This window comes from Micropterus dolomieu, linkage group LG22 (genome assembly GCF_021292245.1).
Source record: "Micropterus dolomieu isolate WLL.071019.BEF.003 ecotype Adirondacks linkage group LG22, ASM2129224v1, whole genome shotgun sequence".
Lineage (NCBI taxonomy): Eukaryota > Metazoa > Chordata > Actinopteri > Centrarchiformes > Centrarchidae > Micropterus > Micropterus dolomieu.
Window position 1 is genome coordinate 11,529,405 of NC_060171.1, and position 72,089 is coordinate 11,601,493.

A 72,089-nucleotide genomic window follows, 5' to 3' on the forward strand; every position below is an offset into this window, starting at 1 on the left:
TACTCACACACACACACACACACACACACACACACACACAGGAGGAGACTGGCAATTAGCAGTGTCAGCTAAATGAACATCTGCCTTCAATAATGAACTGACTTCATTTGAAACATGATAATTGTAGAGACAGAACTCAACAGCATGAACTCATGCAAGGTAGTTAATCTTTCATCAGATCAATTAAAGGGTATATTTAGCCAGTTTTGATAGGTTAAAGCATTTAGAAACCCTTTGTTTGAGATAAATTGTAATCCATCATAATTACTGCCGGAAAAAAAGTATTATATTTTGGCTGTTTCCAATTTCCTGCCAGTGTTACAACGGCAAAATCTGAGAATAGCTTGCAGCAGTTTCAAAAGCTGTGGTTCAGTGATGGTGAGATGTAACTGAGAAACATTTTGCACATGGCCCACCTACCTGCTTTATGTAGGTTTCAACTTTTAAAGGTTTTAAATCTTTAGCATGATGTTGGCTGTTGAGTTCAGTTGCTGTCAGTTTTTTACAGTAACAGTCACAGAAAACTTCAACAAGGTGGATGCCTACCTAAGTAGTGGCTTGAATCTCTATAATGAGGTTGATGGATTTGTTCCCTAAAAATAAGGTTCTCTTTTCACTACCCACTGTGGTAGTATATGTAGGTAGGTGTAGGTAGTATAACTACAAATGTAGGGACAACTTTTACAACACTCCAGCTTCAGTTTAAGGAAAATGACACTGTTATACAGAATCAAACATCTTATTAAAAAATATATTCTATAGTAACTTATATGTATAAGATATTAAAAAATATATTATCTTCATGGACTTAAGGCTTTGGATGCTACTGAATCAGTTAATGAGATGTTTTCTCCATTCTTTATTCCCATTTAAAGTTTTTCATTAAATGATGTCCTCAGTATTACTGAAGTAACACAGGACTCTTGAAACGACCCTATAGGTTTATACATTTTAACAAGCAGTTAAAATTATTTCAACTTTCTGAGAAATCATGTTTTGTCTGTCATGGAAGGGACGGAAGGGACTAAATACTACAATGCCCATGAGCCTTAGCTGCCGTGTGCACAAATTGGAAAGGAAGGGAAAGCGCTTTGTTGCTGCAGCTGTTGACAAAACATGACGCCATAGTTGCTGAATTCTAACAAGATTTACCCATAAATTAAAAGTGTACTTATTTAAGACGCAGATTGTAAAATCAGTTTTCTTTACAGCATAATCTTTAGCTCCCGCCCACCATTTGTAGTTCACAAGACAAAATTTTAAGGTATGCGTTTCTTGATGCACCTTGGGAGTTGTAGCCAACTTATCCCCCAAAATTATAATGATTTAACTGGGAGAGTTTCATGCTGATCCAAGATGTAGAAGTGCTCCAACTGTGAGTCACGTAAGATTGTCTATGGGAAAAGTGAATGGGATTTTTTTACTTGTGGGACTAGAGGCGCCAAAAATAGCTTATCTGACTTTGCAACTTTATTGACGACATCGCTGGCAAATGTTTGTCCTCCTCCTCAACTCCCAATTTTACAAGCTCAACACCCATTACGTAACTGATGCAATACTTAAAATAAGCTGAGACTTCAAATCATCATAATATTTTATTATATATGTAACTGCCCTCGGTGGATTTAAGCAAGATGCAGAGAGTCTCGACTGATGTCTTTACGGTTTCTTTATTTCTTTCTCCGTAACCGTAGTGCACCGTGAAAACTATAAAAATATACAAATAGATATAAACATAAGTACTTTTGTACACATTACCTTAGTTAAAATCAAACATACTAAAACAATAAAACTAATTAAATACACAAATTAAACAGTCATTTTGTACCAATACCTATATATACACAATAACCTTTAAATCACACACTGGATTAATACATCAAAGCTAAATGGATCTTCGTCAATACATAGCTAAACTACTTACAACAATAAACATGAACATTTCACTCTCGCAACACCCAAAACATACACACCTCGTTCCGTTTCCCAAACCGAAACCTGCCAATTTCCTTTCTTACTTATCTGAGTTTGGCGTCTGTACTGTGTGCTCTCGTCTGCTTGCTCGTCTTTCATTTGTGGGTTTGCGACAACCGTAAACTGGTAAGTACGGGGTTTATCTACGCTTTGCAGGGGTTAGTTTAACCTAGTGGCAGAAACTATACTGCCCACTGGTGGACGCCACTGGTATCTGCGTGGAGCGATATGTTCATGTCTACACCATAATCCCAATAAAAAGTCTTTTATAAATACAAAAAAAACATTCACAATCATTAAAATCAAGACCTCTTAAATGACTCCATGCAGACAGTTACAATATATACTTGGGGTTAATCTTTTTTTACACTGACAAGAATTCACATCTCTTCCAAATACAAAGTGACTGATGTGGAGCCACATAAGTAAAGCTAGCTAAAGGTTAGCAAACAAGATACAGTATACAGTGTACTACTGGATGCTTTTAATGCAACTGTGCTATGGTTCTGACAAACTGACTTTTGCTAATGTTAACTAGATTAGCTTACCTGTCCAACAAATATACTGCTGACAATGTTTCTTATGGTGGACACAGGTGTTACCAATGACAATTATAATGGCTGCATTCCAGTTCCAGGGTCCTGATGCCATGCATACTATGGCTCACTGGCATGGCTTACTGGCACAGCTAAATGGAATGCAGCCATCATTAATGTTATTAGTTACACCAGGGGCGAGTTCAGCGCTGACAAAATGTAGCTACATGTTTTTTTCAACGGAAATGGTAGTGCCTCGAACACCCTGTTGTGTACGCCAGTGCACTGCATTTCCCTGCCTTTTTAACACCGTTGTGTTTACAAACTTGTCGCAGCTGATTGGGTAACACCTGTGACACACCCACAAAGCAGAAGAAAACGTACATCGAAGCCTGTTGCGGAATGTTGCAAGGAAACATGTTGTTCAGTCCGAAAACGTTCCAAACCGGTGCAAAATGTTTTGAGACTGAACTCGCTCCTGTGCTTTTCCTGCAAGGACAAAAGGTTTGCTGTGAGGAAGGCGTACGGAAGATTATTACTGCCCAAAATTTGCCCTATCATTCAAAACTTCCACTATTTACTCATTTTGGAGAAACTAAACACAGTTTAGTCCAAGAGGTCTGGAAGTGTAGAAATTCTCCAGCAGATACACAGTTAGTAAGTTTGAAATCTGTGTAGCCATTGAGGTAACAAAGGAACAACTGGCAATGATCAGCAATAACTGAAACAACCTGCTGATATATTTGGTGATATACTGTGCAAAGAGCCAATAAAATATTATTTACTATAGCTTTAAATGCCGGACTAGCTCCATTAAGATAGTTTCCAATTAAAAGTCGCCCAAAAAGTTACCCCATGCATCACTGCCTTTAGGAAAGGTAAGTGAAACCAATTCCAAAAAACCCTACCGCCTTCCTCTGTCTTTTATCCAGTAAGTGATCATAACCGCCATCTCGTAAACGCACAGTCGTAAACATGTAAACAGGGTATAAACATTCACAAGGTCAGTTTCACCCATGTAATCATTGCTAAAGCATTCAAACAAAGCAGACATGTTGCAGAAAGGGGACACTCTTACGTAAGTTAAATTAAACCAGAAAAGAGGAGGATGATGATGCCAAAGCACAAGAATGAGCTAATTGCTGATTTGTTGTACAACACAAGTCGAAACTGCAGTACACCTGACTCGCTTCTTTGATGTTAATGAAATACTGCTGGCCAAGTGGGTTCTTTACCGTGTACAAGGGCACAGAGGTCCTATTATGAAATGGAAACAGTAATTTTTTTCAGGATGAAAGTGAGCATGAGGATAGACAAACCTCTCACTCTCTCTCTCTAATCTACTGCATCTACACACACCTTAGTAGTGATGATCACCAACTTGCTGCAAAGATAGTCATGCTATGAAATCCTGCAGCTCCTCCCTTCACAGGTGTCTTCATCTCTCCTGCTTGTCTTGTCTGTCAACACGCAGATGAATCACCTATTGGAGGAATGAGCATCCATTGGACATGACTTGAGCAGGATGTTTGGGAATGCTGGAAGGCCTTGTTTTCATCTCACTTCCATCAAGGTATCTAGGCTTTGCGTGCGTCTTGGTGATGGATATGCCTACAATGCATGCCAACAGAAAGGGAAGTGGGAAGAGTGATAATGAGTGGCAATGATGGGAAGGGGTGGAGACAGAGACTGGAAAAACACCACAGAGGTCAGTGCTATGGATCTGTCGGGAGAAGATATCGGGTATTTAGAGAATGGTTTGGAAGATGGCTCATTTGAGAACCTCAAACATCTGCATGCTCCAGTGCTCATCACATGTGAGCGAAAGTTTTAGAATAAAAGAGGGGTAAACTCACATTCGTGATCCACAGCTTGGTTGCTTTGACAACGTTAACAAGGGCTATGATTTGGATCTGTTCGTTTGCAAACACCCCATCACATCACACACACTCTTGGGCAAATGCAAATGCTCATTGAGAACACAAAAATGAACAGAAACAGTCAGCTAGAGTATTCAATGCTGAAAACAACTTTAAAAAATGAAACACGCCTTGGCTGGAGTCCTACAGTATCCACCCCAACTCCCTGACACACATATTCATCAGCCAAATCAGGCAGTGTGTGAAAGATATGAGCTACCTTCAAGTAATGATGAATAGAGTGCAAGCTATCATGAACTTTATAATTACAATGATCACACACGGCTGTAATTCTCACTCGACACACTTAACACTTCAGCTTGTCTTGCTCTGCTGGCATAGACATGCCACACCAATAAATATGCATTCTTGCTCTCCTCTCTGCAAAGATTAAAGGGCCGATTTATGTGTACAGGACTCTGAAGCTGACGTGTCTGTGTCTGTTTTTATCAGCATACAGTATGTGTGTACTGTGAGATCTACAGTACATAGTTACACTTTAGTAGTTATAGTAATAGTTTTCTAACAAAATATTGATATAACTGGGATCCCAAACTATGGGTACAGGGGGTACAGCTGCAATTACCAGGGCACACGGAAAGAGTGTGTCCTGGTAGCTGATCTTATAAAAAAAGAAAAAATTGACATTAAAGGGGCTATATGTAAGTTTTTGATTTTAATAAATTAAATTTTCATTGACTTATTGTCAATGGGCTCAAAACTCACTTAGAAATGAAGCACACGCCTGTTTTCGCCATTGCTTGCATCCGCTGTAGTCTACCTCTCAGACTACAGCGACAACACGGCAGCTAATGACATGCAGTCCACTAACAGGCTCATTCAAAATTTAAAAATATAATGGAATACAATTCAGTAATCAGCTTTTGGACAATGCACGTTTATTTCTTCTAAGTTTCAGTTGCATTGTATGTTTCCCTATTGTGCATTGTTTCATGTGTTATTCAACATTTCTTGTTGCTGTTTTTCAGAACATTTTTTTAACATTCAACAAGTGATGGAGACATTCTGATTCTGACGTGTCCCCAGCGTCCCCAGTGTAAATGACACCAATCTGTCGATACTTTTAAATGTCACGCCCCATCCAGGCTGTGAGTGGTCGGTTCACGACAAGTGACATTGACGAGCTACATTCAGCACACGGCTGCTTGAAAGGCACCCGAGCTTCTGTTCTACTTTGCCTGTCTCCGCCGACAGAGTTTAGCAGGCAGAGAGAACAGGAAAAGTTGAGCGTCACGTAGCTCCCAGATATGGAGAGGGCAGAGGAGGACCGGCAGCTTGGGAGATGTCCCGGTATGCCTGAAAATGTACCTGTACGCCAAAGAGTAAAATGTCGAGGTGCCGGTACTGCCTACCTGCCGAGAATTGCATGCACCTCGCGGCTGGTAACGCTCATTTAAGATGGGAAAAGAGGTGGGTGCAAATCTCGGCAGGTAGCCTACAACATCTGTCCTGCCGAATTCTGCATCCATGGCTTAAGGTCCTTTTCACACTTTGCTGTGCTCATAGATCAAACGCGGTAATCACGACATCTTTTAGCAGAATCTCAATGAATGCTATTTCTACTAAGGATAATAAAATATTAACGACTCTAAACGTTGAAAAAATATATACTTCGAATCATTTATCACAATTGATGAACCCCACGGAGGATATTACAGCGTTTAAAAGCAGTATTTGGAGGTGCATGCAATTCTCGGCATGCATGCAAAACTCGGCATAACACCCACTTCAAGCAATAACACCATTAAAACAACCAGCTCACAGCAAAACACAGGCTCCACGTAAGGATACAAAACAACAATAAAGGTTTATGTGCTGAAGCCAATCAGACCAAACAGGTTCAGATGATGTCAAGTAAGAACAAAGTGACCATTAATAAAGCTGGAGAAACACAGAGAAAGTCACGTTAGCTCGCCGGCTAACACCGAGCAGTTGCTAATGTTATCCGGAGCAAAGTTATATCGCTTTCCACATTACTTCACCAACTAACGCGACCCATGTTACTAACCTGTGTACCAATGTTGATTTAGCTTGCAAGAAATGGATGCAAGAAAAGGATGTAATGGCAAAAAGCAAATGTAGAGCGATTTGTTTACTAACGTTAGCCTATAGTTATGCAGCCAGGGCAGCCAGCTAATGCTACAGTAGCTCGGACCTGCCGCTGTTTTCTTCGTAACTTCAGTTTATGTTTATTGTGGTTTTACCAATTCTCAGATACACAGCTTACCACCTCTCAATCGCTGTAACTAACGTGACCCACATAACATAAAACACTGAAAAACGGTCACAACAACACAGAGGAAGGAAGAGCCATCCACTAACACTAGTTACAGTAAAGTTACTTACTGCGGTCTAACTGTTATAAAGTGTGACACAATGTCATTATAATATCCGTTCCAGCTCACTAACCGTTTCATTATCATTCAGTAACGTTACATGTAGCTGTGCTGACATTACTGAGCCTCCGGTGACAGATTCACAGATAGTAAAGATAGTTAACGTTGCTGAAAAGCAGCAGACGAGCTAACGATGTAGCACGTCGGCTAAATGCAGTAAATGTAACGTTATCATGTACGTGCATGGATTAGTTCAACCTACAGTTGAAAACTATTACTGTAACGTTGCAGTGGGATTTTACCTGAGTTTCCAGTTCTGTCTGTTCTCCCTGTCTGTCTATAGCTGCTGTCACTCTGCCTTCTTTCGGGAGTAGTGTGCCGATATGCGGCTGGCTGCGCTGAAAGGTGCGGCGCCGGTGTTGATCTGCCTCTGAGACGGGAACTTTGAAGTAACAGAGCCTGAACATGTCTGGAGAAAAGCCACAGCCTGCATGCTGGTGTTCCTGCGTTTATTGCGGTATTTCTGTATGAAAGTGGTAGTGTTTCGGGTTAAGCTCGCTCATGAGTTCAAGCGAGCACGCGTACGAGCACACACCTAGTTCCAATCTTAGAACCACACCGCTAGTGGCCGCTCGAAACTCCATAATGCCCCTTTAAGGATAAAAATGTCCACATAGCAAGCCTAACCATGTAATGCAAAAATTGTTGAAAAGCTACAAGTATTTATATATAACCAGTTAGCTAAAGGTAATGGATTTTTTTTTAAATAGCTACAAGTATAACTAATAACTAATTAAAATAGTTAGCTAAAAGTAATGGATATTTGATTAAATTAGATAAAAGTATTGGACAAATAGCTGAAAATAAAATAACTAAAAGTAAATTGTTGGAATACTTCATAGGCCTTCAGACCTTTCAAACTGAGTAAATAGATAAATGATGAAATAGCTAAAACTACTGAAATGGGTAGCTAACTGTAATATAGAAATAGCTGAAGCTAAATGTATCAAGTCAGAGCTATTTGTATGAAATAGAAGGAACCCCTCATGCTGTTATTCCTCAGCCTGACTGTCATGTTATGGTCCACTACCCAAACAGAGAATGTGGTGCAAGAAATTAGGTTTTCTCCATTTATCACAGAGGAATTTTCTCTCTCTCTCTCTCTCTCTCTCTCTCTCTCTCTCTCTCTCTCCCTCTCTCTTGTAACTGTCCCTTTACTTCCCTATTATTTCTCTTCTCTCTGCAATCTTCACTGAAATGTCCAGCTGCAACTCAGTAGTACTTATGCAAACCTGACCAAACTGACTTAAACATTGACAGTTCAACTGTATGAGAAAACATTGGTTTTGTATAACTAATGCTAAATAATAACATTTGGCACAAGACAGCTTTTGTCAGTGGCTCCATTGCTATAAAATACTTGATTTCAAGCAGTCTTTAATTGTTTGGAAACTCCCTCCCACATTGTGTTCTTATCATAGACATCCCAGAAGCTTCCCGAAAACAAGCCAACATGCCAGCATGCCTTTCTCCCTCCACTACCTATAATCCTTATCTGCTAAGTAAATAAGGGCTCCCATCCTGTCTAGAGGGGTTTTGTCTCTTTCTACACTGAGCTCTGTCTGCCAGCCATCCTTAAAACTTGGTCATAGGAAAGGAGAGGGAGGTTGAGTAAGGGATTCAGCCAAAAAGGCAATGCATCTCCCAAAAGCCAAAAGTAACCATCAGTGGCTGGGTCCACTAGCCTCATTTAAAAAAATCTCTATGAGGTATTTCAGGATTTGTGGAACATTTAAAAAAATGTCTTGTATGGAAGCCATGGATACATTCAGAGTTTTGGAACATTTATAAGAAAAGGATGTGTCTCGTTGTGGTCTTGAAAAATATATCCCAAAACTGGCTTGTATTTGGCAACAGATTTGTACACAAGAATATTTCATGGTGATGGAAACTTGATTAAACATTTTGTCTTCATTATTCATGCTTATTTTCATTTCAACATTTTGCGGCTCACACATTCACAGACAACTCACACAACAACTACCAGTGCAACCAGCTGACATAGTCCACTCTGAAGAGTGTGTAAGGCCTATCTTTCAGTAAGATGCTTAACCCTCGTGAAGAAGCCGTTTTGTAGCTTCCAGACTTCCAATTCTGCCATTATCTGTCTCGGGAGTGCAGAGGCAAAACAAAAAAAAAAAAGTCAGTTTGAGTGGCCAACTGGAGAAATGAACTGTAAAAACTTGCATGCCTCTCTTTTATTCACATTGTGAGTGGAGATGCCAGAATACAATTCAATTAATATTTGGCAGAGGGCCGGAAGACTGTGTTGAGGACAGCAACAACACACACACACACACACACACATAGGGGCAAAGAGAGAGAAGTGAGATTTGGAGATGTAAACACTGATCATGAAGTGAAAACGTGTCATTAAAGTCAACCTGCCACAGACGATGACCACATAAACAGACTGGCTGCTAAAATGTTGGCAGGGATAGCATCTCTGATCAACTGTGGGAATCCAGCTATAAACACTGTCTATCAGCGGAAGGAGAGGAAGGCTCGATTGGTGGTGCCAGACAGTGTGCATGTGATTACAAACTTGTGCGTGTTGCATTTGCAAATGCACATATATACATGTAATTGGGTACATATATGGGTGTGGAGCAATTTAAGTCTAGAGCCTGAATGTTTACTCTTGTCTTTGTAAAAGTCAATATGAGAGTAATTGTTTAAAGTGTAGAAGTTGCTTTACAAAAGCCCAAAACCCACAGCCATAAAGTTGTGTGACCCTCTTCTAACAGAGATAGGTTACTATCATTAATCAACACAGAAAGATGTCTGTATTCGGTTTTTTTTCTATCTGGATGGCCTATAACATCTAATTTACTCTGTGTTTATGTCATGACTTTGTGTTTTGTCACCACATCTAAGTAAGCTGGGACCATAAACAAAATGAGCACCAGTGCTCATAATTAAAAATACAATATACACCACCTATATAGGCCTATGCAACTTGCATGCAAAGTGTAATACCATCTGAAAACCAATGCCTCAAGAACCCTTTCTGGTTGAACTTTTATGTGTCTAAACAAAATGTTGTTACTTGGCGCCAAGGAAATAAGTGGAGATAAAAATAGTCATGGTAAAAATAACACATTCCCCACTGAGTGACAGATCAACATTGCCCATTCAGTGCAAAATGTTGCTGTACTCCTGCGGCTGCTAGGAGAAAAGTTGGTGGGAGGCACGTTCCCAGAAAAACGGTCCCTTTTTTTTGTCTGTGTGCTTGTGTGCTGAAAAGTTAATTGCTCATCTGAGCTCACACAAGATGCCTCTCTTCCTTTCCAATGGCAACATAAACTTCTGCATTCTTGAGAGAAGAATTATGCTGACCTCCTCTCCCTCTGCTTGGGTGTTTGTGTGTGTAAAGAAAAGAGTGTGTGGGTGCATGCATGTTTGTATATATACAGTATGTGTCTATGCTCTCACATACTGTATGTACAGGGTGATGTGTGTATGGTGTGTATAGGATGTGGATGCTGGGTTTTTAAACTGTGTGGAGGATACAAGAGAGAGTTTTTTCTGGAGTTGCTGAATAGTGTGGGAGAAGGATGGTGGTTTGTTGGTGGTGATGGGGTTGGGAGGCAGGGAGTTGGGGGGGGGGGGGCACTTCAGTGGTGTTTGAACATTTGTGAGTCAGACTTTAGCAATGAGGGAGTAACAGAGGCCATGAATGAGAGTGCTTGTTTATGTGGGTCAATGGGCTCCCTTTTAACCCCTTCTGCATTTTCTGCCTTTGCACAGGAAGTAGCTGCTCCACCCATGGTTGTGTCTGACTGAAAGACAAATCATGTGTGCTGGAAAGGAAGTTAAACACACCACCAGTGAGACAAAACACTTTGTAGGCTCTGTGACTTTGTGCAAAAAGCTCTCCAAAAATTGCTGTGTTTACACTGGGGATATGAGGCTTGCATTCCGTCACACACGCTGCACAAAGCTTCTATCTTCATCCTCAGAAGGCAGAGGTTAATTAGAATGAGATCGTCTTTCTATAGCAAACCCCATTATGAAAGTCTTCTCTCTGCAGGAGGGAAACTGGATCAGGAATGGAACTCTAAACTGTCGCTGACATTTTGCTGAGAGCCAAATGTCGGAGGTGGATGGTGGAGGAAGCCTTGGCGCTTAGCATCGCATGCACACAAATTGCTTGTCCTGTTTATGCAGCTGCTTTATTCAAGAGAAAATTCCAGATAAAACAGCCATTTCAGGATGTGATTTAGATGAAAGAAAATACCACCTCTAAATACTGTATGTGCACCTGGTGGAACTCAATCAAAGCTCTATGAGTGCTGACCCTTTGGGACAAATTTAAGACTGAAAACAATGGAGGGTAATTGACTTGGCAGATTTGCAATGATGCACATCGATTGCTTCATAATCACCAGATAAAAGCTGAGATTTTTTCAGATTTTTGTGGGTTTTAATATATATATTTTTTAGTAGAAATTTATTGTTGAAAATACATTGCACAATGGCACTTAAAGAGGTGGTAATATGCTTTTTGGCTTTTTCCCTCTCCTTTATTGAGTTATATCTCTTTTTTGTGCATGTAACAGGTTTGCAAAGTGAAAAAGCCCAAAGTCCAGCCCAAAGGGAGTTCCCATCTCCCGCAGAAAGCTCTGCTCTGAACCGCTTGAAAACAGCTCATTTGTAGTCCAGCCCTTCACTTCCATTACTTGTGACGTCACAATGAAAACGCATCATAAAGCTTGCCAAGTGGCTAGCGGGGTCAGGCACGCCCTCAAACCAAGCTAGTCTGAGCGGAGGCCCTTTGGCTTGACTCGCCTTTGTTTTCCATTGTAGAAATGTTGTACCTGTACCTGCTTCCAGGTACTTTTTTTCATATCAGGTTTCGAGGTTCCAAGCGAGCTGAGGGATACTAAAATGTAACGTGAAAACACGACAGACTGCTGATTGGTCAGAGAGAATCGTCACTATTCACTGCATCATCATTGCTGCGCCAGACAGAGGCCAGCTACAGAAAGTTTTATATTTTACAGTTTTCCTATGGAATTTCATCACTAAATCCACTTCTGATAAGTTTTGAGATGAAATCAGCTGTGTAGATTTTAAATATTGACAGTTTTACGAGAAGTGATGGCGGAACAAAAATGTGCTTGAATATTTTCGGAGTTGAGGAACTCCGCAAGTGGCTGCAGGGGATGCCTGTGCCAACCCGCGGGAGGAGCGTGTGAGGCCGGCCAGCCGCCCGCTCACAGAGCCCTCTGCTGCCGCCGTCACACAGACCGCTGCAGCAACAACGGCAGAGGAAAACACAGCTGGAAGGTTTTCATACCGCTCATCTGTCTTTACATTCTGAGGAATGATGAAACGTTTAAACTTAAAAAAGAGAAAGCTGTGTGGATCGCTGGTGTGTGTGTCGCATTGAACATTACGTCGCGGCAGTTGTATGTGGCGTCGCTATGACGGCAAGCTACGTACTATCTCTGCGTACTACCTGCAATGGAAAACGGAGCAGGCCCGAGTAGAGTCGAGTCAATCGATTTGCGCTATGGTAGCATTTTTCGGCAAGGCAGCATAGATCGTCAGAACGGTTCAACGTTTAGTCCTAAAAGACGATGCAACTCCGACTCTGTTTGGGCCTGGAAATTCACAATCACAACCTGTAAGTATGCTTTATTGGTTGAACTGAGTTGAAATATGGTGATTTTTGTAGTGGTTTATGGTAAGATGTGGAACAATGATGTTGTGTGGTTGTGGACATGAGTAACTTATACCATCTGTTATGGTCGCAGTCTGAAGCGGCTTTGATTTGGATCACACTACCTTGTTTCTTACGACCCGCCCTTCTCTGCTTCTGATTGGCTAGTAGTCCTTACCTGGGAACTGGGCATGTGCAACTCCCAACAAAGATTTTGTACAAGTAAGATGCATCACTCTGTAGCTCAAGAGCGGAGCGTACAACACAGGGTGAAAAGAGGAGCTGCAGCAATGTGCAGTATGAGAAAAATATGGTGTTAAATTAAACCATGTAAACCTGTTCTGGTATAACCCCTAATTAAGATTTTGAACCTGAAAATGAGCATAATACCACCTCTTTAAAGCAGCAAGTGTTTTTTGGCCACAGTGGGGCAGCAGAACAAGCTGTAAACACAAAATTGACCATTACTTTGTGGTGAATAGCTATTTGCCTTTTTACACAGCACCCAGAGTTGTATTCTTACTATATATTCACAGTCTATCTATAATTTAGTCATTCCATACTGTTATTTCACTATGTTAGTCTATTCTCTACACATCAAATCTATTGCCTGCTGACCCATAAGGGAAGAGGGGTCCCTCCTCTGTTGCTCCTCCTGAAGTTTCTACCATAATGGGTATTTTGGGGGTACACTTTTATTATCCTATTCGAGGGTGTGGTAGAGGGTGGATATGCTGTACACATTGTAAAGCAACCTCTTTTTTCAGAAACAATGCTCTCATTACTTGGATAATATAGCACACTGGTGACATTTTTTTAGGGAGGATTTCTTTAGTAGGAACAGGTTGAAGTGGATAGCACCGTGGCCTCACAGCAAGAAGGTCTTCGGATCAAACCTTGGTTGTCCCAGGCCTTTCTGTGTGCACGTTCTCTCCGTATCTGTGTGGGTTCTTTCTGGGTGCTCATGCTTCCTCCCACCATTTGAAGACATGCAGGTAGGTTAATTTGTGACTGTAAATCGCCCTTATGGTATAATTGTGATTGTGTATGGTTGTTTGTTTCTATGTGAACCCCCCCTCTTGCTCTTAAAGGGATTGGCTCCAGCCCCCGCGATCCTGCATGGATAAGTGTTTATAGATAATGGACAGATGTATAGTTCCAATGGAAAACCATTTGTGGATTATCCAGAATTACCAGAACATTTTTCTGGAAAGACCATTGTAAATTAGTTTCCATTCACTTACATTGTTTTGGGTGGAGGCAGAAATCTCAGAGAATGATATTTCAAAACTTGGACAAAAGAAAAATCCCTTGGTCTGATTCTTGTTGCTCAAGGACACTACAGCAGGATTTTTTTAGTTGTTTTTCTGACATTTGGGCTTGAGCTCTGTTCCATAGTTCAAATGACATGACCTTGAAACTACAAGCTGCAAGCCCTGCAGGGTTTTATGTTATTTTTCCTGGGCCAACATCAGAGTCTAAATAAACTTGTGGCGGCTTTTAGATGGCTTCACAGGGACTCATACAGAGTGATTCACCAGAGTTCAAACCACAGCAAGTCTGGAAGTGGGAAAGAACAATGATATCAAAAGATTCTTTCTGACACCCCCCCTTTTGCCACACAGGTTGTGAAGAGGACATCTGTCCTCTGTAAACTCACCAGGACATCACTGTCGGAGGGTAGAATGCCTGGAATGTGCCCTTGTGGTCAGTGGGCCTGTAAACCAGTTATTTAGCTAGTATTGCTTCTAGAATCTGGCAACAAAGACAATCTGGTCCACCTCTCACCTTTGTGGGGTTCTCTTTGGACCAGACTTCAGGAATTTCTACCTCAGGAGTTATGATTTTGACCTCCAGGTCAGCCAGTTGGGGACCACCCTCGTCCAAACATATCAGCTCTCACATTGTCCAAGGGGTTCATATTTTGGTTCGTAACATCATATTGAGCATATTTTTTGACATCAGCTGCTGGGAATGTCTGTCAGTTCACTAATCTTTCCCACCCTTCTCAGCGCATGGCTCACCATTATAGCATGTCATTAGTGTATGAAAGATTTGTGATTTGAGAAGGAGACATGTGGGAGGTGTGTATGTCTGTTACTGTCTTTGATGTTGTCAGGTCCTGAATGTCTTGATGCAAAATGTTTCAGTGGTCAGAGAAACAAGTTGTGGCAGCTGCCTGCTAATCACATAATAATTGTTTTGTAAGGGATGCTGAGAGTTGGATTCTGAACAAAGAGTTGTGGAAAAAAACAATGCATGTGAAAAATATTTAGCATGAAAGGGATGGCATTGTGCAAATCATCCCATCAAATCTTATAGTTTGAGCGTTTATTTATAATATATTAAAGCTCCAATAATTCATGTGATTCACTGCTATGAATATTGGACTTTTGGACAATATTGGACAACGACGAAGTTCAATACCACTCTCGTGTCTCTGTGTTAAATATGGGGTTACCTCCAGCAGCTTGTTAGCTTAGTTTATTTAATATTTTCACTGGTATATTCTCAATTACAACTGGAATTTTGTTGTTTTCTTGACATCTAATTTCTGAGTGAAACCTTCTTTCTGGTAAACCCCATGCCTTTCAAAGCTCCTCCACCCATTTGTTGTTCTTCAGCCATTTTGATCCCCTTAATATTCTTTAACTTTCCAACACAAAGAACCCTCTTCTTTCTCCTCTCCCCAACATACAACTTGTCTGCCATTTATTCTTTCAGTTCATTAATGCTATCTGCTCTCTAGCTGTACAGTTTTTATCATCAGCCTCTTCAAATGGATCTTCCTCTAACCATCACTCTCTCCTCCTCACTTGTCTCCATCATTCCTTCCCCATTTCTTCACAGGTTTTTTCTTTGAATTGTTCCCCTGCCCTCCCTCCCCTTCCCCCTCGTTGCGTGCGACGAAGAGAGGTATACTCTTTCGTCAAGCCTGCACAAGTGGAGGGAGGAGCGGGTCAGAATTGAGGGGGAGGAGTAGGAGGAGGAGCAGGAGGAAGAGGAGATGGTGGAGGTGGAGGGCTGCTGGGACAGATCCATTTTCAAAGCGCTATCTTTTCATTTGTTTTCTTTTAACATTTCACTGCTATTTAGAAGGAAGAAAAAAGAGAGGAGGGGAAAAAGGAAAACCATAGACATGCTCACACACACATACTGAGAAATGGTCCAGATGGCCATCACTCATAAAGGGAATCTTTCAGAAACGACTCACCAGCCTATCTACCATGTTAAGACAAGACACCCCAACAGCTAACCCCCACCCCAACAAACCGCAGCTGCCAAAGGGAGATTTGTATCTTTGCCTGGGAGCAAAAGCACAGCGCTCCCATCCAAATGTCACCCTAAGTGAGGATCAAACAGGACTCACCTGTAGTCACAGAGCGTTTACTTTTTATTTGAAACTCAACCGTTCCCAAAAGAACTTTCCCACCCCTAATCTTGGCAGGCAATATAGTCCTTGATATCTGTCTAGGATGTTTGTCTTTCCTTAAATCAATCCAAGAAGTGTGTATTCATTCCCCCCATGGTTGCTTTTAATCCCCTCATCATGAGAAGAACTACAAAACCTCCTCATATTTTTGTCCATTCCAACAAGCCTGCTTGGGATAAAAACACATTTTCATTTATCTGTGGGAATCTCATTGTCAGTGACATACTATTGTAAACACACATGAGGATGGAAGGATTGAAAAAAGAAGGGCAAGAAGGGAAGGGGAAACTGTCGCTGCTCCGAGAGTGATTACCTCAGTGGTTAGCACTTCATTACCTTGTGTCTCATGTTGTTTTATGTGTGCGGCTGTGTCGTAGGTGGGCTGTAATGGGATAGCGAATGTCAGGCCCCACATACTGCTGGGAAGCTTTTTTCCTCCTCCTCCTCCTCTTATAGAGAGACAACGGTAGATGGACCACCCTGACAGGGATTTATGTAGATGGGGGTTTCACTACCAAGTTATCCGAATGTGGCGAAGGTTCAAAGAGGTCAGTTAAAAATAATAATTCCTGGTGATATGTGGTCATATGTACAGTAGTTGTACTGAGCAGATTATTGTAATGGACTGGGTGTACTTTTCCAAAAAAGCTGCTAAAACACAAGACTGGGCCAATTTCATTACTGTCTAACAGGGTAATTTGACTGGATGTGAAAAAAAAAAAGGAATAATCTGATTTTGTAATGATGAGTTCAAATCTCATTTTATGTCAGAATTTCTAGACTAAATGTGTGTTTGGCTGTTCTGGTCATACATTAATCCAGCTTCTGGGCACTTTGCTGCAATTGGGTTACTTGTCTGGATTTATTAACGTGCAAATAAGACGTGATATTTTCTGTTTTGTCACAGCTTCGAACAGCCAAAATCATCTATCTCACATTTGGAGTCCCATCAAGCCCCCCTCCGTGTGAAACAGCCAGTTTTGGAGAGCAGCGGAGGAAGAGGAAGCAGGACAAGGAGTCCACACCCATGTGCATATCAATCACTGTAATGTCAGTTTGAGGATGGCCAGTCAGTTGGCATAGATGATAAGGACCTGTAAAGAGTTACAGGGTGGCAGAATGTGAGAAAGTGTTATAGTGATGTTACAACATGTCGTCTGCAACACCACCACACTTAGCAGAGACAACATAGTATTTGCTGTGAGCTGTTTCAACACATCTGCAAATCCAGTAGTTTAACTGCTAGACTAAATGAAAAAAAAGAGGTTCCTTTTTGTTTTGGTGGTGAAGTGTCTGTAGACTGACAAAAATGGATGGGAGTTTCCCTGGTCAATTTTTGGGACTATTTAAATTCACATGAAGAACGGTCAGGCAAAAAAAGACAGAGGAAAATAGCTATGGAAAGAGTGGAAAAGCATAGGGAGGGGAAAAAGGAAAGAAACTTTAATCACAGAAACACTGACCCATAAAAAAGGAGAAGCAGACACAAGTGGAAACCAGAGGAATGTTATCCAGCTGGGGGATACATCCATCCATCCAGCTATTTCTGCTGTATTTCTACTTAAAGCTACGGGTGAACTGAATTGGGGAGGGGGGTTGGTAAAAGAAAAAGCCTCCGAAACAAAAACCAAATTGAAGGATGAGCTAAAACCAGCAGTGCTAAAACCCTGCGGCCCCTGGATTGGGTCCCGGAGCAGCCAGGCCGCACATCTCTGAGCTTTAGCCAAGAAAGACTTTGCTTCCCAGCCCTTTCACACTCTGGAGAGAAGCAGCTCTAATACAGATTGCTGAATGCTGTTTAATTACCTGACTGGCCAGTTAGCTGGACGGCTTGGCCACAGTGTCTGATGGGCTTCCTCCCAGTCTCCACTCTTCCCTCTCCATGGCCTAGACTCGGCCCCACCATACTAGAGCTAAACCCACATCCCCTTAGTGGGAGCCAAGGCCAATTAGCTGCATCCATGCTCACACTGCTGACTGTTCACTTTTCATACTTGCATCCTAATGTTAACAAGAACAAGATGTTTTGAGCTGGAAATTCTTATCAGTCGCTAAATGATTGGCAGGATGCAGAGTTCACTGACTTACAATGAAAGGGTTACATGCCATTGAAGCATTTCCACCTCTTGGCTTCTGAAGAGGCAAAAGGTGCATGTATACGTGTTTTAAAAGACATGTGTCCCATCGTGTTATTTTTACACCCTCTTGTTCATGTCCTAATCACTTGGCCTGGGGGAAACCACTCCCTCACCGAATGAACTCTCATTACCATTTGGAAAGGCAGAGTTGATCTCATTCAATATGATGAAGATGTATGTAAAATTCACCCTGTGGAGTCAGATTGTGGCCTGGCGGGGGAGAAGACACACCAAGCCATGATTCACTGGAATGACAAACAACAGTATTGTCCTAACTGGTTCTGTCGTGTCTGAATGTTTGTGTGATAGATAAACGTGAGCAGCACTGCCGACTACATCTCTCCCATTGCTTAACAGTTCAGGCAAGCCTATAATGTACTTATTGCACTGTAGTGCATCGTCTCTGCTTGGGTAATCTTGTGGAATGAATGGGCCTACCTGGTCTATTGATGTTATTGAGTGGCATACTGCAGTATGTCTCTTGACAAGGCCCAGCTCAAGCGGATCTCTGCAATCATGAGCAACAGGTGGGCTTGGACGGCGTTCCTTCCACTGCAAACAATTTTGCTTTGAAACCCCCAAAGCCTGATCCAAGACAGGAAAAACTTCCCATTAGTGCTGCTTATTTTCTTTTCATGGACCACACACACAAGCACACACACGCATACACACACAAACACACCAGAACATGTAAGCAATGCAGGAATTGCATTGACTTTCATTCATTTCATTTGCTTACTTTAAAGAAAGAGCAGCATTATGGGATATTCGTTTATTTGCTTTCTGGTGGTGGGTTCTTCTATAGCAGCCAGTTAGCTTAGCTTAGCACAAAGACTGGAAACAAGGTTACCAGCTAGCCTGGCTCAGTCCAAAGGTTAGTGTAAAAGCAAAAACAATTTTGCATTTTACCAGGGGTTTTATGCCAGCCCTTATCTTGGCTGGGAGCAGTAACTTCCTGGAGTCACCGCTGGTTCATTCAATCAAATTTTAATCATGGTTTGAAATTGAGCTATGGGTACAATTGTGTTTTCCCAAATCGTTTGCATGCAGGACTTCGACCGTTAGTCAAATACTTGAGTCAAATAATGATACAGGACCAGTTTAATAATGAAGTGATATATGATGGCCTTGCAACTGGTCCCAGCCAAGAAATATTCTTGCAGATAACCCCTAATAAAACAAAACATTTTCACTACTAGTTTTTTTATGGATTAAATTTTTAGAGATCTTTTGCTGGTAGGTGGATTTGTGACTTTTGGACAGCGCAAGGTTAGCTGTTTCCTCCATTAAGCTAGACTGGCTTCTGGCGTTAGCCTTAAATGTAACAAAAGCATACGAGAGTGGTATTAAACTTCTCAACTCTCTGCAAGAAAGGGAATTAGCTCTGAAACCCTGAATCTTTTTGGTTTACCTTGTGAGGACCAAATGAATGAATACAAGTACACCAACATTAATAGATACAGACAAAAGTCAGTCATACCTAGTCAGTACCTTAGTGGTATAGGACAGAGAAACTTTTTCTCCTCTTGCTCCAGCACAGCTTTGTGTTTCTGCTGGATGAAGAGCTACAGCTACAGCTACAGCTACAGCGGACTTAAAGCTGTAATCAGAGCCCCGAGCCGTCCGCCCTGCACTGGGACTCTGGAGTGGTTTGAGAGTGGGCCAGACATTCCAGAAGTGCTCGCCGCCCAGACACCCAGCAGCAGCCAGTCAGCAACAAATTCCAGAATAGCAGTGCTGCCGCTAAAAATAGTCATCTGGACAGGAGAGGGACGGAGAGCTGTGTGGAGGGAGCCCGCTGAATGGAGGATGAATGATAGAGGAGTGGAAGCTGAGCAGGAAAGGAGGGTGGTTTATTCCATTCCATATCCAGTCACAATGTTATCACAGCGGCACAGAGGAAAAGGAGTCCTACAGAGATGTGAGTTAGGAACCTGTGTGAGTGCTCTCCAAGACAGCAACAAAGAATAAAGATTTTTTTTAAAGTGCACATGCAACTTTGTCAAAGCGGCCTCTCAGACTGTTATTTCTAAAACAGTGTGTCAGCTAACCGAGGGAACACGCTCCACTTTACTCAGGACTTTCTTCAGGCCCGGCCCACTGTTTATTTTTCCTGCAGTGAACGGGCAGCTCGGTTTACAACAGCCACCCTAAACCTTCACTGTGGAACATCCTGCCTGCAACAGCAGCCAGACGCGCCAAGGCAGCACAAACCTCATCAAATCCTCTACCACTTTTTGCTCAATTTGCACAATATCCCCTTACTTTCTTCATATAAAGCCATTTTTCAGGAGACTTAAGGAGTTATAAACTGATTTGAAGCGCATGTAAATTTTCAGCTTACATGTTCCAAATCCCCCTGAGTGTGACGGCTTTTATCCAATGTAGCTTGAGAGGGCTACAAACAGAGAGGCCCTTTTCAAGTCTGTTCATGCTACATGTAAAGAATAGCTTACATCTTCCAACATTATGCAGACCTCCATATCTGCAAGGCATAGAGTTGGGGTCACACTAAAGGACCGGATGGGGTTTTTGGGGAGGGTTCTGTGGTTCTTTGGCATTTTGAATGTGTAGTTGGGTATGCCATATCCACCAATAAACCCCCACCTCCAGGGGCAAACAGGCTCACCTTCTGCAGATGGAGGGAGGAGGGAATAGTTCAGAGGGTCTAGCAGCTGGATTTTATTTAAGGGTCAAAAAGTGAACCAGAAAGACATTAAAAAAATCCCTTTGAAACTCAGATCATATCAGTGTCAGGGGTGCAGCCGTTGAAATCTCAAAAGAACTTTTTTTTTTCATTACACTGTCTGTATTGGCCTTTGCGTGTGACTGACAATTAGCTACCATAAGCATTTAAATTGTTGCATAAGTGCTTCATTGTTGGTTGTCCTTTGCTTGTAGTATTACATTTGAGCTCTGTTCTTGCTCGCCTTTGACTTAGACAACTGGAAATTGCATTACAACAAAAAGAGACCTGTGTTTGTTCCAAGGATAATTATCTTGCTCTTTTTGAGAAAACTTCCCAACAGAAATAATGACCATAGACGATGATTGTCTGTCAGTGTGACAAAAATTTATATTGATGTAGGAGGGATATATAAATAGAAGGCTTAAAGGTTACTTTTACAGCTCAGACTAGCTTACAAAGGCCAATTTCAGACTTGGGATAACAGTTTCAATGTGTGATTGAGGAAACCTAAATCCTGCTCTGCGCCATACTGTAGAAGTATTTGATGTTGTCTTCTTCCAAGGCCTGCAGATTGTGTCTGGCCAGCACGAGCTGGGGGTGCTGTCCTACTCATTAGTACTAAAGCCCAAAAAGACTGCAGAGCTTCCAGCCAACCACCCACTCCCCCTTGCAAAATGTGGATCAAATTAACCCGGCAGCAGCAATGTTCTCCCTCAACAATCAATGGACTCTCCAAGTCCTAACAACAGACACTCTTGTTTCTTCCCTGAGCCAGACATGAACTGTTTTCTCTACTCCATGTTTTCTGCTGCTGTTTGTTTGATTCTGTCAGTTTTCTAATGACAAAAAATTGCTTTTCTCCAGAGACTGTTATAGTCTACTTTTTTAGTAATTAGCAGCAGGTGTTCTGGGTCCAAAAAAACAACACTATTCACTGAAGATGTAATATCAACACACATAACTGTCCTTAGGACCTGTTTTATATTTGCATTGTTTCCTGCATTGTTCAGGTGAGCCACTGCTTACCTGAACGATGCATGCCAAAAGCTTAGCACAAAAATGAATGCCAAAACCAACTGCTTACCTGTTGTTTTTGGCATGCATCGTCTCATTAGGGTGCAAAGTTGTCCATCATGAAATTGGCTGCCCAGTCTTGATTGGGATTGGCCAGTACTGCAATTTCCTTGATTGGGACTAGCTGTCACTTAGAGATTGTTCCCAGAATAACTGGGGCCCAATCCCAATGTCCACACTCACAGACTCACAGACTTTGAGGCGCATTCCCAGGAAGTCCGTGAGGGCTTAGGGCTGTCCCACTGTCAAATCGTCAAGCGCTCGAGCCCTTTTTAAACCCTTTTTGTAAGTCCGCATTTCTGCAGACTTTGCCTGAGGGAATTGCCCACAGTTCAAAGCGGTATGAAACATGGGGGTTACCACGGTTACCAGGGGACACCAGGAAGCGAGAGAAATATCTTGGCAAATCTGCCTTATAGGAGAAGAAGAAGAAGAAGAAGAAGGAAAAAGGGTAAACAAACAAGCATGGAAACCAACAGTGATGTTAAAATTGTTAGCATTATTCTTAACATAGATTTAAGATGGTACATAGGACACATGAAGTCAGAGGAATGCAATCACCTTATTACACACTTAGTTTATTCAACTATTAATTTTAGTTTTTCCTTAATGATGCTGTTTTGACCAATAATAATGCATTAATGATTATTGATACTTGTAGGCTGACATGTATCTCTTCTCCCCTCTGTAGGGCAAGAGCCTGCAGGACTTAAAAATCAGGCAGAAACATAAATTAAAAAATGTGCAACGTGTTTCAGCGTTGTGAAGGTAATGTGATAATGTGGCAAAGTGCTGTCCCGTTCCTTTTTACAGCATTACAATTTCTTCCAGTAGTGAATGGTTTTCATGGTGGAAAAAGTATCAACATTTTCAGTGTCACGGTCACCAGGTAGTCCTTTTGTTCAGATTGTGATGAGCGATGAATAATAAGCCTTATCCCTCAATTATTTTGGCTTCTGTCTGTGTTTATGTAATGTGTAATATGGCTAAATATGCTGATTTTATCTCAGTCCTGTAACCGGCAAGCTGACCAGAACTTATGTGCTCTGAGGGACAATGCTGCAAAGTTTTAACAGCTACCTTTCAAGCCTATACAGGAAATTTCCTTAAAAAGAATGCTTAGAAAATATAATAGAAAATACATAGCGCCACTTTAACATTCATCAAGTTAATTTAAGGCTGAGACTTTATGGAAACGTTGGCTAATTGCAGTGCCCAAACTTGCCCATTCTTACTGGTAGTTCTGCTTTTGACAGGTTGGCTGCCTGCATTAAGCAGGCCATGAGGTTTTAATAAATTCTTTCAAACTGAGTCCAAATGACCTGTAGTCTTTTAGTGTGGTGTTTTGATCCCAACATTTTGCCCCCAACAATGAACTGAATTCATTATGTTAAGAGTTAAGGATGAAAATAGAACACCTTTGCAATGTGGATGGCCTTTGCTGACCCCCTTCTTGCATCCATGTAGGTTTGTGGGTCACACGTTCTTAAAGAGGAAAATAAATTAGGGCATCCAATAATAAGTTGTTTTACACTTTTCCCAAATGCAATAAAATATTAGTAGTTCTGTCCCAGTTTAACCTCTGGGAATTTTTGTTTATCTAATTCCACCACTGGGTCAAACCAGAATAAACTTCATAATCACTTTTATAAAAATAACATTAAAAAGGGACACTAGTGTGTGATAGACAGAAATCTTAGCCTATTGGCCTATTTTGTGAATGGGATGGAGGGTGTTTGCAATGTGAATGTAATAGACTTCAATACTGATCTCCCCTGAGACTTTTTATATATTTTCCTTGTCCACCTCAAGGGAATGGACAGTTTGGTGTCCTGACTGTTTAACTCAGAGAACACTTTGTAAACTCAAATGGCCACACACAGCATAAAAACAAACACGTGTAACTTTCAAGATCCATTTATTTGAGTTGATACAGTACTACAGAGGCATTGTTTTGAGTAGAAATACACCCAAATGGATGAATTAAGACATTTTACAGGATTTGAGGAACTCTTATTGATTTGTTACTCTAACAAATACACATTTGGCCACTATCTTCACAATGAGATGATACCACTCTATTTCAAACAATGATACTTTTGTGTGCAGTACATCCTGAACACAACACACAGTCCAAAGCAGGCCAAAGCATGAACATGGAGTATAACAACAGATTAAATGGCTTGATCACCAATAAATACAAGTATAAAAACACATTGATAATAATTTTCATTATCAAAAAAAGGTCATAAAACATACCAAAGGCACGCAACTTAGTCCACCTTGGCAGTTCAGGATCACCAACAGACAAAACCCCCCAAAAACAAACAAACAAAAAAACGGTGGCCATAGCCAACAATAGTAATGAGCCATAACAAAAATAATACTTAAATAACATAATAATACTAATTTATTATTGTTGTCATAACAATATCCAGTCAAGTTTTCCTATGATTAGACTTTCTGCTAACTAAAAGATATGCACCACTTATTTCCAGTTTGGCAAAGTTTCATCATCAGATTCTTTCCATTGCTTTATTTCCTTTTTCTCCTGGTGTTGTTCCAGCATTTTGGACCTCATCCTAATTTGGTCAAGGTGGAAATGCAATTTTCTTAGGGTTGGCTATTGATATATCAGTACATATTCTTGTATTTTGCCCTATTTCAATTAAATTATAAGAGTTGTTTTTTGCCATTTGGAGGCTGTTAGTGGGATTCTCTCACCCACAGGTGTATCAAAACAGTGTAAAATAGAAACTACACCAATTTCAGATCAGATTTGTCTGTTTCTGGAGAACTTTGAGGAAGGAAGTATTTTCTGCCATAACATAAAGCAATATAAAGTTTCTTATATTTTGGAAAATCAAAAACAGAAGCATAATAAAACAAAATACTAACATAGTATAATTTTTTCACTGTAAATCCAGTTGACAATAAAATGCAATACAAAAGGCAATAAGATGCAATATAATTCGCAACGGGTCTTTCATCTGAATCAATACCCAGGACCTTTCCGTCACACGAGAAGACCACTGACAAACATTCAACATGTGATCTGTTTCCTCGGGGTCATCTACTGCATGGTTTTCTAACCATATCATTTGATATTTTGGATGATGTCAGTCACCGTTCTCCAGCTTTTGGCTGCTGTTGAAAAGTGTAACGCACTTCCTAAGGCCATGGAGAACACACTGACTGACCCTCAAGACAAGCTGTATCAACACCCTCCAGCATCTCAAATAAAGACTCAAAAAGAAAACAAAAAACAAACGTAAGGTAAAGCCAATGTGGGGATGATTTCATTCACCAACGGGGATTCCCAAGTCAAAGAAAAATCCACAGTACTTCCACTAGTCCCTGATCCATCCATTCCCCTGAATCATGTCAAAACTTCATCACATCTTTGGTATTAAACAAAAAACAACAACTTTCCATCTACTCATTCTACTCACTTTCTTAACTTTCACTATTCTACATTACAATTCTTTCAAAAAATAACTCTAACTCCTTGACCTTTCCTGTGTTTTACAGGAAAGTCCTCTCTAATCTCAGCAACTTTCCATGCGTCATTCTTTCACACTCTTTTCTTCTCCCTCTAGCTATAAATCTCTGCGCGCTGCCTCTCTCTTACTGTCAAATGAAAACAATAGCTGGCTAATTGTACTTGGTTGACATAATGGACTAGTATACACAGCTGGGGGGCTGAGCACAGACTGCAGATCCCACCTGTGCTGAGTCGGTCTGGGGCTGATAGAGATCTCTAGCACCAACACGTCTCCAGCCTTTGTCTGAGGAATTTGCTGTGTCATCAGCAGGGTAAAACAAACCACTTTACTTAGCTCTTTTGAAGAGCTTTGGATAAAATATTAACTAGTCTGACAATGGAAACCACCTTAAATGTCTTTGGTTAAAAAAAAAATTGTCTCACTAAACAAAGCCTCTAAAATGTAAAGCTACCAAGGTTAAGGGAGCCAGGCACATTCCAGGACTATGAGGTGGTGTCTGTGCTATCTCCCTTCACCAATTGTCCCACTAGGTGAGCCCCTGCAGACCTCTGGTGCTGCCAGCGAAACTTTCCTCAACCAAGCCACCTTAACTGCTGACAAACCACACTATGGGCTTAAAGAACACAGGGGAGGTCTTTTCAAGGCGGCCTGTAGATCCCAGCATATCTGTGTGTGATTCTAGGAACAGGGGGAGGAGATGAGACTGTTTGACTGCAACTGTCTGAGATTGACCATACAAACCTAAAATAAGTAGCTGTGCGCTCAAGGCCCTGGGTCTCTCCACATTCACAAACAACATCACAAAAAGCACAACTGGCGACAGGTTGGCCTGGCATTTCCCTCCACTTTAAGGAAATGACATACATAATTTTTTGTTATGAATCAAAAAAGGCACTTCCTACATATTCCCTAGTATCATACACATATATAGGACATACGCTTTTATGAAGGTATATTTGCCTGCGTGTTTTACAAGCGCAGACACAATTATATATGCTGATTATATATACTATATGTTTCTCATAACTGAGTAACATAATTATATATGTCAGTTCCACACAAAGAGTTGGAGATGAGGAGCTTTGGACTCTTCCAGTAACAGCCAGCCCGCCAGTTTTGCACTTAAAACTAAAAGCTACGAAAATAATAAATAATCAGCAATGTCTGTTATTTTTGGAACAAGACCCTGGTTTGTTTCTTTTTTTTTTAAAGGAAGTAAAGATCACAAAAGCATGTGCTCTGTGTGAGTTTTAAGGTGCTTTTGTAAACTCAAACTCAAAATTGGTGGTGTACAAGGACAGCCAACCGGTTTCTGGTTGCTGCATTTGTGATTCCAACTTGCCTTCTTGCTGAATATGTAAACATGTTGAACACAGCAAAGTCTATGGACGGGCCAAGAATGCAGACTGGGTGGCATTCTCTCATGCCAGCTCCTTCTCTCTCTTGTTCACAAAACCCTAACTAAATTTCCTCTGCCCAGAGAAGTGCACCAAAGTGTGTACATCTGTGTGTGTGTGTGTGTGTAGACATATCATTTCCATCAAGATTTCATCCCCATTTGGAAAACCACAAATTCCCAAAAGGTGTATCCCAGTAACACACTGGTCGTTAATGCCACCCATATACATCTGTGTACACATACACACACACGCGCGCGCACGCACGCACGCACACACAGACACACACACACACACACACACACACACACACACACACACACAGTCACGTTCAATTCCCACCCATCTGTTAGGTGAGGTTGCTGCTAATGTCCAGGGCTTGCTGGTACACCTGAGTCATGTCCTCCAGGTCCCCTAGCAAGGAGAAGCTGCCATTGTCCCCTGGGGAGCCTTTTGTTTTGGGGCCACGGCTGAACTTGGGTCCCTGGAGCGGAGGGGCAGGCTGGAAGCCCTTGAAGTTGGCGAGCTGCAGCAGGTTTTCAGCCGAGACACAGGCCCTGATGTTTGGGCGGAGGTGGGTGGTGGAAGGGTGCCACTCAGCCCCACTCAGGGAGCTGGGCGACAGGGACAGCGTGGAGCTGTCCTCCCCGACTATGCTGGAGGGCCGACTCTGACTGCGGGACAGACCTGAGTCAGTTGATGGAGGAGGCTCACCAAGGACTCCAGCCACTGCTGCTGCCGAGGGAGGCCCGCTGTAGGTGGAGTACTTGCCGTTTCGCTTCAAGATGCCCTTTCTACCCATCACTCTCTTAGGCGGGGAGGTGGCTAGCAGAGACATACTGGCACCCCCCAAAAGCTCAGAGGACTCGCTGCGCTCTGGTGAAGAGTAGTACCCTGATTCCCGCTGTTGGTTGTTCTTCAAGATGCCTTTTTTGGGCAGAGATGGCACCATTTTAGCTGGCGAGCCTCCTCCCAGAATCAGCTCCTCTTCCTCTTGATCTGGACTTGAGGCTTCCTCTCCCTCTTCGGTTTGTTGAGGCAGCGCTGCATGGCCCAACTCCACATCTTCCAGACTGGCAGACTGCTGCTCCTCAGTGACCCTGGTCTTAAGGATCCCCTTGGGTCTCTTCAGACCCGGTTTGTCCTCTGCTCCACAGTGGGTCTGCCCTGACTCAACATTTTCCTTCTTGGACTTTTTGGGCCTCTGGCGCAGCAGTTGGGGCATGGCTGCAGCTTTGGCTCCAGAACCACGTGGCTCAGTGCGGTTCTGCCAGTCGATGAAGCGGGCCAGCATGGGCGAGCCTCCATGGTCATGTTGGGTCTCGCAGTCACACACACTGTTCTTCCAGCCCCAGTTTACCCACCAGTGGTTGGCTATGTCCTCCACTGTGGCCCGGCGCTCAGGATTCACCATCAGCATCCAGCGGATCAGTCCACGGGCATCTAGCAGGAAACATGACAAGAACAATCTGTAAGCTGCCACATATAACACACCACTTTCATAAAAAGCTAACTATTTGATAACAAGCTATTAATGAGTACTAAAAGGAGAAGTGGAGTTGAGTTCGACACTGCAAGCACTACCTGGGGCTGTATTAATTGAAAGATGCTGGAACTGGTGTGGGTTTTCATTAAATAATTGAATAATTAAGGCTGTGTGTAAAAGCTGGTGATATAATTATTTGCTTATTTGGCTTTTAAAAACAAATGCAGTGCTTTATACCCTTACTAAAAGCATTAGTCACTAAATATTTTACATGATTATTTTTCCATTGTTCAGTTTAAACCACAACAATGTACCCTCAGTTAAACACTAGACAACACATGCTAGTGACAACGTTTACACCATGTGAGTGTCTTTGGTACTACAGTATACCAATAATAATAGGCACAAAAACAAAATTGTTTCCAACTTTCAATGGAATGTTTGCATTCCTGTTCCTGCCATATATTTCAGTTCCTAAAACAACTAGACTTGAGATTAGATTTATTAAATCTGGGGACTGGGATCAGGTGTGTTTTCCCAGAATGGCAAAAACCAGGAAAATACAAACAGAGGTTCCTGCCGTACCTGAGGACTGAGTGGGCTCTTTGTACTCGCCGTTGCTTATCTGGCGAATGAGGTTCTTGTGGTCTCCCCCATCAAATGGCATGGTCCCGTAGACCAAGGTATACAGCAGCACCCCGAGAGCCCAGCTGTCCACCTGATGGTAGAAACAAAAAAGCTGGTCATACACATGTTCATTCAGTCATACACAGAAGACACACTGCCTATAAACTGAGCCATATATACCGTACGCAGCAAGCAAAAAAAAACAAATAGTTGAGGTGCGTTCAATCTTGTGTTATGTAATGAAGACACAGCCTTCCCATTCCTGTTTTGATGAGTGATTCATTGCATTAATGTGTGGAATGAACAGAATTTTGAGTGATGCTCTTGAGTTTACTTTGACATTAATCAGCACCATAATTACTTTTTCACCCTAACGCCACGCACGAACATCTCTGTTAAAGAGCTTGCGATGCTACAGTTATTCTTCAGTGCATCTTTTATAGAAATAATAACAAATGCCAGTACTCTGGTTGGAAATGGCTTATTTCTACGTGGGTAAATCTACCAGCCCCCCTTCACGCTCTCACAGTCTGTCAGGGGGAAGCAAGCACTTTCTGACCACTAACCTAATGCAACATGGCTTTCTAAATAAGCGGTTACATAACAATTTGTGTCTGGGGCATGAGGAGGTGCAGAGCTATGTGGGAAGTTGTGAGATTGGAAGGGGGTAATGAGTTGTGATGTCCTGGCCCATGATGACTCACTGAGACATGCTGCCATTCAGAGATCAGTAGATAACCTGTCTATGTGACAGAGGGGGGAGATGTGATTTGTGTGTATTGACTGTAGTTTGGGGAGGATGTGATGTCCTGAGGAATGTGCTTCTGATGGTGGTATCTTAAGCTCTAAGACACAGTCTAGGAAGAGGAAATCAGATAGGGCCAGTTAAAGAGTTAGTGTACTTCCTCTAAGGATCTGGACCACATCAAGAATGTTTCACTCTCCTGTTGCTATTGGTCCATTCCTGAGGGCGAGACAGGGCATGCAGTATTGTTGTGATCTATTTTCATTGCTTGTGTTTGCTGTAATTTGTGGCCTCACCCCAAACGAGGTTCTGTAATTTTGATTGCAATCGGACTGCTGTAGTTTTTAGCACTCTGGAGGAAATTATAGTGAATTACACTAAATTGAATGGTTGGACTTGAATATCTAAAAATGCAAGTTTTTTTCCCCCTCTGTTGCTTTGTTTTATGTAACTGATGCGATTTCAGAGACAACGCCCTTCAGAATGACTCTGGAATTGCCAGATAAGTGGCTTTGGGGAGACATTTTCACTCTTTCTTTCACCAAAACTATTTGACTTTGACCAGCGTCTTTTAGAGGCTGTGGAGTTCATTCCAATCCCATTAAGATGAGAAGAAAGTGAGTAAAAACTCCAGTACCTCACTTCAAAGGACCCAAACATTGTAGAAAGGGGGGACAGGGGAGGGTGCAGACAGTATCTGAGCTGACCCACTGTGAAGTTGCAAGAGAGACCTCCCTTTGGAGGCCAATAGTAATCCCATCAAAGAAAAATAAAATAAACCCTATCCACCACTTTGTCTACAGCCTATGTGATGATGATAATCACTAGTGAGATAATAATGATGAAAGATATATAAAGTGAGAGATCTAGGAGGTTCACACCAAATTTAACAGCTAAGAATGACAATAATGATGATGATGGAAAAATAAAAACTAAATCAAGTCCTGGAAATGAAGTTCACACACAAACAGCTGCTTAGTCATTATCATTGTTTTGCTCACTGGTTCTCACCTCTGGGCCACGGTATGGTCTCCCATTGACGATCTCTGGTGAAGCATAGAGCGGGCTGCCACAGAAGGTTTGCAGCAGCTTGTCCTTATGGTAGAGGTTGGACAGCCCAAAGTCAGCAATCTGTGGAAACAGTGATATGTGTGAATTTTACACTGGCCATGTGATCGTTAATCCCTCATACAAAGATCATTTGGGGTAAGGTATTATAGTCCTGTGGGTAACGCATCACAGATAAAAGGGCAAACTCACCTTTATGTTACAGTTTTCATCCAGTAGCACATTTTCCAGTTTCAGATCCCTGTGCACAACTCCATTCTGAAAGACAATCACAAAAAAACAAAGTAATGATTGATTAATCTATCATTGTATTATTCATGAGAGATTGATCCAAGTAATAAACAGTCCATTGTATTAAGAGATGATTTACTCAAAGCTTACAAAGCTATCTTGTGGCTCTCGGGGGAAATCAAGGCAGCCTATTGGTCTAGTACTCTTTAATTGGTCTTGTCCCTTCTGGGGTCTTTATGCTGACATCTGCTATGATTTTCTTTTTAAATCGACTCACATGATGTGTCACATAAACATGATCCTGTAATTACCACCTTGTATGAATGATGTTCTCACAACATCTTGGGATTAAAAAACAACTATGCTGTTAATGTCTGGGTTTAAAAAAAACCCTGGAATTAACATGTGGTATGCAGACAGACAGAACCCAGCTCAGATGTGGAGGAGTGACTTCATCCATCAGGGTTGCGCTCTGCATGGCATCTCCCATTGGTTATTGCTTGGCAGGGAGCTCATGTTCACATGACCCTGATTGGTGGATACAATGAAGAAATGGTTGCTTGCTTGTTGTGTCAGTGACTCACACCACCCCACCCAGCGGGAGGTTGTGCTTGGTAGTGATGATTCATCATTCACGGCTGTCTGGGACTCTCCTATCTGAGGACCATGACATCATCCCTATCTCCAGCTGGGGAGTGGATGACAAGAGGGGAGCTCATCCAAACAAGCCCTGGGACCTTGGGGTTTTGATGGGAGTTAGTGACGTGTGGAACACGGGTTGACATGGGTGTGGCTGGAGCTAAATCTCTGGGGAAACGCTTTACGGGTATCTTGGGACGTCCATCAGTGTGTCAACAGATGAGGCCAGAATTAATGCAAAGCCTGTTTGGTGCACTGTATCAGATAATAAGCCTGAATTAAACTGGTCTGTGTTCCATCTTCACTCTGAAACAGATGACTCCCTAAGAGCCGTGCGCCAAGAAAAGCACACAGTGTAGTAAGGGCTGCAGATTAACTGGCTATATGGTTGACTGTGGAGGTGCATGGTTTATGTTACAATAAGCATGCTGCTGCATGGAAAACAAAGCCTGCATGTTTATATCTATGTATAGTATGGTATGGGTTTCCTCACCTTGTGGCAGTGGTGCACGGCGGAGACTATCTGTCTGAAGAAGTGTCGAGTCTCCCGCTCACTCAGGCGCCGGCGCTCGCTGATGTAGTCATACAGCTCGCCCTTGCTGGCGTACTCCATCACGATCACGATCTTGTCCTTGTTCTCAAACACTGAGAAATTATAAGAAAACAATTGGGAGTTCATTAATCTACTTTCAGGAAATGGATCTATATCAATAGCAAGAGAGATGGGAGGAGAACTTATAAAGTCATTCCAGGTTCATTCTATCATGTTAAAATCACACATGGACATTGTGATGTAAAAAGCAGAGTAAACCAGTTTACCCCCTTTAGTTTTGAAGCATGAATCCAAATTCCAAAGGAGCACATAACATCTCTACACTTCCCAAGGTTATATCACCCAAACCCCACCTCATGTGTCTGGCTCCTTCACAACATTGCAGGGAGGGGCTGTTAACTCAATCAAGCCCACTACTCAGAGACGAGAGAGTGGAGAGCAGTGAAACAGAGAGAAAGCAGCACCTCTCAAAGAGAGAATGAGTTAGCTTTGCAGATAGATGGTATGCTACAGTTTTATGTGCCACTTCGCAATTCAACATTGCGTCATGTCAACACATTTCACAACACATTCCCACATTCTTTTAACCACCATACTAGTGTCCATCTGATTGGAAAATATCACAATATTGAATATATTGCATAACAGTATATTATAACAACACCCTTCTCAAAACCATTAATTAAAAATATTGCATTACTCATTAGTAATTCATGACTAAACACATGTAAAAGTATCCCCTTGTTATTTTAAGAGAAGCACAAACTGAAGCACGAACTGTTTATCATGTATTTCTCTGAATAAATAATTACTGTTCTTCTGTGTTCTGTTTACTCATTAAAATCTATAGCAGTGACAATATACTCTATCTACTGCTTTTATATTTGCTCAATTTTTATATGACCAAAACAAAGAATGAAAAAGGATGGGAAACAATGCTGGTTAATTCATCCCCAGTTTCACTTTTAGAAGAGAAAACAACGTGAATAAAATATTTCTTTTACATTAACTAACAGTCTCACTTGAATCAAATCTGGTGACTGGAGAAAGTGTTGTTATTACAAGTGTATTACTGTAAAGCAAGACTAACCAACTGCAGTTACCAAACATATCATTCGTTGTCAGCATTTAGCCTTCTGGTGTATCATTTTAACTTGGCAACATACTTCCCAGTGCCTTGGCATGAAGGGAATGAAAATGGTTAGGCAGAGAGAGAGAGAGGAGAGAGAGAGAAAGACAGGGTATACTGAGGAGATGACAACAACACAGTCAGCCATGTTGCTCCGTATTGTGTGGGTTGATTTTCCCACACAGCAGGGTCACTGAGGGTGAAGGCCTCTGCTTTCTGCACCCTTGAGTGAGCACCTTCATAGTTTGTCACACTACTTTCCTCACCCCCTCCCGGGGTCCTTTGAAAGATATAATCCTCTACAAAAACACACAGTTGCTGAGTGATGGTAATGCTCACCGATTCTGGCTGCTCTGGAAGTAACAGACGGCATGTAAGCCAAGCACCACCGAAGGCAGAACAGATCCAGCCTTCTGACTGGTGGACAGAGGTGGTGACCTGGGGTAACATTCACAATGATCCGTGTTGGGGTTGTGCTTGGAGAGCCAATTCCCAGCTTGCACTCCCATTTACCTTTGACCCCTGGTGGTGAAGTAATTACCTGGGTTACATAACTTGGGTTTGTTACAGCCCGTTGGGTACACCAGCCACCACTACAGTCTCAATGTCACTCATTGGGCTTTTGTTCACAGGTCAGGCCCTCACAACTAACTAATTAGCACCTTTTGTCCTATTGCCTGCACTGATGATAGAGCTTGTTGCAAGCTTGCATAGGGGGCAAGAAGCAGAGTACTATTTCAAAGTGCAATACAGAAGAGTGGCGGAATACTGTTTAAATTACTATCTAGGCTTATGTCACCTTTAAAGAATGCAGTAAAATGAATACAATGAAAAGTGTGGCTCTTCACTCACAGAAGGGAGAATGGTTTGAGAGTCTGTTCTAACTTCATATATCCTCCTTATTTACCTTTTCCCCTATGAATTACACTTATCCACTTTGTTGCTGAGAGTCAGATGATAACATATGAGATACCAATCTCATATCTGTGCGTTAAATGTGACACTATAGCTAGCAGCCAGTTAGCTTAGCATTGAGGCTAGAAACTAATTAACTATCTCTCATTTGAAAATGAGCATAATACCACCTCTTTAATTCACACAAAAACTGAAGTATAAAAACAACAAGTTGAGATTTAATGGAGATGTATGTGTCGGACTATTTGTTGGCTGGGAAAAGCAAACTAGGGGTACTAGGGTACGTAGTTGCCTATGCCTGAGAATCTGCTTTTAAATGCCTCGCACAGCATGCTGATGGGTGCAGAATGTGAGGGAGTGGTAAAAATCAATCTTCACACACACATCTGGTTCAGCTTTGCTTCACACAAAGCAGTTAGCAGGGGCTGTTGAAGAGGGTGTTGCCGGATACACAAATCTTGGGGCCTCCTATATATCTCTAAAGCAAGGCTGGGAGGAGGCCAGGCCACAACAGTAAACGTTGGGTTTGAGGAGAAACACCAAAGAGCGAGAGCAATGAGTCTGGTAGAGTATTTTGGTGGCGTACGCTGCTTTTAAATGAAGGCAGCACACATAGGAACACCATCCAGTCTCCTTGGAGTTTATAAAGCTGGGTGTTCTTTTAATCATTCTCCTACAAAACACATAAAACTGCACTTCAGCCCTTCAGCTGACTACTGGCACGTTCCCATGACAAATAGTGATGTTTGCTGCATATTCACATTACTGATAACTACCTGGGGACTTTGAAACTGAACAAAGGTCAGTGAGTAAGCCAGTTTGGCAGTGGCACATAAACAACTGCCATTATGCCAGGGCTGCTATCGTGAAAAGGGCACTGAAACCGTTGCTTTGTTGACATGGGCATAAAAATAGTCAGAAGTCACAAATCATATGAAACCAATTCACATTGCAGTGCCTTGCGACTTTAATTGCCTGAAAATAGGCACAAACTACATTATAAGGGATGACTAATTGCCAGAAATATGTTGAAAGAATTCAATGGGAATTGTTCAGGCTTTTTACTCACCATTAATTCTAATCTATGTTTTCTTCCAGGGAGGCTAAGGTCATTCTAAAAGACAAAAAAGGAGGTCCCAAAAAGTAAATATGTGAGCCGTTTAAGCCTGACTTGAAGGCTTTGATATTTAGAGAGTTGCTTCCTAGGGTAGATATATGTTGACGTCGCTCCGGGGAAGACTTAAGGCACCCTTGTAACACCCCTTTCCTCCCTCTGCATAGCAATTGGACTGGAGTCAGACAGGGTGCAGGCCTGGGTGACTGAGGTCAATCCAGTGTCTCCCTAGCTACACACACACACACACACACACACACACACATACACACAGCTGTAGTTGTCTCTAAGTATCAGCAGATGTCTGGCCCTGAGATCAAGACCAGAGAAGACAAGAGATGAGACCTCTTATGTGGGAGAGGCAATCCCTTAGAATACCACCCCTCTTACACACACAAACTTTCAACACATGTGCACACACACACACACACACACACACACACACACATACACACATAAACTGAGAGAGATTTAGACGCAACATTGTCAAAGCCATCCAGGCTTTTACTGGCCCAGGCAGCCCAGACAGAGCAGAGAAGATGAATAACATCCCAGAGCTGTAGTCCAGGTCTTATTGTGACATCTGCATGTCAAAACATGACAATTCTGCAACTTATATGAACAGAGGGAGGGGTGAATTTTGGACGTGTGTGTTTTTGTTTATGTTTGTTCAAGTCAAATGAGTGTGCATGATTTACCACCTGTGTATGTGTATGTGACATGCAGCAGACCCTCACCTTCGTATATAGAAATGATGTGTGGGTGCCGGAGGGATGACATGATCTCAATCTCTCTGCGGATGTGAACCATATCCTGCTCATCCTTGATCTTCTCCTTTCGAATTGACTTGATAGCCACCTGGAAACAGAGGACAGAAGACACTTTGATCAATGACTTATAGCAACATAAAATGTATAAAGTAAATAGCAATAGCTTGGGTGTATCAGGTGTAACAGCTTAAAACACATTTTCCTTTTTTCGCACTAATTGCATAGATATGTTGATTTATTTGGAAAGGGAGGAAAAATCAAAGAAAATAAAGAAAGTAAGGGATTGAAGGACAACATATTTACAGTCTGTCACATTCATTATCTTATCAGTGAACTTTAAAATGTACATGGCTCTGCATGTGATATCTGTCTTGTCTCAGCAAAAACATGAGCCAACTCAGTATGTGTTGTTACATTTCTTTCCCTAATAACCTACTTCATCAGCCTAATCTACCTCTCTTCTCAGGGGTCCTATAAGGCCTCTATAACAACCATTTATTTTATCACCAGGCATTGCTGTCGTGACGGCCAGATGAGTCAATAAGAGTGTGAGGTGTCATCTTAGTCTCACACTGTGTAATTTACTCAGCCTTCTTTCTGTACGAAGCTAAATGTAGGTCCTCTCTTTGAGAAAAACAACCTGACACGTGGTGCCATAATGGAGGCTTGCTTTGTACTCTTTCAGAGCCCGTGCCTACATTTAACCAGGTATTAGTCAGTGTTTGGGCTAGGTCTCTGATCTGGGGCCCCAAACCTTTCTCTAACAGAGAGATCAGAAGTCAGATTAACAATTCAGTATCATGACATGTCTGTATCATGAAAAAGAGGTGAGCAAGGTGTTAAATAGTCATTCTAAAGGGAGGCAGGAAGACGTGGAGGTCAGAGTGCTCCTTCATAAATCAGATGTCGGTATTAACCTACATAGCCGTGTTTCCTCCCCTGTCAAAAAGTCCTTGAGAAGACACTGAATCACTACCCAGCCTCTTATTTTAGTCATTCTGAGCCAATGGCCTACTTATGAAATAGCCTGAAAAGGCTGACCTGCTGGGAGTTTTATGGAAGAATCAGGAGAATGGGCAGGGGTTGAGGAAGTGATTCAGTCAACTTGTCTTGCTAATGTGCCTGCTACAGGAGGTTCAATGGTCAACAACTACACTTGAGTTGACAATTTTAAACCACCAGGGCAATGCCACCGGGGTAAGAGACAGCCACAATGCATTCAAACCTCTAGCCTTTGCACTCCTTAAATAAGAGGTTAGTAACCTTCTCCAAATAAACCAATCAAGAGTACACAGTCTAGCACATGTCACTATAATTGTAGCCTAAACATTCTGGATTGAGTCCTGGGTTTGCTTTGATCAGGCCTGTATAGAGTCTGTTTGCTCTGAATTCTGTTAGTTTAAACTTTTGTCCTCTCCTAGCTAAGCGGTAGTATTCTGAGGAGCACAGCTTTATTCCATGCAGCAGAAACCACAGGCAGTAGTGAGTGCCAAGCTAATTACCGTGTACATCAATAAAAATAACCCCAAACCGGAATAGTTCCCTTCCAAAGCATGTCTTGATTACATAGAATTTAAAGAAATTATACCATAATAAACAAGATGGGGTCCAGGGGGTCCACATGCTGTGTTCTTAATTGGTTAAAAGTTGTTTGTGTCTTAACACTGATATTTTCCTTTACCTCATCAGATTCATCAACATTTTATCACTGATCCCCAAATCGTGAGTATATATTTTTGACTTTGGAGTTTAGCAGTGAGGCAGAATGTGAGTCACCTTCCTGGATTTAATGTAGGAATTAATTCAGGAATTCATTAATTTAGGATACAACTGCGAAACGACCTACAAAAGTTACACGTAAAGCCAAGTAAACTTTCTCTGTAGAACTGCTGCCTAAAACCAAAATGGTATTTTCTCCTAAAGGGGTAGTAATCAGTCTTTAACTGCCATGAGCTTAATTCCACACTATATGCTAACTCATTGAATGAGCCTGCTCTCCCGAATTGGGCTTGAGACAAAGCCAGGTATCTCTTGTGTATCGCCTCATGTTCCCCTGCCCTGACCCTGATGTGGATCATTAAACAGGACTGCAGATCAGCCACTTGCCAGCTGGCCGGGCTGGCTGACACAGCTACGCTTGTCCTTAAGTGGATCCCTATTACTGTCACTCACAGTAACAGGCGCTGCACTGCTGCCCACGCTGGCCCCTGCCAGGTATGGGGCCTTGCTCTTCTGGGCCCCCTCCTTGTTCACAACAGAGCTTGTTTGAAGTGAAAGTTCATGTTTCGCTTCACTGGAGCCTGCCATCTTCCTGCGCTTTCTCAGGCCATTAAAATAGATGAAGTATTCATCATCAGTTCACCCTTCCGTGCGTTTTCTAAAGATCATGATCATCTGATGTGTTGAGTGTGTGTCTGAGTCAGAGTTAGGGGGGGAAGAGACAGAGAGAGTGAAAGAGTGGGAGGATAAGGGCCGTCACTTTTCCAGAGAACTATATTCTCAAATTCAGCCAGAAATCATAATACCTCATCAACAGCACCACATTTAGCAGAGGAATGTCAGTGTTTTCCCCTCTCGCGTACCTCTCCAGTGAATCCATTGTTGGGGAATGATGTAATCTGGTGCTTTAAGATCATATTAATATGACTCTCTAATCCCTTTAGCTAAGGCTGTCCCTCTCAATGTTATGACGGTGGGCTTCCCTGTGTCTCTATGCTAACTGCCAACCCTCTCCTGTCTGTGATGGAACTCCCATACAGGATATTAACCTTCCCCTTCCATCTCATTTCCTGCTATGGATGGCCTTTCATGCATCACTGCCCATTTAAGGCCCGCCTGTCACCACAAACTTTTCACTATAGTCATCTAGATGGCATATCAGAAACACAAAGTCTCTTTCACAAGTATACAAACATGAAACACATCTTCTAGAGGCATGCACAAACTCATGAGCTTGTGCATGTGTCACATATCCAGACTATGATGTATATGATCAACTCCATATAATGTTGGGTTTCCATTTAGTTGCCAAGCCGTACAACATTTGGCTTTGCAGATTAAAGCAGACACTCACTCAGTTCCACTTTCGCTGACACACTGAATGTGCCCACAGCTAATCAATCTCCCTCAAGCGCCTTCAGTTCATTCCACATATGTGCACACACACAGTCACACACAAAACTTTCTGAGTCTGTCCCCTCACTTATCTTTCTCTGCTCTCCTCATTTGGTTTGTGGAAGGAACCAGGGAAAGGTACAGGGTGATTGCATAACAGTCTGACCACACTGCTGCTGTATTTGCCATATGCACACAAGGGACTACCTTTGAGTCAGAGGTCATGTAAACTCTAGCAACGTAGTGCCAGACACACGTGGCCCGTGATGTGGCCGGCAAGCATGCTCTGTCTGTTTTCTGCTGTGCAGAGGCGTTGATTCTCAAAGGACTTCCCTAAGATATACAAACTCCCCCGTGAAACACAGTGGTGCAAGGAACATACTTTACTGACAAGCTATTTTAGGTCTGAATGCTAAACTGAGGAAGATTACAGGAGAAATGAAGCCACTAGGGCACTGAGTTTTGACCTACAAAGAATTATTTGTATACTGACAGGTGTTTCTTTAATTTAATCCACGTTCCTTTTGTTCATATATATCAGCGAGAGTAGGCTAAACAGAAACACCTCTCTGTGTAATGCAATACATTTCAACACTACCACAAATTCATCACACAGTTAAATTAACACCTGACCTCTCAAAAACTGAACATTATAACCTTCATGAAGGTAGGATTCATTGCAGACTGCATTAGTTCTAACTACGTGTACCTAATAAACTGGAAACTGATTGTATATTATGGGTGTACTCTATTGAAGATTTTAATAAGGAAATGTAATTTTAATAATTACCAGTAGGTAAGCATGGTTTTAGAAACATTGCAATTGCGGCTACTGTTACTCCAATACATTATCGAAAGCCACATTTTGTTCTTGCTAATTTGAGCTCTGAGGGAAACACTATTCATAATGTAAAAAGAATTTAATTTGACCCTTCCTGTCAATGCATTGTGCAATTTTACAATAGTGAAAGTAAAATACTTCACATTAGCGCTACTGCCATGGCAACAATGAATAAGAAAACATACTGAAGAAACAACAAGGAGCCAAGTCGGACAGGCCAAGAGGGAGTAAGCCCTACTAGAGGTTTTATGATCCCCCTATCAAGCATGCATTTGCCAGGAGCTATGAAACCATTGGGGACATTGTTGACCTATACTGAGTTTCCCCTGGCATTCTCAGTGCATGGAAAGTTCCCCATGTCCTGCCAGAATGGGCACAGGGGTCATATTTTACCACACGTGGAAATATTTAGACGGATGCGCTGGTTTGCAAGGACATAACAGCAGATGGTGAGTTTACTATGGTAAAGAAGACAGCCAATACGTTTTTTAAATGAAGAAACAGAAAGGGGTGGACCGAAAGAATAGACTATAGCCTGTGAGACACTGAACAAAGTCATGTAAGCTGCTTTCAGTGATGCTTACTAGGATCACTTCTATCACATCAGTCAGTCAGTAGCCGGATTTGCACTCCAGCATCCGGTCTTGAGGCCCACCATAGGACAAGGCGTGTGCAGGCAAAACTCACTGGCCCCATGGGCCCTTTTGAGCAAAGGGGGAATTCCCAGCGGGGGATGGACATGCACACGCCCCTTAGCAACAAAGAACTTATTTTAGGACCCGTGTTGTTTGTAATGGCAACTAAAATTGGCTTTACAAAAGTAGGCTATGCATGTCTAACAGCCATATAGACCTGCTAAAAGCATCATGCCATGTGTTTACAGTCTCTTAAGTGGCTCACCTCTCTGCCGGAGTGCCTTTCAATGGCCTTCTTGACTTTGCCATAGGTGCCTCTTCCCAGCGTCTCCAGCAGCTCGTAGCGGTGTTTCAGGTTATGCTTGTGATGGTGTTTCTTCACGCCCGAGTTTCTCCGTCCATCACTGCTTGCCGGGGTATCGTCGGGTGAGTTGCCGGCAAGCAGGGATGGAGTTGGAGGTGGAGGGGAGAGGTCACCCCCTGCCGGTTTGCCCGCAGAGGTTTGGCCTTTCTGGGCCTCGGGACGCCTTGCCCCCCGGTGAAGCGATAAATAAGCGGTTTCCATCTCACTAGGGAAGTGTCCAAACAACCTTCCCACTGTTAAATATTTCAAACTAACTACCTAAAACAAATTGATAATATAATACTTATAGATCTAATAATAGCCTAGTAATAATAAATAAATAAATTACAAGGAATAACGCGTAGCCTACTAGTCATATTATTAGGCCTACATGTAGAAACTAGCATTTCCAGATTGTCTTGTTGATCGACTTTGATCAATGCGAACAAGGATTTATCCTCCTAGGCTATCTATTCATGTTATTATCGCTATATAATCAATCTACTGAGGATTAAGCACAAAAGGTCTAAAAGGACATTATCGGTCCATAATTACCGGATACATAGTCCTATTATCATCGGATAAAAATAATTAATTCTAGTGCCAATTTATGATAAAATATGTATTCAGATTTCGACAGCAGGCAGCATGCCGAAAGCTGAATACACGTTCGATTTAGAGATGATATTGGCTATAATGTATTTGCACGCTCTATCCCACATAAAAGAAAAACGCCTAAATATATGGGTTTGATCTCCTCACTCCTTAATTGACTGGCATGGTCTAGCTATGGTTAATTCTTGCTCGTTCACATTATCTGTCGTCCTAAACGCTGCCAACATCACCGACTCACGTCTAAAAGGCGAGAAAGCTGCGACGAAACCGGCGTTTTGGATGAAGATGACCCTCATTTTGTCCACGGCCCAGGTATAGCTCCTCACTCATCTGGACTCTGTCTATTGTGCGACTGCATGCTCCGTGCAGTAGTCGACGGCGGTAGAGGTGCGCTGTGATCGGACACTATCTCAAGCTGAGACGTTTTGGATATTGCCATGGTCGTTTTGCTGCTCCCCTTCTTGTTCTTCTTCTTCTTCTCCGTCTGCCCGTCTTCTTGTTTCTCCCCTTTCTCTCTCTATCCTCAACGTGAGAGGCTGTGAATAAGGAATGCGAGAGGATCCGAGTCTGGAGGCGGGGTTTGCGCAGACCGCCTCCTCCCCTGTCTTTTCTGTTCCCCTCTTTCTTTGTGCTCTCTTCCCCTCTCACATCTCTGATATGACTGCCGATGATCAGTGGCGTACCTAGGATGTGTACGGATGGTGCCCCCTCCCCCTTCCACCAAGAAGTGGAGTGTAACCAATTTTAACTCCAGTACTGTACTTAAGTACAATTTTGAGGGAATTGTATTTTACTTGAGTATTTCCATTTTCTGTTTTTGGACTGTTTTTGGACCACTACAATTCAGAGGTTTGACCTTGCCAACCAGTAAAGTTACAATTTTCATCCATGTCTGCCAGACTCATAATACATGTAGTGACTACTTGGAAGGAATTACATGAAAGGGATGTATTTTTTGGTTTAAGTTATCACTATATTGATGATACATACATATGTATGATTTCACTCAATAAATATTGTTAATGAAATGAAATGTTGTTAATGATAAATTATCATGGACGTTTTGGCTGAACAGGTACATGTACATGTGCTATAGATAGTGCTTGAAGTGTGCCGGAACGCACCGGTACACAGTGCCGGCACCTCGACATTTTACTCTTTGGTGTACCGGGACATGTTCTTGCAATGTCACTTGTCGTGAACCAACCAATCACAGCCTGGATAGGGCGGGACATTTAAAAGTATTGACAGATAGCTGTCATTTACACTGGGGACGCTGGAGACATGTCAGTATCAGAATGTCTCAATCACTTTTTGAAAGATTTTGTTAAAAATATTCTGAAAAACAGCTTGCAACTAGAAATGTTAAATAAGTACTGGCACCTATTTTATTACACTTCGAGCACTGGCTATAGAGTATAGCTATAATGTGGTGTTTTTGTTTTTGCATTTTTTGTTCAAAGCCTTTCTATGAGCTGTAGATGAAACTGACTCACGGGATCACATTAAATAGGATTAGCTAGGCACTCCAATACCTTTGAGTGAAAAGTATCTCCCATTCAGAGTTGGACCAGCAGTGAAATATGGTCAAAAACAACTCCTTCTGTTCCTGATTTATGGTGTTCAGTAAATGTGTTTTTCAATGCTGTATCCCATTTAACATCTGTGTGAAATTTTGTCATGATTGCTGCTTCAATTGTTGAGTTTTGGCCAAAAACATGTTGTTCAAGGTCATTTTGAAGTCACAGTACCCTGACCCTTGAGTCAAAAGTGTCTCCAAGTCATTGTCTGACTAACTATGAAATATGGTCATCAATCTTTGTTCACGAGAATGGGACGGAAGGACAACACAAAAAGATAATGCCTCCAGCCATCGGGTCATCGCCGGTGTGGAGGAATTATAGATGGTCAATAACTATAATGCAATATTATAATGTAACTTAGCCTGAAATGGACCATTCTGCATAATGAGTACTTTTACTTTTTCTACTTTAAGAATATTTTGATGACAATCCATTTTCACTTTCACAGGACTTTTACTTGTACCAAAGTATTTCTACACTGTGGCATTGCTTACTTACGCAAAGATCTGAGTACTTCTTCCACCACTGCCTCCACCAAGGATGAAAAAACAACATTTTGTGGTTTTACTGGGGTTATGTGCCGGACTGTTTCTCGGCCTGGACTTTTGCCATCACCGTGAGGTTGCCAGGCAACCGGCCAACAAATAGTGTATTTCCCAAAATGTTGAACTACTCCTTAAATTTATTGCAGGTGCTATGTAGAGGTGCACTGAAAGACAAAAAATACCCGCACAAAGCTTTCCAAGTATGTAAACAAGATTGCCAACCATTCCACCAAAGATGGTCTTTGGATTTTTGAAAGATTTTGCTATCACGAGCTACTGCAAAGCCACAAATGATAAGAAATATTTGACATACATCCCATTATTGTCTGCTTTTTGCTTCTTTTAGTTTGAATCTCTATCAACATGTAGGTGATAAAAATGAACATTTTTATTATCAAAACAACAACCTTGGTGGAGGTATGTGCTCTTTGATTGCGCTCGTTGAGAATACCGGATTTGGCATTATCATGATTGCACTAACTGGATTGTTATAGGCATTTATAGTATACTATGGTCATATCTGCTTCCTATCTCAACAGCTGCTGTATTATAGTTTGAGAAAGTAAGAAAGTTTGCCTGCAGTTTTGTGAATGTCAGCCAAGGACCAATCAATGCTATGTGAAAAAAACAAAAGTAATAAATATGTAAAAAAAAAAAAACACTATGAAAGACATTTTAGGTAGTCTATGTAATGTTATACAGTATAATAATATGCATTCGTTCCAATATGATGAATAACAGCTGGCTCTGTTTGCCATTGAATGTTCCTACACTTCCCCAGTGTTTTATATACATTCATCGTGCTAAATGAATTCCTATTTGCATCTGGTTTCCATACCGAAAATCAATGGAGACAAATCTCTGAAGAGATTATCTAATTAATCCCATTTTCATATGGGCTGCACTATACACTACAGACTGCTGAATTGTGTTTTTGTGGTACTTTTTGGTAATTTTAATATACTATTTTAGTACATAATATATTTTTTTGGTGTGTGTGTGTGTGTGTGTGGGGGGGGGGGGGGGGGGGGGGGGGGGGGGGGGGGGGGGGGGGCAAGAATATACAGTGCTGTGCAAAGGATTTAGGAAGGTGTGGAAACAATGCTGTAAGAAAAGAATGCTTTAAAAAAACATACATGTTAATACATTACATTTATCAATTAACAAATAAAAAAAGGTGAAAAATCTAAAATTAGTATTTGGTGTCCCGCATAGTCGGGATTTCCTAATCATATTGTCAGGTGATTGAACACTTATACCAGGTGCTAATGATCACCAATTCAATATATGGACCTATAGGTTCAAACACAACTATTAACTGAAACAGAAACAGATGTGTAGGAGGAATACAACTGGGTGAGGAACAGCCAAACTCAGTTAACAAAGTGATGTGAAGGTGGTCTTTTGTTAATTGATAAATATAATCTATTAACTTGGCTGTTAAACATTCTTACTTTACAACATATTTTCCACACTTGCCTAAAAGCAGTTCTGTTGAATAAAGTAAGTTTCAATCTGTAGAGATGTTTCTCTAATGACATGTTTTGGCAACTCAAAACATTTTCAATAGATGTAATCAACATGAAAATAAATGTGTATTTTCTTAGTTTTCTATCATTTCAAATATGATGATGCAGACGGCCGCCTCGGGATTACGCTCTGTAGTGCTTTTTGTGTTTTTTTAATTAATGCTATTTTCTGCCGTCCCTCTCTGGTAACTTTTACCAGAACTTTTACGAGAGAAGAGCTCTTAAACATTGGACTTTCAACTGCTCATACTATTCCACCGCTCTTTATTGAACCTGGAACTTTCCCGCAGTTACTAGTTGGAGGAGCGGCAGCTCTGTTTGGGATCCTTCGGAAACGGCGCAGGGGAAAACGTGCAGGCGTGCTGGTTAAACTGACAGCAGGGATTTCGCACTGTGCTCCCCTCAATTCACCTGGCGACTGTGCGTTCTCTGGCCAACAAAATGGACGAATTGCTTCTCCTCTCGAACTAACTCGGACTTCTGCAGATCTGCTGCCCTCTGTTTCACCGATTCCTGGCTCACCGAGCGCATCCCGGACAGCGCATTTCACCTACCGGGATTTAATCCCATCGTGAAAGGGAACTCACGGGAAAAACACGGGGAGGCAGACTCTGTTTCTATATAAACGAAGGTTGGTGCACAGATGTTACAGTGTTGAAGAAATCATGCAGGCCTCACCTAGAGACATTATTTATATACTGTAAACCGTTTTATTCCCCGCGGGAGTTTTCCTCGTTTGTTGTGGTTGCCTTTACATTCCACCTCAGGCCTGTGTTAGTGAGGCGTGACTACACCTGGCCGACCAGATAACTAACGTGGAGAAAAAACATCCAGACTCCCTGCTCATTGTTCTTGGGGACTTTAACAAAGCAAACCTCAGTCATTAACTTCCAAATTACAGACAGCATATTAAGTGTCCCACCAGGGACACTAACACACTGGACCACTGCTACACAACATTAAAGGACGCCTATCACTATGTTCTCCCGTGCAGCCTTGGGACTCTCTGATCACTGTCTGGTTCATCTTATCCTGACACACAGGCAAAAACTGAAATCTGCTAAACCTGTTGTATCTGTGTCATAAAGTCTGTGAAAAGATGGACCAATGAGTCAAAGCTGGAGTTACAGGCCTGCTTTGACTGCACTGACTGGAGTGTTTTTGAGGTTGCAGCTACTGACCTGGATGAACTAACTGACACTGTGACATCTTACATCAGTTTTTGTGAGGACATGTGTGCCGACTAAAACCTTCCGCACATACAAACAACCAAAAACCCTGGTTCACAGCGAAACTCAGGCAGCTTCGTCAGACCAAAGAGGAGGCCTTCAGAAGTGGGGACAGAGTCTTGTACAACCAGGCCAGGAACACCCTGACAAAAGAGGTCAAAGCTGCAAAGAGGTGCTACGCTGAAAAGCTAAATAACAGCTTTGCAGCCAATGACCCTGCCTCAGTGTGGAGAAGCCTATGGACACTCACAAACTACAAGAGACCATCCCCCAACACTGCTGGTACTCAACGACTGGCAGACGAGCTGAATGGTTTCTACTGTAGGTTTGAAAAGCCCAGAGTCACACCTCTCCCCCACTCCAACGCCATCTTCAAACAGTCACCTTCCCCCTCTGACCTCTCACCTGCACTCAAGATCTGTGAAGAGGACGTGAGCCACCTCTTCCAGAGGCAGAAGATCCTGGACCTGCCTGAACATCTGTGCGGACCAGCTGGCCCCCATCTTCACTCAGATCTTCAACAAATCACTGGAGCTGTGTGAAGTTCCCTCCTGCTTCAAACGCTCCACAGTCATCCCGGTCGCAAAAAAACCCTCCATCTCTGGACTAAATGACTACAGGCCCGTCGCCCTGACATCTGTAGTCATGAAGTCCTTTGAAAGACTGGTGTTGGCCCACCTGAAGGACATTACAGGCCACCTGCTGGATCCCCTGCAGTTTGCCTACAGGGCTAACAGGTCAGTGGATGATCCTGTCAACTTGGGTCTGCATTACATCCTGCAACACCTCGACTCTCCAGGGACATATGCAAGGATCCTGTTCGTGGACGTCAGCTCGGCGTTCCTTCACCCGGATGTCCTCAGCACCAAAATCACCCAGCTCACTGTGCCAGCCTCCACCTGTCAGTGGATCACAGACTTCCTGACTGACAGGAGTCAGCAGGTGAGGCTGGGAAACATCACATCCAGCACCCGGACTATCAGCACTGGCACCCCCAGGGGTGTGTGCTCTCCCCACTGCTCTTCTCCCTCTACACCGACTGCACCTCAGGAGACCCATCTGTCAAACTCCTGAAGTTCGCTGACGACACAACGGTCATCTGCCTCATCCGGGACGGTGATGAGTCGGCCTATAGACGGGAGGTTGATCAGCTGGCTCTCTGGTGCGGTCAGAACATCCTGGAGCTTAACACGTTCAAAACTGTGGAGATGACCGTGGACTTCAGGAGGAGCCCCCCCACTCTGCCCCCCATCCCCATTCTAAACAGCCCTGTGTCTGCTGTGGAATCCTTCAGGTTTCTGGGTTCCACTATATCCCAGGACCTGAAGTGGCTCAACCTGCCTAAGGAGCTGCTGATCCAGTTCTACACAGCCATCATCCAGTCTGTTCTCTGCACCTCCATCACTGTCTGGTTTGGATCTGCCACCAAAAAGGACAGGGACAGACTACAACGGACAGTCAGGACTGCAGAAAAAATCATCGGTGCCATCCTGCCCTCCATTCAGGACTTATACATTTCCAGAGTCAGGAAACGGGCAGGAAACATCACTGCAGATCCATCTCACCCCGGACACAACCTGTTCCAGCTCCTCCCCTCTGGTAGGCGCTACAGAGCACTGTACGCCAAAACTAACAGACACAGAAGCAGTTTCTTCCCACAAGCCATCACTCTGATGAACAGCTGAATTCTGACTCACAGTGTCAGGAACAATTCCTGTGCAATAACCCAGTAACTCTGCCTCTAATCAGCCACCTGTTTACTGGTTACCACTTATTATTTATTTATTCACCATTCTCTATTTCAGTGCTGTTCATACTATGTCAAATTGTATATACTGTATACCAATACACCTACCTCAGGTCATAAGGTCATAGGTCTTTTTTTTTCCAGCATCCTTTGCACTATGTTCCATCACACTTTGTACATGTGTACATGTATGTGTACCTGTATATTAACTGACTGCCTCGAAACTGCCCTCTTTAATTCTCTTCCTTACAAGTCACCTCAAAAAATCCCATCATGTGACCGCATGTAATCTGTGTTGTCTTGTGTAATATTATGTATTGTATGTTGTTATGTAATGTATATTATGTTGCTGTCTGCATTAATTCTTTTCTGGGAAGCGAGTGGTGGCGCTGAATATAGCTGCGGCCCGGAGGCTTGCTCCAATTTCTTGCAATTTCCCCACTGTGGGACAAATAAAGGTTTCATTCATTCATTCATATATCATATCCACCTTCAACATGTACATAATGAGAATAATAGTTTACTCTAGTAAAGTAGTTTACTAGAGTAAACTATTATTCTCAGTCGAATTCCTCGTATGTGTACACATACCTGGCAATAAAGCGGATTCTGATTCTGATTCTGAAATATGTCTTAACATTTTTATGTTGATATGCTTATCACGCTGAGAAGACGACCTGGCCAAACTGCCCAACAATCAGATTGTCTTGACTGTACTGTTGCTTGCTCATATGCTTGTGTATTTTAACAGCTAATTACGTAGGGCAAGGCCCATGTCAAACACTATCTGATTAAGGACGAAATCTGTTTTTCCCTATGGTCCTAACAATAGCTGGCATAATTTCTGAGCATTTGTGACATTTGTTGTCATTAAACAGAGTAAGTAGAGTTTCTAGTTATAGCAACACAGGCTCTGAGATTAGCATCTGATCTGATCCCTCCCTTGGCCTCACTTGCACTCTGTAGAAAAGAGATGTTTTCTGTACAAAGAGTGACAACACTGCCCTCTTGAGTTAAAAGTAAGGTCATATCAATGTTAGCAAAGACAAAATATTGTATTTACAGCACACAACCAAAAGAGTCACGACAATGTCAAACAACATGAAAACATTACGAGTTTCCTAAAAAATATGACAAGATCAACAAAGAGCTTGATTGTTGTTGTCATTCAACACTCCAACAGATAAACATGAAAGTATGACTGCCACATGTGCTCATGAAAATAGTGTATGATTTTGGGCAGCAACCGAAGAAACTGTTTAAATGGTCTAAACTTGCAATGTGAATGCTGAAGGCACACAATTTTAAACCAACTACATAAAAAGGCTTTTGGGGAACAGCTGTAAATCAACATAACTGCTTTGCCATATAGACCATATCAGTGTTTTTGCCTGTTTTACTACTTTTTGCAAGTCCATTAACTACAAATCATATCTAGGCTGTACCTCACTTGACTGCTGAGCACTTTTTAAAGGTTTTTTGGCGGCTAGTCCAAATTTTCTGGCTACTGTCCTGGATGGCAGTAAAAGTTGATTCTTACAGTTTGAAAAGATATGGTACAGTTTGATAGATGGTTGGCAGTGATATAAAGTATGTGATATGTAGTAAACAGGTAGGGTCCTTAATCATACCAGTATGTTTTAACTGACACTAAGGCTTTGGTAGTATTAGCACATAGCACACCTTTTGTACAGTCTATGGCGCAGACACAAACACCATAAATGTACAGCTTTGTAGAGCTGACTGACAGCTAATGCAGCTGCCGCTTCATGTGATGCTTCAGAGGAAAGACGTCTCATTTCTCTAAAAACAAATTTCCTCATTTCTTCTCCCCACAGTGGGCCTTTGTCATTTCTCATTTGTGCCTGCTGAGGGCTGTTTCACAACCAAGATAGCGGATTAGGCAGGTGTAACACCAAAATCTGTGACCTATCAGATTCTGTGACTACACCCAAACAACAATGTTTTACTAACCACAACCAAGTACTTTTAGTACCTAAACCCAACCAAGTACTTTTGGTGCCTAAACCCAACCAAATTGCAACCGCTTCATATAGTCAACAAAGCCTCTGGCGCTTAACTTCCAATTTGGGTCACAGAATCTGATAGGTCACACGTTTTGGTGTCACACCGGGATTTTCCAGTTATCTTGGCTAAAGTAACCCTTGACTCGTTTTCACAAAATCAGTAGCACATACGTTACCATGCTGATTTATTCTGTGCGGCTAGCCTGCTCCAGACCGGGCTAACAGCCATGCTTATTTAATCCTGGTGCCTTATCTGTTCAGTCAGTGGTCACGCCGATCAGAAACCAATGTGTTTATTTTGTTTTTTTTCAGTTATTCCATGTTCTCATGTTTGTTTGCATATTTTTCATTAGCCTGCATTAAAATACCACAGGAAGCCTACATTTTGGCAATATGGTAGCACATAGTTTGTGGTCATTAGGTTTCATAACTGGAGAAGAAGACACCCTATACATACAGTGAGTGGTATAAAAGGACATAACGTAATAAATAAATAAATAAATAACAGGGGCACAGTAATAATCCAGTGGAAAATAGTGTGGCAGACAATAGTGGACCGACTGAATGTGTGAGCTGCTAAAATATCACTGCTATTAACTGAAACTGTCATAATTATAATGTTATATTGTGATCTAAAAGTGAGCACTGGACATTATTTGTCACTCAAGAAATGTATTGCACACTAGGTATATATATATATATATATATATATATTGTATAAATTATCATTAGGTTTCACAATTGTATAATAGCCTAGCCTACTCCCTAATTATCGTCCCACTTCAGTGGACCAATTTGTGTATTGTGCACTGTTAATTCATGAAACAACAGGGAGAGGACACAAAAATGTTTTTTGATCTTTTTTCCTCCCTGGGATAACTCATCTGCTGTGAGCTTGGGAGAGAAAACAATGATTAATGCATTGTGTTACAGTCATGCTTACAGTGTGCATTACAGTGATCACTTCTCTTTCTAGTTTCTGTCCAATTTCCTCAGAATCTATTTTTATTTCCATATCTAGGTCCAAGTCCTGCTGGGGTTTTTGGTAATATTTTATTTTGTTACATTTTTCAAATGTGTGCAGTTCAGATATCTGACAGTTTGTAAAACACTTATCAATTAGCAGCTGTTCACCTGTGGATGTCCTTCAGGTAATACTTCCTACATTTCCAGAATGGCTGTCGCACTGTGGGACTACAGCCTCACGGTACAGTATTTTCTATGAGCACCATATATTGTTCTATTTTAAAGAACTGAAAATGCTTTAAGAACGGTTTATTTGCACAATATGAAAACATGCAATGCAAACATAGAAGAAACAAATTGTCCAAAAAAGTAACTTAAGCTAAAAGAACAAGCCACTGATTACTGCATTATATTTTTATATTTTGAATTGCCACATGACAGCATGTTGCGTTTCCTTTTATATAAATAAAGAAATTTCCACCAGAAATTGGTGCAGAATATTTCTCCCAAAGTCAGGAAATTAAGTGTTGCTCAAAAACATCTGGGGAAGACCTCTAGACTCCCCACTCAGATATTTCAGCATTGAACATTACTTCAAAATAGTGTTACAATATTGTTCTCATCTTGTTCTCATGAACACAGAATTGTATATCATCACATCTCGTGAGTCAAGTGTAGCGTTACACCCCTAATCGAAGCCCTTCTGTCCACACCACATTTTCTATAGGCCTACATAGGTAACTTAGGAAATACAACAAAAAGGTGATGCATTTTGTTGTGAATTGGCGCTACATAATTACAACTGAAATGAATTGATATTATGTTGATTAGGCTATGGTTGTAATTAATACATTTGCTGAGTGGCATATTAACATCCACTGCTCACGTTTAATGTATGACATAATGTTGGTAACATTATAATATTGACCGTTTCAGTTAAAGAGGTGGTATTATTCTCATTTTCAGGTTCAAAATCTTAATTAGAGGTTGTACCAGAACAGGTTTACATGGTTTAATTTTCAAAAAACACCATATTTTCCTCTTTTCACCCTATGTGTTTTACGCTCCGCACTTGAGCTACAGAGTGATGCATCTTACTTGTACAAAATCTTTGTTGGGAGTTGCACATGCGCAGTTCCCAGGTAAGGACTACTAGCCAATCAGAAGCAGAGAAGGGCGGGCCGTTAAGAAATAGTAATGACAAGTTCGACTCTTTTGACAGACTCGTTCATTCAAATCTCGTTCATTAAAATTAACTAATCTTTTTTTGAGTCATTTCGTTCATTTGAACTAGGCTGGTTATTGTGGCACTGCAGCCCTCTACTGGGCGATTAAAAAACAGCGCCGTTCTCAAACACGGAAGGCTGCCTGGCTTGCTTTATTTGACAAAGTATAATGCACAAATACACCTCTTGATTACTGTATATCATCATTATATAACCCCCCTGGGCCCACAACCAAATTAAAAACCACAGAAATATGTTGTCAATATGCAATCACCACTACTCCGGCTAAATCCGTCCATTGTCACAATCTTTCCTGAGTATACAACCAGACCAGCCATATAAAGGCTTATGTATATAATTACTATCATTATCTCTAAAGTGCTCATTCATACAGTAGCCTAACGTCCCTATCCATGAGTAAAATATTAATATCAGATTTGCAGTAAATATATATAAGTAATAAGCTTGATACACTATATGAATAAACACACTCTTATTAAAATTCAACCAATTTAATAATAATCTGGATCAAGCCACCAAGTTCTTAAAGAACTCCAGCACAGAGAGCGGAACAAAGAAATAAACACTTCTAAACGCAGCAGTTTGGCAGGTCTGGACGCAGAATGGGCCACATCAGGTCCGGATTCCGCAGACAGAGAAACACACATGAGCACATCGCTCTCAAACACTGCCAGGTTGTTTACCAATCAAGAGCTGTGAAACAACAGAACGGCTCTGTTGGTAAATAAAAACGAAAAGTTACATTGCGTTCTCTGGCGGACCTGGATCAGCTGTTAGCTGTTTACAGAGCTAACGCTAACGTTGCTACGTGGCTGTGTTTTAATGTTTTAATGACCGGGTCTGTTTGTTTTGGAGAGGAGACGACCTCTGAGGTAATTCGGCTCCCAGTAGAACCCTGTCAGGGCTCTGAAGTGGAGCGAACCTAGAACAACTCTCATCAGCTGTTAGCTGTAATGTTAAACACTAGCAGGATTTAAGTTATGGTGCGGCTGTGTTAAAACTATAACTTAGCACAACGTCACTGCGCTGTAATAATGTTATGCTTTATAAAATGTCACATAATTAACAAAATAGCTATATAATGTCAGTCCAGTGACTGTTACCTTACAGCCGACCTGCCTCTCATTCTCTGGCGCTGGCAGTCACTCAGCCTGCTGAGTGAACGAAAGAGTGAGGAGGACCCATGTGAGCGGTGAACGAGTCGTTCATTCCTGCTCCACAGTAGGAGCTGTCACGTGACAAATGAATGACTCAAACTCAGAGACCCACAGTTGAGAGTCGTAAACTAATCAATTCTGTTTCCTGTGCTGCCTGCTTACCACAGCCCTGTAGCCGAGCTGTCACGTGACAAATGAACGACTCAAACAGACCCACAGTTGAGAGTCGTGAACTAATCAATTCTGTTTCCTGTGCTGACGGAGCCCAGGCAGCTGCCGTGTGACGAGTGAACGTAAGAGTCCAAGATCTTATGAACGAAACGTTCTTTGAACGACACAACACTAGTAAGAAACAAGGTAGTGTGATCCAAATCAAAGCTGCTTCAGACTGCGTCCATAACCTAGCAGATGGTATAAGTTACTCACAAGTCCACAACCACACAACATCATTGTTCCACATCTTACCATAAACCACTACAGAAATCACAATATTTCAATATCAGGTGTAACATTAGCATTTTAGTTATAACTTTAACTGTGTTAGCCAACGTTTACAACAACTCCGCACTTGACCAGTCTGTGAAGTTACATTGCCGTGTTTATTTTAAATATAATTCACAACCAATAAAGCATACTTACAGGTTGTGAATTTCCAGGCCCAAACAGAGTTGGAGTTGCATCGTCTTTTAGGACTAAACATTGAACTGTTGCCGGTGTTCTGACGATCTAACATTATGCTGCCTTGCCGAAAAATGCTACCATAGCGCAAATCGACTCTACTCGGCCCTGCTCTGTTTTCTCCGTGCAGATAACACCCAGAGATAGTATGTGGTCGTCAATAGTGACATCACACACAACTGCCGTGACGTAATGTTCAATGCGACACACACACCAGCGATCCACACAGCTTTCTCTTTTTTAAGTTAAAATGTTTCAATATTACTCAGAATATAAAGACAGATAAGCAGTATGAAAACCTGCAACTGTGTTTTCCTCTGCCGTTGTTGCTGCAGCGGTCTGTGTGATGGCGGGAGCAGAGAGCTCTGTAAGCGGGCGGCTGGCTGGCCGGCCTCACACGCTCCTCCCGCAGGTTGACACAGGCATCCCCGCAGCCACTTGCGGAGCTCCTCAACTCTGAAAATATTCAAGCACATTTTTGTTCCGCCATCACTTCTCGTAAAACTGTCAATATTTGAAATCTACACAGCTGATTTCACCTCAAAACTTCTCAGAAGTGGATTTAGTGATGAAATTTAATACGAAAACTGTAAAATATAAAACACTCAACAACTGTTGCTGGCCTGTCTGGTGCAAGCAATGATGATGCAGTGAACAGTGACGATTCTCTCTGACCAATCAGCAGTCTGTCGTGTTTTCACGTTACATTTTAGTATCCCTCAGCTCGCTTGGAACCTCGAAGGAGGTGAGGTGATACAAAAAAAAAGTACCTGGAAGCAGGCACAACATTTCTACAATGGAAAACAAAGGCTCAGACTAGCTTGGTTTGAAGGCGTGCCTGATTCCGCTAGCCGCTTGGCAAGCTTTATGACGCGTTTTCATTGTGACGTCACAAGTACAGGAAGTGAAGGGCTGGACTACAAACGCGCTGTTTTCAAGCGGTTCAGAGCAGAGCTTTCTGTGGGAGATGGGAACTCCCTATGGGCTGGACTTTGGGCTTTTTCACTTTGCAAACCTGTTATATGCACAAAAAAGATATATAACTCAATACAGGAGAGCGGAAAAGCCAAAAAGCATAATACCACCTCTTTAAGAAATCAATCGTGGTCTCGTGAAGAAAGCTGTTGACACACATTTATCTGAATTCCACACCTGGCTTGACATAGCTGCTGAGCCTTGTTTGGCCTTTGTGAAACGGATAAAGCCAGGATGCACTGGCCACGCTAGGTCAAGCCTAGCTTTTTCTCTTATCCTGGATTTCTAAATTCTGCTTTTGTGAAACAGCCCTCTGGACTCCTACGTTCGCATCGCGGGTTGGAGAGACCAAGACGCCATGCAAGGAATCAAGGTTGAAGCTTACAAACTGAGAGATGCCTTGTGTCTCAGGTGGAAGAAACTTAAGGAAAAGATGCAAATGAGGGAGACGTGGATGCAATTAAGAGACTGGAGAAGCACGCATTAGGCTATCTGCTTACATTGAAGGACTAGAGCAAGGAATTTGCAAGAAACCACAGGTATAGGCCAGTGTCATTTAACTTACACACGGGAATACAAGAGACAAAAAAACAACAAGTACATGTAGTGTAGTGGCCCAAGCAATACAGGATCACAGCCAGCAATGGTAATACAGTACGCAAATCTACCATGTTTTGTTGAGTGCACAGGTTAAGTTCTTTTTACAGTTAGCCACACCCCAAACAATTAATTAGTGTTGTGTCTTTAAAGTTTCATTCATTTGACCTAATCTTGTAAATGACTCAGGAGGAACAAGTAGTCTGAGGGAGTAATTTGTTCATTTTCACGCATGCATGAATAGTCTTGGACTCTTATATTCACTCATCACACTGCTGCTGCATGGGCTCCGTCAGCACAGGAAACGGTATTGATTAGATCACGACTCAACAGTGGGACTGTGTTTGAGTCATTCATTTGTCACGCTATAGTTAACACAGCGGTACCTGTTGTCCTGCTAGTGTTTACAGCTAACAGCTGATGAGAGTTGTTCTGGGTCCGCTCCACTTCAGTGCCCTGGCAGTTCTACCGGGAGCTGATACATTGTGTGTCCAGACCTGCCAAACTGCTGCGTTTATATTATGTGTTTATTTCTATAATAATTTCTTATTATTAACTTGGTTGAATTTTAACAAGTGTGTTTTATTCATCTAGTGTGTCAAGCTTATTACTTCAATATATTCCCCGCAAATCTGATGTTAATATATAGATTTTACTCATGGATAGGGACGTTAGGCTACTGTATGAATGAGCACTTTAGAGATATGATAGTAATTATAATTATATGGCTGGTCTGGTTGTATACCCAGGAAAGCTTGAGAAAATGGACGGATTTAGCCGGAGTAGTGGCGATTGAATATTGACAACATATTTCTGTGGTTTTTACATGGTTTGAATTTGGTTGTGGTGCCATGGGGCTTTATAGAACAATGATAAAGAAAGATCAAGAGGTGAATTTGTGCATTATACTTTGTCAATTAAAGCAAGTCAGGCAGCCTTCATGTTTGAGAACTCCGCTGTTTTTTTTTAAAAAATCACCCACTTGAGGGCTGCAGCGCCGCAATGACCAGCCTAGTTCAAATGAATGAAATGACAAAAAAAAAAAGAGTGACTTTTCCCCATCACTACAATTCATGTTTTAAAATAACAGTTTGAGTTATTGCTTTTAGCCATACACAGTTTAAGTGAAGTGCACACATTTTCACATTGTAGGGTTAAGCAAACATTTTCTGTTATATTAATCATTATTTCTTGCGTTACCATGTTGGAGAGAGGACTGTCCTGGTGGAACAAAGGCGTGGCCTTCTTTTATGGAATTTTATTGGTGGTTGACAAACAGCACTGATATGAGAAATGCATGGCCAAGGGTGGAGGACCATTTTATCCTGTGGCCGGCCAATCAAGCCCTACCATATGCTGCCAGGTTGGAGGGGGAATTTGGGTTTACTTTGTAGTAGTTGGCATCCATTTTGTTTTCCCCCTTGTGTAAATTGGTTTGGCCAAGCCACTATATGTTCCCTTGTGTTTCATTCAGTTAGGTCAGTTAGATCAGTTTGTGCAGTTCATATTCTGTTTAGTTTTGTTAATGCTGTTTTGGGTATGGTTATATTTTGTTGACCTCTTTTATGGAGGTAGATGTTTTTGTTTGGTATTTTGGGGTATTTTTATCCCATCCCTGAGAGAATAAAGTTCTTATACTGTATCCATTGTACCAAGTATGGAGGTATGTTAGGCTATAGTTGTTTGCATGATTTGTAAGTAAATAGCCATTGTAGATTTCACATTCTCACATAATAAACACACAATCCCATTAGCAGGCAATTAAAACCCAGACAAGCATTAAACTAAAAAAAACACACACAAGGCTCTACACCAACATGCATTTTGCAGGAAACGTTTAGCTAAATTTTCTCACCTCCAGCATTTTGCTGCAACAAACCTGTAGTACAAGATAAATGAAGTTAGTATCAGAATGTAGCTCTGAAAATACTGTATTACAAATGTTCTTATCTCTTATTCTCCTCTATAACCCATTATCACATCTTCCATTTGTGCTACCAACTGGCAAACAACAGCCTATGGGTAGTGCACTCCCTGTTAAACATTTCAACTTATTACAGCTAAATGACATTTCAGGAATAAAGGAATTTGTACAAGTTACTTTTTGCCAAGTCTGGGGATGTAGATTATGACAAAAAACCCCCACACTTATTCAAAATATTTCTGAATAAAATTCTTGACATATAACAAATGTGAGACATCGTTACACTTTTAATTTATCATTCTTGAAACAACTTCAACTTTACTCAGTTACGGATTTTTAATCCATTACACCTCATCACTGCCAGCACTCATTATTAATAGGGCCTATATCTTTCCTGCTAATTATCATTACACCTCTGTTAATAAGCTACTGTGTAATACTGTAGATATCCACGTTTATTACTATATTCTTATATTTGTATACTTTATTATATTGTCTACTAACTAACTTCAACTTTATTTCTATTCCGTTTATGCCTTGCGAGTATCTGCAACAAACAAGTCACCCTCGTAGATCAATACAGTATTCCGATTCTGAAAATGGATAGAGTAGTGGTTAAGACACATACCTTTAATGTGAGGGACGTGAGTTCGATTCCCACTGTGTAATACATGTGTCCCTGAGTAAGACATTTAACCTCTAGTTGCTCCAAAAGTGCGCCCTCTGACACAGCAATTGTGATTTGCTTTTGAGAAAAGCGTCAGCTAAATGAGTGATTACTTATTAAACAACACACAGATGTGTTTTATTAAACAGATTTTATTGCAATCCCCATCTGCTGTCTCTGACAATCTGAAAGCATTTGTTTGTTTGTTGCATGGTGATTTCTCCGAAATCGTGTTGGTTATGTATTGATAAGACGTTTAGAATCGTAAACGCTGGTCAGTCAAAACCCCTACCAAGATGTGTCGATATCAAAAGTGACCAGTAGATGTCACCGTGGAGACGGGTGTCGAAGGGTTTCAAAGTCTCGACACAATTCCGGTACAATTGCTTCAAACGTTTCAATGTTTCATAAAGCCTCGCCTAGCCCATCACTACAAGTTATGGCAAGGCATATTATCATAATTAAAAGTTAACATCTGAAAACATAATCTTACTCATAAATTTGCTGTACTACACAACCAATTTCTTGAATATATGCATCAAACAGAAGGAATATAAAAACCTTCGGCAGGCCAGTCGGCACACAAATGCAACGCATGAACAACTCCCATTGCTTCAGTCACCAAGGGAAAAATGCTACCTGTACCACATGTGAGGTTTAATAAAGCCCTTCATGCTGGTGACACAGCTGTTGCTGATCAGCTCTAATTTGCTTTCACCTTAAAGGAGTTAGTAGGCCCATAACCATTAAATAAGAATAGGCCTTTCTTATGCTGCGATCCAGAAGTTGAAATATACTACTTCTTACCTCAATGTGTACCAAGTGCATGGTGCAACGAAAAACATGGCTGACCTTGACAAACTCAAAAACAATTCACCAATTCACAAACCTTGGCTTTAACTTTTTTTTATATAAAGACAATTTACATGGGTGTTTTTTTGTTTTGTTTTTTTTGCATCATCCCGCCTACAATGCTCAGTGGTGCGGCCCCGCTGGATTGGATGTAGATTGGCGGTGAATTATGGGAACACCAAATTTGACATAGCACCTCCCATCGCTATACCCATGAACTGATTGTGACTGATGCGTACTCGTGAAGTGCTTCGTATTTGGGGTGAAACAACCAACAGGTCAATTGTTTTATGAAGTCTATGGACTCGACCCCAACACGTGAACTGTAGATTCGTTAACGTTATCTGTGTAGAGAACAGTAACGTTAATTTGAAAATACCCTCATCTACCACATGTATCTTTAATTATGTTTTCAATTAGCGTTAACGTTACTTCGATCTAACTGTATGTTACACGCCGCCTTTTGCGCTAAAACGTTAACGTTCGCTGAGGTAACTTTTTAGCAAACATTAACTTTGAATATGTAAAATAGCATTTTTTCTAGCTAACATTATTACCTTACTGTAAGCCAAGCTAACTAGCTTCAGGTTAACTTTTTTTTAATGTTAAAAAACGTAATGTTAACGTTAGTCATCTGCAGACATTCACGTTAGTTAGTGTGTTCGCCAGCAGAATAAATAGTTAATGAATTGTTCTGTATTTTTTTAGTGTGGGTAACGTTAGCTAGCTAACATCAGCTAAAGTTACCATTCTGCAAACATGCTGACTGCTGTGCGGTGTGTACTGTCTAAGCTGGTTTCTCCATTGTGGAGGACAGTAGTGGCGGATGTAGAAGACGTTTTCGCAGGTACAACAGGTAACGTTAACATTAAATGCAACATTTCCACAACGTATAGCTAAATAAAGTTCACTTGGTTAGCATAATCGTTCTGTAACGCACCAGCAGGTGTGATGTCATGTTGTATTTAGTCCACATTTCTTTTTATGGTTAGGCATGGAGGACATTCGCCACCTGCGGGGCAGTGTGGTAAGCCAGCTGTGCCTTGACTATGGCATGATTGACGATGCGATCTACTTCACAAGTGCAGAGGTGTTGGGGGGGGTGCCACTGAAAGAAGGGGACCTGGTGAATTGCATAGCAGTACGAGATAGTGCCCAAGGGGGATGGAAAGCTGTGAGGGTGAGAATCCTGTGCTGTGCTCCTACGTACTTTTTCAAATAACATATTGTACCATATCGCATTTTTTTAGGTTTGGTGAAATAGGACATAATATTTCATACATGTGCTTTTTATCAAATGTCAGAATCCAATCAACCTCAATAAGAGCTAGTGTAGATTGAGAGGTGACGGAAGCCTATATGTGAATTTAACCTATACACGTTTTTTGTTCTTTCTAGTTACAGTGTTTAAGTCAGGAAACTATGAGAATTGTCAGAAATGCAACATTTAATCCTGTCATTTAGGTGGAGAAGAGTGCAGATGCTTGGGAGGATGGAGGAAGAACCTCCCTAGAAGCTGACAGTGTGCAGCTGCGGCCTCTCATTGGCACAGTCACATCACTTAATGGAGATGGCGGCTACATAAACCAGACCACATACTTCCCACGCTGCAGTCTTTGGGAAGGTACTGATACTCACTGTACTTTACACACTAAAAGGGGGAGCCTCTTGAACCCATGATGCTTTGCATATACTTACTCTATTGTCTACACCCACACTGGTATTTCAGTTCCAGGGCTGTCCAGCATTTTGGACTGATTTAACAGCTACATATGTTTTTACAGTTGATGTTAGCCCTCAAATTGTGAGTAGATTAGAAAAACTCACAGCCACACCAAAATTTACTAGCATTTGGCTGAAGACTGATGTTAACTTTCCTGACGTCGATACACTTTGTGTATTATCGCTCCTTTTTGTTAGGTTATGAGCCAATGAAAGGAGACTGGGTCCAAGCAAAATATTATATCAATCCTACCCAGTGGACCACCCAGGCTCATTCTGTGGCCCCTTTACGCTATTGCCGCCTAGACCAGGTAATTGCATCATTGAAAGTTTTTGGCTATGCATACTCATTACAATTTAGTCCTTTTTAAAGTGTGTTCAGTTGCATTTATAATAGGCATCACACTTAATTCTGATAAAGTGGTAATGCTTAAAAGCTCATTTATGTCTGTCTAATCCAATAGAGGAATATTAACCTTTTGGTTACAAATCTAACGACTACTTTTATTTCCCTCCCCTCCTCTGAATGGTCTGCTATCTCCAGGTGCGGGTGACCAGCATGTATGGTAACAATGGAGTGGTGGAGGACAGTGTGTTCTTCAGTCTAGACTCCCTGCTGCTGCCTTCCCACTACCAGCCTCTGCCAGGGGACATGGTCAACCTGGTAATGGTGGAGAGCAGTCAGTCCCTCTACTGTTGGAGGGCCCTGTGCATGGCACCCTGCCTTCAGAGGTATTAGATGTGTTTAAGTTTACATGTATAGGGCTAGGGGTTATTTCCATTATTGATTAATCTGTTAATTTAGTAGTATTTAATTTTTTTACTCCGACCTATTATTTCAGCTCTATATCTTTATCATCAGAAGCAGGACTGGGAATTAAAAATGGCCCTGGACTGTTTGACTATGACCCACCAAACCCCCCACCCAAGCCACACTTAATGAACAGTATTTATAACAGTAACGTTTGTAATATTATTTGTGCATTGGGGTCACTTTCAGGCCGTGGCCTCTTCACACTGGAGTCTAATATGGGCCACATCTAAAAATAAATGAACAGTCAATCAGAAAGATCTGGGCAGCAAATCAGCATTGAGCAGTAAGGGCTACAATGTGAACGTAGCCTAATTTGTAAATACTAAGTACTGACTATTTTTTAATCTCCCAGCCCATCTAGGCTGTGGTTTGGTTCACAAAAGGGACATTGACAAGCACATTTGATTTATGAAAAGTTGAATATGGTTCAAGAAAAGGCAACCGATGTAGCTAAATAGTAGGGCTGGACATGAATATTCGACCGTTGGGTACACATTTGATTTTCAATTTTGAGATTCAATTATTGTGGGTTTTTTCCCGTGCGCCTGACCTCCCGCTGACAGCAGTGAACATAACGCTCCAGTTCACATCAAAGGGAAAACAAAATGAAGTCCTCAGCTGTGTGGGAGCACTTTAATCTGAGTCATGACAGCAGTAGTGTGGCAGTTATGCCGTTTATTAATTTTACAATTGCTTAATTTTATTACAGATCAAATTTCCTACATTTTAAAATTGATCAGTAGATAAACTGTAGGCTGGAAACAAACAACAACATAATGAACACATCTAAATAATTATATGAGGCCGATTGTAGAAGAAGAGCATTTAGTCGCTATAATCAAAGTGATATTTGCATAATAACGTGTCAGATTTAGTTCTGCTACCGGAAATACCACTCATCCTGTCTGCCCCACCCCCCGGCTAAACTATTCTCGGATTCTGCTCTGGACCTGCTCAGATCAGACTCTCACTCTGGACTCTCAGCTACGGTTCCCCCTGCTTTGTACAGCAGCCACCAACCTGGTTCGGCACTCATCTGTTTTCACTCTTGCTCTTCACCTGCTAAATATTCGATCTTTTTACCCTGCAATAAATATTCCTGTTTTATCTAAGTCCTCCCTTTCTTGTCCTGCACTTTGGTCTGCTAGCCTTGCCATAACAAAGCTAAAAACAAAGATTTGGTAATAATCACTTAGTTAGCCTTGCTATGAGAATAAATAAACGGAGCGCTCGCTCTCTTTTTCTCTCTCTCTCTCTGTCTCACACGCACAGACAGATGCACCCATGTCCGCCGTTATCTCTCCCCCATCCGATCCTCCCTCACTTAGCAGAACTTCTTGGGCATTTATCCTTCTTCTGCTGTTCTGTTCTATCTATGAAATACATAGCTGTAGCTCTTGAAATGACAGCCTGCTTATCAACACACGTTTAAACAATCACCATAACGGGTGGGGGACGAAGCTTCGATTATTCGCTCTTAATTACAATCAAAGCGTCGAAGCTCAAAAAATGACATTCGGGCCAGCCTTACTAAATAGCAGGCTAGCCAAACTCAAACCTTGCATATCTTATCCATATTGTCTTCCGCTTCAGCTGCAATATTGTGATCACGAGTTGATCTGGTATCACTGGGATCACTGTTACTGCTCTGTCTCTGCTCTCTCCTCTCTGATACCAGCGCTTTTGGGCTCACTGGGATACAAATTTTCACATTTGGCAGCATCTGCATGAGGTGGGGCTTACAGATGTGATTTGGTGCAGTCCGCTGTCAATTAAAAAAAAAAAAACCTATGGGCTGGTCGGACAAAAAACAAAACACTGTTGTGTCAGCCCAAAAGGCATGCCAGCCCACCAGGAAAGCGCTTGGTCTGCCAGATGGCCAGTCCAGCCATGATCAGAAGTGCAGTATTTTCCATATTTGTTTGAATTTTGATGTAGATGATACAGATCACTAATTGAAAGGCTTTTTTGTTCTTGTTGCAGTATGAATCTTTCTGCCACAGCTCTCCCAGAAGCCAAACTCCAGAACATTTTGGAAAACAAAGGGGGCCTGGATATAACAGACTACGGCCAGTTTGGAGATCTGATGATAGGGGAGAAACGAGAGCTGGTGATCTGGATTCAGTGAGTGACCAGTGAAGAAAGAAAATATTCACATTACGAGTATACAAATAAATTAAAGCACTAGTCACAAACAATTATTATGATTAGCATTGGTCATTGTCTAGGATCAGTTTTTTCATCTTCGGAACCTTTATTAAAACTCTTGGCACCATATGTCTTGGTATAGATCTCTCAGATATGAGAGAAAATTTGAGGACTATGGAATGCCTGTTAAAAGGGGAATTACTATTTCAATGAGTAGCATACTAAATTGTACTGTTTTCTTCTTTCTCTTAAAACAGAAACAAAAGTTCTGAGACCCACAGGCTGACGTGCTGTGACTTTTCTGGCTGGGACTCCAAAGAACAATTCACCCTGGTATCTGTCAAAGGATCTACATCACTAAGACAGAAACGACAGTCTTTGCAAGAAAACTGCTCAGAGTCTGAAAACGGCTCAGAGTCTTCAGAAAAACAAGTCAGTGATGTGAAAGAGGTGGACAAAGAAAATGGTGAGGTGCTTAATGAAACTGTTCATTTCCCTGGTGTAAGGAGAGAGGAAAGAGAGGTGGATATTCCACCAGGAGAGAGGCTGTCTGTTGCAGTAGCCTGTCAAGCAAAGTAAGTTTTTTTTGTTTTGTTTATTTTTTATATATTTTTTTTAAGTCTTGTATTGGCACTAGTATAAATAACAAGCTGCTGGAGGAGTAATGGATCAAAATGGGGAGTTTTGGGCTTCACCTTTGTCAGGGCTTGCTATATAAAATAAGCTCTATTTATTGAAGTGTCAAGTGCCTCTGTGTATCTGTTGTTAGTATGTACAACTAAATTCCATGTGGGAATTTGCTCAGGAGCCTTGGAAGCTGTGCTGAGCTGCTGTTGCTGCACTTCTCCTCTTTTACCATTGGGCGGCGCCTGGAGGTCACAGTTGGCAGTGAAGAGGAGAACTTGCTGCAGCCGTCTGGGCCCTATAGTCCCAGTGATGCACGCCTGGTTTCAACAATGCCTGCTCATGTGATCACTGTCTCTGCTCCAAAAGACGCACCAAGGTATCAAAACAACGTATTCCATTATTGCCTGAGGGAGAGCATCAAGCTTGAAATTAAATGGCGACCTATCTTACAGCTACTTTGATACTTGGCGGTTACTCTGTGTGATTAGTTTTGCCAATTTAAAGAATATATTTTAATATAGAATCTTAATAATGGATAGTACTACTTTTTTGAATGGAACATCATATTGCAGTATCCCCAAAAATTAAATAGTTATGTAATAATTCACATTTGTTTTACATGTTCTATGTTCTAGATGTAACCAATGTAACTACTATTCTTTGTTGCTGATATAATATCATAGGCATTTTTTAATACATAGTTTCGTTGACTTTTGTGTTTGCTGTAAAACCAAGACCGATGTTTGTTTAGTTTTTTTTTTACAAAATGAATTATTTGTATTGCCTCTTAATTGAGATACATTTTCCCATCTGTAGACTTATTAAGCGGCGGCTGCCATGCTTCCTACCTAACTACCCTGTGCCCCAGGCTCTTAGAGACTGTGTGGAGGCACAGAGCGATGTGCTGGTAGTTCAGCCCTGCCTAGGAGAGGTGAGCATGCCCACGATGAAGCTTAGCTTGTCATGTAGAAATAAAAGTTGTGGTTAAGATTTTAGATTAGGGGAATCTGCAAAATAAATGTGTTGATTAATGGTGCAGTAAGGAATATGCTAGGGATGTCACAACACGGGAAATTTACAGGGATGCAAACTTCTTTTCTGCAAAATTTGCCATTTTGAATCCAAAATGGGCCATTTATCTGTTAAAAAGTTAAGATGAGTGAAGTGAAGATTGAAATAGCTCCTATTGCACTTTTAAGACGGTCCCTAACTCTGTCTAAAGCAACATTTTGAGATGATCAGAACTGTGAAACATCTGCCTACATAACCTCTTCAATATATCCCAAAACTGGGAGAGATTGAGGCTTTGACGCGGAGTTATTGAAGGTAACAGCCGTGAAAACAGACAAATGTTACATATTAAACTTTACCCTGGTTTCCATACACGACGGCGGAGCTGTCTCTGCAGCGTCACTATTCTCCATCATTCACGTGTTGGATCTCTAGTACTAACGGTACCTAGAAAAACAAGCACTTTCATGTTATCGACTTGGTACCGAAGTTTCTGTGTTCGTGACATTCTTAGTCTACCGATAGATATTCACTTTATGAATATATGTTTTCCGAATCAGCATCCTAACAAAAGGGTGAACCTCTGGGCCTCTAAATTTTCCAAGCAAGGTGATGTATGATATTAAAGGACAATCCTATATTGAGAGAGCACAGATTTCCACGAAACTGGCTCCAGAGGCTGCTGTTCTGTGTCTTAGGGTGCTTTCACACCTGTAGTTCGGTTCATTTGGTCTGGACCAAGTGGGGAAAAAAATGATACACTGTTGCATTTTAGTTCTGGTCCGGTTCATGTTCAAACTGCAGTTTTACAAACAAACCAGAGAAGTAACCATGACATTACACAGCTTTGGCGATTGTCATCCTGCATCATCAGATAACCCTATATAAAATGATTTGCATAAACATAGCGGCTTATACAGATCAATTATAAGATCGCTGAACGCACCAGAGTTCGTTTGAAAGCATACCGAGACCTCCTTGAAGAGGTGGCACGCTTGTTTGGTCTGCTTTTGGTGCTGCATTCACACCTGCCCAAACAAACCACACTAAGGGGCAAAACGAACTCTAGTGCGATTCAACCGAACTAAATGAGGCAGTTGTGAAAGCACCCTTACCTCATCTTTTGTGTTCCCTATGATGAGGAAAAGGAGATTCAGGGACAAACTGAAATATCATATTTCCCTTCTGCTGTATCTGTTTGCTCAGTTGCTGTCACCATCCAACATTCATGCACGTTTCTCAACCCTTATCTGGCTGGAAGAGCTGCATGCAGAAAAGGAACTGAGAGAATTCACAATCTATGGGGCCCTTCTCCGGAAAGGAGCGGCCTATCTGCACCTAGAGGTTCTTGGGTTGGCCGAAGGCAGACCCAGTCTCAATATAGGTGAGGAGGCCTTAAGTGTTGTCTTATCATTGTTGAGTTATTGCAAAGGTTCATGTGAGTTTTTTGCTCAACACAAGAAGATGTTTGACAAGTTTGCTTTGCAGGTGACAGAATACTATTGAAGAAACCACAATGTAACGAGGTGGTAATGGAGTACGTTGGTTATGTCGCAGAGGTACCAAGATATTTCATAGTGTGAAGCATCTTTTATGTTCTGCATAATCAAACATAGATGGTCTTTAAATTCAGATTTAATCTAATGCTCAGTTTTGACTCACAGATCAATGATGAGGATGTGAGTTTGAGAGTAAACTCAGACTTTCAGCGCAGCTACCTTGGCGAGCCACTTGATGTTGAGTTCTCTTACAACAGGTTAGAAAAGTGTTTTTTTCATTTCATCAACGCAATGCATTTATATTTCACCTTGAAATAATGCGTCCTAGTTGTAATACAAGCATTTTGACTACTTGCATTATCAGATTGACCATGAGGCGATGTCACAACGCACTTGAACAGACAAAACAGTTTGGAGAGAGTAAGTTGAGGTTTTATTGGAATTGCCTTTACAGTGTGTGCTTCCTGGTATTTTGAAGAATACCCACAGCCACATACAATACGTAAAGTTTTTGAGGAAGAAAAATGTTCCACTGCAACTCCCAAGCCATTGTCTCATCAAAGCCGTTCTCACATAGTTTGTTGTACTACAAAAGGATTAGGGCTGTCCCCGACTAAGGATTTACATAGTCGAATCAGAATCGTCAAGTCTTGTTGATATTCGAATCATGTGTGTCTTTGTACACAGCGATTGCCGGGGGGGGGGTTAACGCATAGTGGCTCCGCTTTGATCATGCTTGATGTCTGTCTGTCTGTGTCTGTCTCTCTTTCTGTCTCGCTCAATCCCTCGCACCTGTCATTCACCGGTCTTGTGCACATCACGGTTCCTCGCGGGTCTATTTCAAGTAGCAGCTGTTTAAAAACAATATAATTTTTGTGTGGTTCAACAACGGTGATAAATTATCTGAAAGTCTCGCAAGGTGCGGACAACTCGGCACAACACCGGTGAAGCTGAGTCTCCGTCTCTTCAGAAAGTGTTTTTTGTCTATTCACAGCATTAAACATTGAAATGTATATTGTAATAGGCTGTATATTAACTTATTGGGAGAAAACTGGTAGTTCTTTGTAAAATGAGATGTTGAGCACCCCCATATCGCCAAAATGGCGTAATCCTTGTTCCGCTGCGAAGCTTCGACTGTGAAATTGACAGTCGAGTTAGGCTCCACCCGTTGAAGCATTGAATCTTCGACTATTCGGGGTCAGCCCTAAAAAGGATGTTAAATAATTAGAATTTTCTGACACATGTCGTTTACCTCTTCGCTAGACAAATTCATAAATTTTATCGTATTTGGAAACTTTATAAAATCAATGCATAACAAGGTGTTTTAAAAGAAAGCCCATTCCTTATTCCACAGGGGTTTAATAAACAAAGTAATATTTCAAATACTTCCAAGTTTAATGTGTCTTGGGTTACTTAATTGTCATAAGACAATTACACTCCTGGTTTTAGTTTGTACTGAAAAGCTTTACACAAGATTTCATGATGTTAATTGTGAAAGTAGCCTAGTAATAAGATTTAAAATGCTGTCATGCAGCATTTTTACATTTTTGTGCAGTTCTTTTCCCCTCTAGAGTGACTGTTCAGACCCCTCAGTGGACCGGAAAATGGATTGACGATCCAGGCCAAAACAAAACAACGGAGGTCAATGAGGTGAAAGAATTGGCGGGGGGGGGGGACATATTAATGTCCTTAAGTCTAGTTTTGATTAACTAAAATTGTATTTAAACACCAGGCTCCAGCCATGGGAAATGGACAGTTGTCTAGCATTTCCATCAACATGAAGTCAAGGGCCACACAGACTAAAGGTACAGGTGCTGGATTTTTGATACAAAGTACAAGGTTTTCATATATACATATCAGATAATGTTGAGAACATCAGTGACAAATGTGTAATCGCTTGTAGATGGTACACTGCCATCCAAACCCATCCCCAGCAAAGGGCACTTCTTTAACCCGGTACTGAACCCCCCTCAGAGAGAGGCAGTGAAGAGGATCCTGTCAGGAGAGTGTCGGCCCATTCCTTATGTGCTATTTGGACCTCCAGGCACTGGAAAGACCATCACCCTCATAGAAGCCATACTACAGGTACAAACCCATAAACAAAGCAGTTTATACTTCCTAAGGCTAAGAGTAGCCCCTAATGTGCTGATTTTGAAGAAACCTTTTAAATTAATGGAAATGTGTAGTGATGTATCAGTCCCTAACTTTAAGAGTGTTTTTGGCCACAGTAATTATATCAATAACAAAATGCATTCTTAAATGCATCCAACTGAATAGAATCAGAAAATGCTGTTATTGATTTAAAAACCTCTCCATAACTTACACAATAGAGTGAATTTTTCAGCATTAGCTCTTATGCATGTCAAGCTTACTCCCATTCTTGTCCCCTGCCTGTGTGACTTCATAAAGTCTTTCCATCTCCAGGTATACCACTTTTTGCCCAGTAGCCGGGTACTCGTATGCACTCCTTCAAACAGTGCTGCTGACCTCATCTGCATCCGCCTACATGACAGTGGCTTCCTGCATGCTGCAAGTTTGGCCCGTGTCAATGCATCCTGTAGGCAGGATGAGGTACTGTTTGCAACAGACACCTAATTTACAGTGTGAATGATCAAAGGGGAAATATGCATGCTCCTGTGTGCAGTAAGGTCTGTACAGATGCCATCGACATTCGCCACCAGGTTGGGGGCGGTACAGTTGTCAGTAATCCTTTTTAAATAATAAATGAGGAAGCGATAACATGCTCTTTCTGTATCTACCTTCAGTACATTGCTTTATCATGGCATGTTGATGTGTCTGTGTTTTTTTTTTTTTTTTTTTTTCTTAGTCCATCCCAGAGGTGCTGAGGCTGTACTCAAAGGCAGGGGAGGACATCCGTCATGCCTCTTTTCACAGGATTGTGGTCAGCACCTGCTCCAGCGCTGGCCTCTTCTATAATACGGGACTACAGTAAGGCCTGGATTGTAGTAGGGATAGTTGTCAGCAGTTTAAATAAGCAGCTTTTGCCCTTACTTAAAGTCCAATAACTATGGATTTGTTGTTTTTCAGAGTGGGACATTTTACCCACCTGTTTCTGGATGAAGCCGGCCAGGCTACAGAACCAGAGTCCCTGATCCCCATGAGTCTTGTATCAGAGAGAGATGGACAGGTCAGCACAAACACATGCTGCATTCAGATTTTAAAGGCTCTGTCCAGTGCCTCTGTCCTGTGTGCAGGCTTGTAATAGTTGGATAGCACAGTAGGGATTTCTGGCACAACTTCACAAATGGGTATCAGATGAGCATGGATCAGTATTTACACCAGCTGTGTTTTTAGTGTGGATGTAAAAGAACAACGGTTGGTCTTGGTTTTTTATTTAAATAATTATTTTAGGGCTGCAGCTAATTTCATTCAGATTATTTCATTGATGCATTGTTTAAGAAGTACCTTTGCTTGTTTTCTTGGTTATTCAGTATTTGATTAATTTGATTCAGTTTTAAACAATTCTTCCTGAAAAGGATATGTGTTTTTCTTGTATTGTGTATTGTTCTTGTACAAAGCTGACTTAAGCAGAAAACAATGATCCTGATTAATTATTCATAACTTGCCTGAGCTTTATTGACTAATAACTTTTTTCCTCACCTGCTTAGATAGTGTTGGCTGGAGACCCCTGTCAGTTGGGTCCAGTAGTGAAGTCCAAGCTGGCTGCTGCCTTTGGCCTGGGGGTGTCTTTGTTGGAGAGGCTGATGGCCAATCCGCTATACTCCAGACAGGACTGGGGATACAACCCAAAGCTGGTTGGTGCACTGCATACAAAATCTATTGTGTACCACATTATCATTTTTCTTTATTAAATCATTATTCTTCGCCATCATTTTATTTTACTTCTGTTGTTTAGACTAGTTGTTAGTATATCAATGTTAATGAAAAAATAAATACAATTTTCATTTTCTTATTAATTTTGTAATAAACTTGAACAAATGACACATCTTGAGCTGAGGTACATCATCTATGACTACTGAATGTAATGGAGAACAGTTGCATGTAGTGTATGCATAATGATGATAAAGCTGGTCTTATACTACTACAGGTGACCAAGCTGATCTACAACTACCGTTCTCATGAGGCCTTGCTCACGCTTCCCTCCAAGCTCTTTTACCAGGGCGAATTGTATTTTAAAGCCCCCAGGGCCATAGTAGACTCTCTCTGCCAGTGGAAAACCCTTCCCAAAAAAGGCTTCCCACTCCTTCTCCACGGAGTTAGGGTGAGTGGTCTTTAGACTTACGAAAGAAAAATAGCTGCACTATTGCATGTCTAATCTACTGTGGAATAAGCCCTATTCTGTTTTTCAAATTGATCATGCACCTACAATAAGTTTCCAGTTTATTAGGTATTTCGGGAAAAATCTCTAATCCTTGTTTGGTTTTTTTTTTGTTACTTCAAGTTACTGGGATGTTTAGCTCCCACATTTAATCCAGGGGTTTTGCTCTGCTCTAGGGCACAGAAATGAGGGAAGGAAACAACCCATCATGGTTCAACCCAGTGGAGGCTGTACAGGTCATGCTCTACTGCTGCCAGCTGGCCAAGAAGCTCTACAACCCTGTGAATGCATCTGACATTGGCATCATTGCCCCCTACAAGAAACAAGTAAGGCTGCACATTTTATCAGTGAAATATGTATTGTATTGTGTATATTTTGAAGTCAAGTCGGGGGTGTGGGGCGGTAAATTCAGTGTCATTTCACATTCAACTCCAAGGTATCTTAAATAGCTTGTAAAGGTTTGAATTGCTTTGCATATTGTAAACCATTAGTGTCCTTGTTTTCTTAAGTGTGAGAAGATTCGAGTGCTGCTGGGTAAGGTAGGCCTGTCTGACGTCAAAGTGGGCTCTGTGGAGGAGTTCCAAGGTCAAGAGTTCTTGGTCATCATCATGTCTACGGTAGGCAAAAAAAGATTAAAATCTCTTTTTAAAGAGAGACCTGGCCAAGAGA

At 41.6% G+C, this 72,089-nt stretch overlaps 2 protein-coding genes and 1 long non-coding RNA gene across 11 annotated transcripts in view; 1 reads left to right on the forward strand and 2 right to left on the reverse strand.

Annotated features, from left to right (window-relative positions):
- Positions 1-1,582: 1,582 nt before the first annotated feature.
- Positions 1,583-19,910, reverse strand: LOC123961199. Of its 2 annotated transcripts, XR_006822684.1 has the most exons (3): positions 19,577-19,910; positions 18,524-18,670; positions 1,583-4,121 (listed from the first exon to the last, which is right to left on the reverse strand). It is a non-coding gene; the product is annotated as an uncharacterized LOC123961199 (long non-coding RNA). The 2 variants fall into 2 exon arrangements; XR_006822683.1 differs by lacking the exons at positions 18,524-18,670; positions 19,577-19,910 and adding an exon at positions 7,089-7,278.
- A 3,839-nt stretch (positions 19,911-23,749) lies between these two features.
- nuak1b (NUAK family, SNF1-like kinase, 1b) lies at positions 23,750-53,603 on the reverse strand. 2 transcript variants are annotated; one of them, XM_046038087.1, is made up of 7 exons: positions 53,553-53,603; positions 35,996-36,116; positions 32,041-32,192; positions 30,870-30,935; positions 30,621-30,740; positions 28,823-28,955; positions 23,750-28,194 (listed from the first exon to the last, which is right to left on the reverse strand). In XM_046038087.1, exons 2-7 carry the CDS (start codon positions 36,066-36,068, stop codon positions 27,101-27,103), a joined length of 1,638 nt encoding a protein of 545 aa, XP_045894043.1. In that variant the 5' UTR covers positions 36,069-36,116; positions 53,553-53,603; the 3' UTR covers positions 23,750-27,100. The 2 variants fall into 2 exon arrangements, with proteins under 2 accessions (XP_045894043.1, XP_045894042.1); XM_046038086.1 differs by lacking the exon at positions 53,553-53,603 and adding an exon at positions 40,884-42,134.
- Positions 53,604-59,422: 5,819 nt separating this feature from the next.
- The window catches only part of mov10l1 (Mov10 like RISC complex RNA helicase 1), a 15,626-nt gene continuing 2,959 nt past the window's right edge, over positions 59,423-72,089 (forward strand). Inside the window, exons 1-24 of one of the 7 annotated variants that reach the window (XM_046038524.1) lie at positions 59,423-59,577; positions 60,008-60,155; positions 60,292-60,479; positions 60,764-60,923; positions 61,220-61,332; positions 61,566-61,753; positions 63,819-63,959; positions 64,241-64,558; positions 64,789-64,986; positions 65,427-65,541; positions 66,828-67,005; positions 67,110-67,180; positions 67,286-67,377; positions 67,485-67,540; positions 68,655-68,770; positions 68,853-68,925; positions 69,024-69,205; positions 69,545-69,691; positions 69,948-70,069; positions 70,169-70,268; positions 70,750-70,896; positions 71,190-71,363; positions 71,597-71,746; positions 71,930-72,037. In XM_046038524.1, coding sequence (XP_045894480.1) covers positions 60,059-60,155; positions 60,292-60,479; positions 60,764-60,923; positions 61,220-61,332; positions 61,566-61,753; positions 63,819-63,959; positions 64,241-64,558; positions 64,789-64,986; positions 65,427-65,541; positions 66,828-67,005; positions 67,110-67,180; positions 67,286-67,377; positions 67,485-67,540; positions 68,655-68,770; positions 68,853-68,925; positions 69,024-69,205; positions 69,545-69,691; positions 69,948-70,069; positions 70,169-70,268; positions 70,750-70,896; positions 71,190-71,363; positions 71,597-71,746; positions 71,930-72,037 — 3,234 coding nt within the window. In that variant the 5' untranslated portion in view covers positions 59,423-59,577; positions 60,008-60,058. The other 6 variants (XM_046038523.1, XM_046038526.1, XM_046038527.1 and 3 more) reach the window with 6 other exon arrangements.

Bases quoted from the DNA above. Each gene is read 5' to 3' on its own strand.
- nuak1b (XM_046038086.1), bottom strand. From the start codon at position 41,183: ATGGAAACCGCTTATTTATCGCTTCACCGGGGGGCAAGGCGTCCCGAG. The intron at 36,117-40,883 runs GTGAGCCACTTA...CTCTGTTTCCAG, and splicing joins AAAGGCACTCCGGCAGAGAG to GTGGCTATCAAGTCAATTCG. The intron at 28,956-30,620 runs GTGAGAACCAGT...TTCTACCATCAG, and splicing joins GACCATACCGTGGCCCAGAG to GTGGACAGCTGGGCTCTCGG.